A 72,089-nucleotide genomic window follows, 5' to 3' on the forward strand; every position below is an offset into this window, starting at 1 on the left:
GATAATGATTGCTATTGTCCATTTAAGGTCACAGAAATCAGGATAAACGCCAGATACACTGGGCAGATAAAGGATTACTTTTTCACCATTAGTTTTATGACTTATAAAAGAATACTTAATAAGAACTATTATTTTTATTTTATTTTTTAAAATTATTAAATGTATTGTTAGTGTTTGCCCCTACCCCATTTTTTAAAAATTTCTCTGCATAGACATGGCCGGACACACAGTGTCCAGCCAACAGATGTAAATTATCGTGCCAACATCTGGGCCTTGAAGGAAGAAGGCTGTGATATCATCATAGTGACTACAGCTTGTGGGTCTCTACGAGAAAATGTTCATCCTGGAGACATGGTGTTAATTGATGATTTCATTGACAGGTATAATTGATATCCTACCAAAAAGTTAAAAAACCTGACCATAACAGGGTGTTGAACAATTATTTATGTGGTTTCATTCCAATTAATATTGGTCATAATGATTGAGTTTTATATCAGAACAATTTTTTTCAATTATAGACAATCCCTGCAATAACACTAAATACAATTATGATATTAATGATGAAAATAATGAAGATATTGTTTTTCAAACATGTTTCATTCATTTTCATAAGATTTGGGTATTTTGCAAATGTACACCATAGATTTTGTCTTTAACATAACTCCACTATCCAATAGTAATTATTCTTTATGTTTTCAATGCCAAATTAATTATCAAATTAGCTTTGAACTATCTTTAGAGTATTTATTTGATTATTAGATCTTACAGCAAAAGTAACCTCTGTGGTTGAAGTGATACTTAGCTGCTAGAGGATGGGGACAGTAAAAAGTGATGAACAAAAATGAATATAACAGTTTTGAAAAACAACAAAACGCTTAACACCAAACATTTCAGGTGCAAAACCCTTCTTGAGTTAATAACAATAACATGTTCCGTGTTAGGTATTCTGTTTTCAAAGCTGATATTTTCATTTTTGTTCATTGCCTCTATAGTTGGTAAATTGATTTTCTTTTATTGTGATGATGTTTTAATCACGTAAATATCAGTTCAGATGGATATGCTAACTTAACCAGGTGACCAATACGACTAGACATAATTTAGCATTTCCTATATTGATATCAAGATAGTTGACAAACCAGATTGTGTCTTTTACTATTCAAAGAGAAGCATTGTGGTTATCATTTGACAAGTATATTGTAAAGCGCTTTGAGGCTTCAATATTTAGTGCTATAAAAGAACACTTTATTATTATCATTGTCTGTCTTAACTATTAAAATTAGATATAAAGTTTAGTAAAATGGATACGATAAAGCAAGACTATTTTTCATGTAAATAGTCATATGATAAAAAGTTACTCTTTGTTGTTGTATTTTATCTTGTTAGGACAACCAAAAGGAAACAGACATTTTATGATGGCACATCAGACTCTCATGTTGGGGTGTGCCACCCTCCAATGAATGAACCTTTCTGTCCAAAGTTGAGGAATGTAAGGCATCAAAGAATCACCAGTGAAAGACATTCATGACATTTTGCTTATCTATGTTAATAAAACATTAAATTTGTGAGTGTGTGTGTGTGTGTGTGTGTGTGTGTGTCGCCTATAGGGAAAACCAGACTGCGATTTTACAATGGCCATATAATGTGTTTAAATCAATTTTATTCAATCCCTAAGATTTACAAGGTCCTTTAAAACTAGAAACTAGGAAACTGGTACCAGGCTTGTCAATTTGGTATTTTTATTAAACAGTTTGGCAATAAGGCATTTTTGGGGGACATTGTACCAAAATCACTTAATTTTTCCTATTTAATACACGAATATACAACCATGGGACAACTTTTCTAATTTTAATACCGAAACTAGCAAGGTGTTCATGTTTCTCTGTCGTTAAGCTTGTTCGTTTTATTATTGTTTTTTTTTGTTTTTTTTTTGTTTTTCAAATTTCTATGTGAATGCCTGTGATAGAGAGGATTGGTAGTGATCAGTTTTATATAGAAGATATAGCATATGTATATGTATATATATATATATATATATATATATATATATATATATATATATATATATATATATATATATATATTCTGTCATAACAAAATCGACGTATTATCTCATATAATTGACTCAAACTCATAATATGTAGTATTGTTCTTGAATGCCTTTCTATTACTTTGATCATAAATGTAATTTAAACAGAGCAAAGCGTTTCAGAGCTTGCGGTAATTCATCCTGGGGGTTAAGAGGATTAATTCTTTATTGGTAAAACAGTCATTATCTCTAGGGGTCTCAATAGCTCAGTGGAAGAATAACCTCCTCAAAAGCTTTGGAACTGAAATTAATCCAGGACGTAGTCGGATTTAATTTTTCTAATCCCCATGTCTACTAAGCATTAACTGGGTAACTGGGTTTGTTGGAGCCAGCAGAAAGTACTTTGGATAGACCGTTAGTCTGTTCAGAGGGTAACAAGCAGTTGTTTTTTTTTGGGGGGGGGGGGTTTCTGTGTTAGGATTAATTGGTTTAGGTTAATTCCCCGACCACCCTTTCCCTACCTCCTTTTATAAAACATATTAGACTTTTGCCCTTTCTGTCTTTGTCTTGGAATGAGATTACTTGTTTTTGTCCTGGCCCTGGCCGGAGTCCTAGCTGGGAGGGAAGAAGTCAAATGCATAGTTATTGTTTTGAGAGATGATATTTTTTTCCTTGTAAACCATCTCTCTGTTATGTATTATATTTGTTATTTTGAATGTAAAATTTTAGCATTTGAGTGTGTTCCTCTTTGTTGGATTTTGTGCTTGTGTCCGGATGAGACTTATAGATGATTTCAAACTAAGTACATTGGTGGTATGCTCTTGGATCTACATCTGATCCCTATTTCTTCTTCTTCTTCTTCGTTCCTCTGATGGACATCTATGGCTGCAGTCCGATATCTGCTATGAAGTCTGTGGTCCGCTTTAGGTCCTCAGCCTCACCATAGAGCTTTGTGTTGAGTGTTGTAGGGGTGACCCAGTGGTTCGAACGTTGCACGTTGTATAATGGGCAATCCATAAGCACATGTAAAGTGGTTTCATGGTCGGTTCCACATGGGCAATAAGGTTTGTAAACATATGTCCTCTTAGTCTATTGTGTCCTGTTCGGAGGCGGAATAGAGTGACTTGGCTACTTCGCTGAATGGCATGGATTGGATCCTGCTTGTTGTGTTCTAGGTGTGTGTCATTCCTTTCTTTGTCTATTTTTAGCTTTATTATTTTCTTTTGCTGATGGTAAGTGATTGACGACTTCGGTTGTTCCTTCTGGGCTCCTTCTTTGGCCAGTTGATCGGCAATTTCATTTCCATATATACCTACATGACTTGGAATCCACTGCAGCACAATTTTTCCTGTTTTATCAGATAAGCCCTCAAGGGCCTCCACAGTGTGTGCGGCTTCAGAGTCCTGGTAATTTTCAATAGACCGGAGAGCATCATCAGAGTCTGTCAAGTAAACCACATTTTTCCCGTATATTCTGTGATCTCTGGATAGTTCTTTTGTTGCATTGAGGATGGCTTTTTCTTCAGTTTTAGTACTTGTGCACATTGAACCCACTGATACAGATATTTTTGTTTCTGTTTTATCTGTCCAGTGTATGAGTGCACCAGCACCTCCATTCATGAGGGGGCCGGAAACTGAGCCATCTGTATAAACTCTTATCCAGTTGGTCATTGGGTATTTTTTTATCGATCATCTTTAGGGTTTGAGCATTGTCATTATTGCTTCGAATGTTTTTCTTGTTGATGGTTATGGATTTTTGTTTCTTTTTCCACAGTGGTGGTTTGAGATTTGGGACATTGATTTGGGCAATATCTTCCTTTGGTGTCACTTTATATTCGCTCTCTAGTTTTTGTCCCAAGGCGATGAAGTTTTCCCTTTTGAGTCGATTCTCTTTCTTTTCCATTGTACTTGGATGCAGTGGTTGGGATTCCATGAATTTTATCTTTGAGAATTGTGTCACTATTTTTAAATTTCGTTGTTCTTTGAGAGGTTTTATTCCTGTGTGGGTTTCCATCTTGTGAATTGGTGTTGTTTTTCATTGCTCCAGTGATCACGCGTAGGCATTGGTTTTGGATTTTTTCAACCTTTTGAAATTGAGCCTGTGAGCACGTTCCCCATGCCGATATGGCATAGTCTATTGCAAGTCTTACATATCCAAGATATGTCTTCTTCAGGACGTTTGAGTTTGCTCCCCATTGCGTTCCAGCAAGTTTTCGGAGAAGCTGCATTCTCTTGTACCCTTTCTGTTGACTTTCATCTATTTGATGTTTCCAAGTGAGTCGAGGGTCAAATTTCACTCCTAGATACTTAGGCATAAGGTCTTCTCTCAGAATCTTTCCATCTAAAGTTAATCGCATAGATTGCTTTTTGGTTGATAAGCTGAATGTTGTGTATGTGGTTTTATCAGCATTTACTCTCATACCCCAGTCTTTTGTCCATTTGCTCAAAGCATCAAGAGTCATCTGTATCCTGGCCTTTGCAGTACCAATATTTCTTTCAGTGCATATCAGTGCAAGGTCATCTGCATACATGGCTGCTTTTACTCCTCTGCATTTGGTTTCGCAGATGTCATTGATAAAAACGACAAAGAGGGTTGGTGAGAGAACCCCGCCTTGTGGTACTCCATTTGTCATGTTCGTTAGCTTGCTTTTAGAGTTTTGAGATTGGACTCTTGCTTTTCGATTTGTGAGGTAATCTTTAATCCATGCAAACATGTTGTGTGAAACGTTGGCTTTCTTAAGTTTGAGAAGTAGTCCTTTTGTCCAGACTTTGTCAAATGCCTTTTCCATATCCACCCAAACTGTGACTGTGTGTTTTTTTTCTTGGTAACCATTTTCGATCAGCTGCAAGATGTATGTTATCTGGTCCTCTGTGCAGCGTAATTGTCTGAAACCAGCCTGTTCATCTGATATCAACTTATTGCTTTCTAAATACCATTGGAGACGGCGATTAACAATTCTCTCCATCAGTTTACCCAAGCAGCTTGTCAAACTTATTGGCCGGTAGCTTTCGGTTTTATTTTTTGGCTTGCCATCCTTCTTAATTGGTATCATGGTTGCCTGTTTCCATTTGAGTGGAAGTTTACCCTGTTTCCAACTTGCATTGAACAGTTGTTTCATTTTCCTCTTTGTGAGGGTTCCTAGGTGTTTCAACATGTCATTAGTAACATCATCTGGACCTGGTGATTTGTTCGTTTTTAGAGATTTCAAGGCAATTTCTACTTCTTCTTTTTTAATCGAACTGAACATGACATCATCTGTGGATTCTTTGGGTGTATCCTTGTGTTTTCTCAATTCTTTGTGGACTTCTCGTTTTCGTTCTTTTCTAATCTGTATACTCCCAACACTTGAGTACTGCTTCATAAAACAGTTTGCTGCTTGTTTTTTGTTGAGAATCCTCCCCTGATCATCTTCTACTGATGGTGCAGCATATCTGTTTTCTTGTCCACTTAGAGCTTTGGTTAGGTTCCATAATTTTCTTCCGTCTCTGTCGTAGTCAAGTTGTCTGGTTTTTTCATGCCATGCTTCCTGTTTTGCTTTTATTGTTTCTTTCCTGAGTTTTTTCAGCCTCTTTGTAAATTTCCATATTCTCATCATTTGGCTCTCTCTCTGCTTTTTTTCTGTGTTCAGTGACTTGGCTGTTGAGACTTCCTAATTTTTCAGTCCATCCTGGACAGTAGTCCTTTCTTGATCCTCTGGGGATTGATTCTTTTGCAGCTTTCATGATTGATTTTGTGAAAGCTTTGGCTGATTTTTCTACATTCCTTGTTTTACAGTTTATCTCTTTTGTATAACTATCAGTCAACTTTGAAAACAGAGTCCAGTCTGCTTTTTTATAATTCCATCTCGGAGGTGGTGCCTTTCTGTCTTTTGCATATTCTTCAGTTATTTCAACCAGAATGGGACGATGATCACTTCCTGCCAGTTGTTCCTTTATCTGTTTACTGACTTTTCCGGTGAGATCTTCAGATATGAGAGTTAGGTCTGGGGTTGATGTTGTCTTCCATGCTCTTGAGAAGTATGTATCTGGGTCATCTTCATTTCTGACAATTTGAAGCTTACTGTCTGTAAGCCAATTTTCAAGGGTTTCACCTTTTCTGTCTAAGTCATTGTATCCCCAGCTTGGGGAGTGGCTATTGAAGTCTCCCACAACAATGAACTGTTCTTCTTCACTTCTTATGTTTTCAATTGGCAGATTCTCTGATGGTGGGCTGTAACAGTTATATATTGTGTATTGCAATTTGTTTTTGGTAATTTTTACAGCCAATATTTCAACAGATTCATCTGTCGTTATTTCATTTGTCGCTATGTCATTTCTGACGAAGATGATTACTCCACCTTTGTTCCGTTCTTTTCTGTCTTTCCTAAAATGTTGATATCCCCTTATTGAACACCTAATGTTTTCTGTGAAGTGTGTCTCCTGTATGCAGGCAATATCTATCTTCTCATCCTGAAGAAACTTGGAGAGGGCAGTCTTTTTATGTTGTATCCCTTCTGCATTCCATTGTAGCAATTTGATAGTTCCAGTAGTCCGTAACCTTGCATCTCCTACCCTGGTTCCACAGTAGGAGGGCAAGGTACCACCAGATCGCTTGGGTGAACCCTGTTTATCAGGGCTCGACGCTAGGTCCGTCCGGCGGGAATCCCCAGACTTCGCGCCATATCGTCCGACAGTTTTGTTGTCCATCATTGTGAGGAGGATGCGTGTCACATTAATTTTTGGGTTGGTTTCCCTCTCCAGACTATTTGCGCCTTTCGGCTCTGCGACTCCGACTTCAGCGGTTCTTTATTCTCTGGATGTGATTCCATAGCCTTTCATCTTCCCAGATCCACAAGGCAGTGGTGGTTTGAAGTTGGAGTTTTCCTTCTCCTAGACAGACTGCTTTCCAAGGCTATGAGCTCTGTCCACCCATTAATGGTGTCTAGGCTGGGAGTCCAGGAGGGTATCTTTGTAGAGTGACAGTTTCCCTTCACCCCACCAGCGTCATGGGGCTAGCACAGCTTATTGCGTGAACTAGGGCAATCTGGCCACGGCGGTTGATTCCTCCCTTCATCCGTCACCTCAGACACATAGAAACTCGTGTCATCAGCCGGTTAGAAAGTTCCTTTCGGAATACTCCAACCGTTGCCCAGGAGGCGGGCGGGGAAGAATGCCCCTACGTGGACCCTGACACGAGCTGGAATGGGTTGCGGATCAGTACTGATCAAAATAATCCAATCCTGCCTCCCTGATCCCTATTTGTTCTCAGTTTCCCTATGTCGTACTTTTTCTTGGGTGCTTTAATTGTAATTCTAGAACTTTTTACTTTCCCATTTTCTTCCTTTTTACTGGTGCTGATATAACCTAAATGTGTTGCAAGCGCCGTAAAACCCTTAAAAACAAAAAAAAAACAAAAAAACAGACTTTTGCCCCCTTACCATTTGATAACCAGTCATGTGTTAAACTGTACAAAGAAGTCTTACTTGTTATAGTTATTGATGACTATGACTGGAATTAGAGATACAGTGCAAACATGACTATTAATCTGATAGACGCGAGACAGCATGTATAAATTTGTTCATAACTTTCCTTTTCAACATGTGTGATTATGTTGTAACATTAAGATGGATTACTTCGGATCAAATTCTGAATCAAATGGTCTCAATTTCAAGTTAGTTTGATAAAAGATGATGTTGCTTTGTTTATATGTCATCTACAATGTGATAGAAATGGATTATTTTTAGGAAAGGAAGTGGGATATAAAAGGGGTGTAATTAATCGTCTTAATTCTGTTACACAAGATTAGGGAATAACCATGCAAATTGGGATATTACATTGTGAGTTATTAAGCCATAACTTATATTATACTCATTTAGCCTTTATTGTAATCAATCCTGGCTTTGTTTATTATATTTCTCTAGCTTCTAGGGTCATATGGCGAGAAAGGGCTACTCTGTTGAATGACTATTATAAAGATTATAAAACTCTTAATAAATGCAATCTCTTCATTTTTACAGGCCCTAGTGTCCAGTATTTCTGCCTTGGGCTACCCCTATCACGAAAAAGGGACAATGGTCACCATTGAGGGTCCCAGATTCTCGACACGGGCTGAGAGTCGTCTCTGGAGACAATGGGATGCTGATGTTATCAATATGAGTACTGTGCCAGAGGTGAGATGTGTTCTGTACCAACTAAATGCTTTTTTATTCTTTTTCATTTTTGTCAGAAAACCTATGCTTGATATAAATCAATAGATTAAGATGACCCCAAGCATAATCACAAAATGAGATTAAATGACCAAACATTTAGAATGATGAGTTTGATAGAAAAATAAAATTCATGAGAAAAATGGTATTAAAGTGAGACTGTCATCCAGGCATCAGATATTCTCACAGTAACCATTGTATTCCCTTTGTTTTGGTCTTTTCTTTTTCCAGTTGATTGATTACTTACTAAATGTGGTTATTTTGGTTGTTTTTTTATAAGAAAAGAAATAGGTGATACCACTGTTGACCTGATTTTTATTGTTCTTGTCATTTCCTGTTAAGGTTGTCCTAGCAAAAGAGGCTGGAGTGTTGTACGCTTCCATTGCTTTAGTTACTGATTACGACAGTTGGAGAGATGACCACGAAGCTGTAAGAAAGTATCCATTTTATTTATTTTATCTACGTAAAAGATTCAAAAGAATTTCTCTGTACGAATATTTCTATGCTGGTATTTCATGTGGACTTGTGACTTCTATTTCAATTACCTCAATTTTGTTAAATTAAAAAATGTTATAAAGTTGAAATGAATCGTACAGTAGAACCGCACAAAAAAAAACAAAAAAAAGAAGAAAAAATATTAGCTAACAGACAATGATGTATTTCAAGACATTAGTCCTGTATAAAAAAAAAATTTTCAGGGATGGAGAGAATAAGGGCAAATCAAAATAGGCCAAATTCAAGGATTTCCCATCTAGATTTGGATTATTTTACCAGAATTTTTGAGGAAATACAAATGAAAATGTTTTTGTTTTGCTCACCATTGAATTTGTTTCCAAGTTCAATCTACTCCCAAACTCTTCTAAAAAATACTTATTTTAAAAGTCATAACCATAGATATACATCTGTACTACCAGATCGCTTGCGATGTACGTTTAGCACGCGATACGACGCCATTCATACTTGAGGCAACCTATACCGGAAATGGGGAGTGGCGTGTTGGGTTTTCATTCATTTGTTATCAAAACAGTTTTAAGGAGACAATGGTTAACATTGCAAATCACAAAATGTTTATAATATTATACACCTAACTATTGCAATTTACATCTCCGTAAATTAAATATTCATTTGTCTTTCAGTGTGTTTAATTCATTCATCCATATGGTGCATTCCTGTTGTGTATACAAATGCCATATTAGAGCCCTCAAGACAGCAAAATTACTTTCATAGATTAGTCAAATTAATTACTTTATTAGCCTCATGATAATGTATGAATGCATGTTTGTGTAATTTTGCTTTTTGAGAAATTAGTAGCGATGATGATGAAGATGATGAAGATGCTGATGATGATGAAGATGATGATGATGATGATAATAACAATAATAATAATAATAATAATAATGATAATAATAATAATAATAATAATAATAATAATAATAATAATAATAATAATAATAACAATAACAATAATAATAATAATAATAATAATAATAATAATAATAATAATAATAATAACAATAATAATAATAACAATACTACTACTACTACTACTACTACTACTACTACTACTACTACTACTACTACTACTACTACTACTACTACTACTACTACCATCATCATCATCATCGTCATCAACATCATAGTCATCACAATTATTATTATTATTATTATTATTATTATTATTATTATTATTATTATTATTATTGTTATTATTATTATTATTATTATTATTATTATTATTATTATTATTAATATTATAATCCCACCATATTTCTTTAAAAAAATAAATAAGATCCTATTCTAGTGTCAGATGGGGCTTTTAAATGCGCGGCTATGTAGTCTAGTGGTATGACGACGACGACGAAGCTACTACTACTACTACTACTACTACTACTACTACTACTACTACTACTACTACTACTACTACTACTACTACTACTACGACTACTACTACTACTACTACTACTACTACTACTACTGCTGCTACTACTTACTACTACTACTACTACTACTACTACTACTACTACTACTAACTACTACTACTAGTACTACTACTACTGCTGCTGCTACTACTACTACTACTGCTACTACTACTACTACTACTACTACTACTACTACTACTACTACTACTACTACTACTACTATACACTACTACCACTATCAATAATAATGGGGGGGGGGGGGATGACAGTGACGACAACAACAGCAACAACAACAACAATAATAATAATAATAATAATAATAATAATAATAGTAATAATAATAATAATAATAATAATAATAATATGGCACGCCTTGTTTTGTCTTTTTTTTTTAACCTCAACTATATACTCTTACTATTATTACCTTCAAATAAGGCGAAACACACCGTAGCAAACACACACATACACCTCACTTTGCCCCAAGTTATGGCGGCCGACCGAAGAACAAGCTCGCGTGCTTGTCACGGTAATTTTTTAGTGACGTATAGTAACCCCGCCAATTCTCGCAAGCGATCTGGTAGTACAAGGTGTATATCTATGGTCATAACCCATGTCCAACAGGTTGGGGACCCTGCTTTTAGCTTCGCATAAATTTTAGTATTGAAATTTGAAATTTTCAAAAGAGAATTTGGATCGGAAGTTTAATGTTGCCCCACGTGTGGAATATCTTTAAAATTTATATCATTCATGTTCGTTCTATTATTTTTTTTTAATTCTTCACCATTAGGTGCATGTTGAACTAGCTATCAAGACTTTTAAAGAAAATGCAGAGAAAGCCTGTAAAGTGTTGTTACATGTCATTCCACAAATCGCTGCCATGAAATGGGATGATGAAATCCAAGCCAGTAGAGTAAGTGTTGTTTTGTTTAATTTCAGTCCATTGGAGTCTACAGTACGATGACAAACCCCGAGTGTTTAATCAGAATTGGGATGGATTATGATATCTTTATCATCAGACTGATCCCATAGATTTATACACTAAGCTTTTAAAGTCAGTTCCTATTATTTAATAATTAGAAAATTCAGAATCACAGCATGTGTCCATTTATGCTAAGTAATAATGAATAGTATACCAACTGTCCTGAAGGCAGGTTTTACTAAAGTGATACTAAGCTGCTAGCAGCTGTTAACTATAAAAAGAAATAAACAAAAATAATATAGATATAATAGCATAAAAAAAAGAACAAAATACCAAACACAGAACGTTTCTGGCTCAAAACACTTTGTTGGCTAAAGAAGGGTTTTGACACTGAAACGTTCTGTGTTTGGTATTTTGTTTTTTTTTGAAGCTGTTATATTCTTTTTTGTTTACTAGGTTTTACTATGTGGTCTTGTGTGCGCTATGTGGTCTTGTGGTATAACACTCGCTTTCGGATCGGAAGGTCCTGGGTTCGAGCCTCGCTCAGCGTTTAGTTAAGTCCTTGGAAAAGGCTCTTTACTCACATTCTCTCACCATACTCAGGTGTTAAATGAGTACCTTCCCATTAACAGTGTTGTCTCTGTCCGAAAAAAAATGTTGTAATATTGCCTAACAGGTGTCATGTCCCATCCTACATGTTAAATGTTGCGGTTGTTCAGGGACCCCTTGTAAAGCACTTTGAGCATGTTTAGTGGATATTTGCGCAATAGAAAAGCTTACATTTTTTTTAGGTTTTACTTAATTGGATTTTTTCACTGCTTGACAGATGTAGGGCAAGATAATTTACCCAGTTGTATTAGGAAGTCATGTTATATTTAATGATCCTGTCCAATACCCTAGCTCTCTCAATACTGGTTCATAAGTCATTGAGTTATTAAGTGAATAAACTTGGAGGATGGAGAAGAGGGTAACACAAAAGTATAGCTGGGAAATAACAACACGGTGAAATGGGACATGTAGAGTACTCACTGGATTCTAGCATGCTCTCGGGAGAAGCCAAAAAAGCATGCTAGAATTCGAGTGTGTCAAAAGTCATAACCTCTGACCAACAGGTTGGTGTGAGGTAACCCATACATTCTGTCACCGGCTCCAGCGTGCCGTATTGCAGATCGTGCTAGAATCCAACGAGTTTTGTATTTCCATTCATTATTCCCATCAATTTGTTTCAAGCCTCTTCATTTTAAGCATGCTCTACTGATTGTGAACTGCAGAACACATTGTTGAAAACATGAAAACAAGCCATAGTTTTATATTGTATTTATTTTACTTTTTTTCTTCTCTACAGCAAACAGCCAAAATGTCTGTGATGGGAAACCACTGATGACAGCCTAATGGTGCATACAATGTTGACAACTTTTTATAAACCACTTGGAAGCAAGTGATTTGCTTGTTGACTGTAAATTAGCAATGTCATCAGTTGATATTAGAAATGAGAATTGAAAAGGTGATATGAAATATGTAATAGATCTCACATCAAACATTTTTACTGCCTTATTGGTTACCTACCTGAGACCAAAGTTATTTACAAATAATACATTAAGAAGTAATTGCTTGTTTTTCTTTATCAAGCAATTAGATGTTTTGTCTTAAGAGGTGGTTGGGTCTTTTCTAAAAAAATTAATTACCTATATTGGGCGGTTTTGATCATTCTGTATCGTCATTAAGGGATTTTTTAAAAACATTTTTTGGTGAAAAAAAATACAACTATGTTTGATATCCGTTTTGCGTCCTGATTTGGGGGTCTGGCATCAAAAAGTATACCAATCTTGTGGCAAATTTTCCACAAAATCTAATGAAGGAATAACCCCCGTATTCTTGCATCTTATCAACTTTCTAGCATTTTGTGTCACCATAGAGAGATTTTACAGCTTTTGGGATTTGTATTAGAACAAGTCGCGAATCAAAATTTATTTATGACAAAATTGATTTTTAAAACTTATAATTTGGATTAAAAGTATGAGTCACATACAATATAAAAAGAAATCTCTCGATGGCGACATAATACATTAGATAATTTCATGGAAGAGATTCTGAGAAATATTTGACACAGTATCCCATACCCCGAGATAGTGACATATTGAGAAAATAGCAAAATAGTTTTCTGTTTTTCACACTTTTCTTACTCCCTGTACCCTTTTCGACCATGTATTTCATGCCTTTCTAGTAGATTTTGAAAAAATTGCACTTCAATAATATGATATCCAAGATAATAATTTATTGTTTTCCACTAAAATCTCAAAATCTATTTTTTGAAGGATTTTCCTAATAATTAGACCCAAACCACCCCTTAAAGAACACATTTTATAAAGTTTTAAAATGTTGTCTTCTCATTCTCGTTATAAATTTGGTCAGAATTACAGACTTAATCATTTTCATTGAAACAATAGTAAATGCAATGCGACAGAAGCTACAGATAAGCCTTGGTCACATCGCATTTAATGATGTCGTCGTGAAATCAGTAAAATCTGAAATCATGTCAGAGAATTATTGAATGTTCGCATGGGTGTACGATCCGATAGTCATGTCGTTTCTTCTTCTCTTTACTAGCCTATCCTGCTTCTTTGGTTTGTGATTGTATTTTTGACAGGGGATATTTTTTTTTCTGTAAATCTTCTGCCTGTTTGTTCTTGGTTATTTATAATTTAGCTTATGATATCTTTAGGTTATGATTTGATTTACATTTGTACTATTTTTGTTAGTGTTAGATTGCTTGTTTTTTTGTTTCAGCGGTCTCTCATATAACCTCAATTGTGTTGGAAGAGACCTAAAGCAACAAACAAACAGAGAATTATTGAACCTTGTCCTTCAGAGCCATAAGACACTGGGAGTAAAAGTCCCGGTTTTACTTGCATTTAATGAGTAGTAATAATTGCTTTCTACCCTTTGTATAGAATGCTAGTCTATCACAAAGTGTTTTCCACCTGATCTAACAGTCTAAGGGGTCACAAAATAACTCTACTCAGCCCGAGGTTAGTGCTCTACCAATAAGGAACAATATTGTGATTTCATAATACTGGTTCCGATCTCCTTGGAAGTATGAAACCAGTCCTCTGGAGGACTGGATACATACATTGTGCAGTTGATCCTCTCTTTTCAGAATGATGGCATCTTATTTTCTAGTTCTCACCTAAACAAATTCTGGTCCTCAATAAATATCGTCCATCCTTGCTCTTTTACGCCCAGTATTCATAAGAATGTCTATACATCCTGCTACTAAAATAGTTATAGCACTTTATGGTTCAATATATAACCTGTGCGTTGTCTGGAGGACTGGTTACACATTTCCAAGGAGTTTTGAACCATAAGAAAGAAAAGTTACGTCACGATTTCTGTTTCCCATTAAATGATCAGGGCCCCCTAATTGTTAAAGATGCAGATCTTTTTTTTACTTAATGGACAATTTGTCTGATTTGTATTGAAATGACTGTGAGTAAAGAAGTATGTTGTAAAGTCTGAATGGTGCAAAATAACTTTTCCAATCCTTTTGAAAGTAATTGTTAAAATTAAAATGTTTTTAGCATTCTGTCAACTCCAACGCAAAAAAATGTATTATTATTATTATTATTATTATTATTATTATTATTATTATTATTATTATCATTATTATCATTATTATTAGTGTTATTATTATTTTATTATTTTTATTATTTTATTACAGTAATATTTTTACGATATTACCCTGCTCGACTCGGGTGTGAATGAGTACCTGGCTACAATCAGATCAGTAATGGATATTGTAAGTGATATTACAAAAAGGCTCCAGATGGCCTGCTTGGGGAACAAATGAAACATTGTGAAGGGTATTGAACATGGTTAATCCATGGAAAAGAACTATATGCATGTTCACAGTTTTTTACTACTAATAATACCACTACTATTATTGGTATTATTACTATTATGGTAATAATCGTTAAGGGTTACATAGTTTTAAATACCCTGTTGCGTTTGAATGTATAATTTTAGTACACAACATCGTATATACAAACAAAAGGTCAAGTCGGTGCATAAATAATTTTTCACTTCAGACTTGCTGATCATATGCATTTAAAACAGCGAGAAAAACAAATCTCATTCTTCGTATATGTACCTCAAGACATGGAGTTCTCTATCAACTGCATTTTTGAAAGCATTTATTGATTCAGCATTTTTTTTTGGTATTAAAATCAAGTGCATTTCACGTCCTGACAGTATGTTTATTATTATATATTATTATTACATGGTTGTGTTTGTGGTTCACCAACTCATTTTATTTTTTTTTTTTTGGTCATTATATTTAATCAGATAGTAATAATGATATTGATAATTTGTACATTTATAATATATTCTTTCAAAAATTTCAAAGCTGGTACGGGATTCATCAGTTGTTTTTGGGGGGGTTTTTTGTCCGATTGTTTAATTGATGCCTTTGAACATTTGATTATAAACTCCTAATACCATGGTAACTGGCGAGATGTATATGAGAATGTAACTAAAGACATGGTGATAGTATCAAGTTGACTTCTTAACCTTTTTACATGGGTAATAATAAAGTATATTGTTGCCATTTTTGTCAACAGTCTTTTTCTATAGTTTTATAACTAATAGCAAGAATTAATCTTAAGAACTACATGTTAATCTGAAATTGAGATTTTCAATCGGTGTACTATGTGCAGTCAATATTTACCATACACATTTACAAACCTGTCATTTATACAGATTTAATCAGTATATTATAGAGAATTTTTAAAAGCCTTTATTGAGCATTGGATTTGTTAATTTTCTTTGTTGCTTGTGGCTGATTTGGATTTGTTTGACTGTTCATTTTATTTATCATATACTAGCCAGAATATTGCACAGGATCTGATCAAAGTAGTCCATCAGAGCCAGTAGGTAGGCCCATTGAGTCGGAGTTTATCCCAGCTTCTGTAGGGTGAAACAGACAATAGCATTTGCTTGCTACCCTTTTGGATAGGATTCTAGTCTATTGCATAGTGCTTTTCACCAGATCTAACAGACCCAGCTACCCAATCATTGCTAGGTGGACAGGGAGGTCAGAAAAAAAATCTCAACTTCACCCGGGATCGATATCAGTCCCTTTGGTTTGAAGTGAGTGCTTTACCTTGGAGCTTCTGGGGCCCCTGGATCTGACCAAGCCATGAGGAAATGTTGATTAAACAATTGTATGGAAAATGGGATACTCCAAATAATAAAGAGAGAGAAAATGATCTATTCTGCCAAAACACATGTTTTTTGCACTTTGACAGGAAAACTTTATTTAATAATCAAAACTTGTCACAAATTCTGAAACTTATGACCTCAGTGTATTGCCTTGGAATTGTACGTCCAGACTATCCAGACTTACATTTTTCTATCATTTACCACTTGTCCAGATGTCTTGATTATATTTTGTTACACTAGAATAAATTGGTTGTATATTATTGAACATCTTCTTGTTTCTGTTCTTTTTTTTCAGTTGGACAGGGATTTAGTCAATGCATGAAAATAAAGAGACAAGCGGTTCTTCAAGAGATAAAGTCTTTACACGTTCATAACCTTCTTATCTCATCTATCATTCTATATCATTTTATCATTTCCATTTGTTTGGCTTTATATTCTTCTTCTGGAATTGGACCATTTGATCTTACCCGTGTCTGTCTGAAGCATTTTGACCCAAGTACTCAATAACTTAAGGTGGACATTTGACGTAAATGATGCCACTTGTATGCACATTTATAATAATGTACGTATTTTTAGTGTTACCATGTGCAATGGATGCTTCATTTATTCCTCTAGTAAGCCTAGTGAGTCGTTTCAATGTATTCCTCCATCAAAAGAGTTTTTTTTTAAAAAAGATTGAATGCCATTTTTTATTCATACCTTATTACTACACGTGATGTTCGTGAGTTACAGATGCCTAAAAAATGCAATAGAATGAGTACTGGCTCAAATAAGAAAACAATCCTCATGGCTCAGTAGATTATACCATTGCCTTGATTCCCTAGAATATTTTTTAAGTGAAAAAAAGTCCCTTCATTCATCCCAAAAGGAAGCTTGTCTTTGGATTAATCTAAAAAAAAGACAGATAACTTGGAGGCAACAGTTGCAGTGCAGCACAACAAAGTCAACAATAGGGACTATGTTTCTTGCTTACGGTTAATATGAGACGCTGCCAGTGGGGCTTGAACCTGGGACTTTCAAGTGTAACCGCAAAGTCTTATCGACTCTGCTATCTTGCCTCAATCAATAAATTTACATTGTCAAAGGACTTGTATCTAGGGTGGCTCATATCAGACAGGGAATATTTATTAGCGATATGAATTGTTTTTTAAAAGTAGTCCTTTAAGAGTCATAGGATGCATGGTGTCAAATTTCATCCCGAACGCCCGTTTTATTGAAAGCATTGTCTACCATAGCAAGCTGCGTAATGGATTTACGGCAAGTTCGACATATTTAGGTCATATCAGTGCCAGTACACAGTAGGCAACCTCAATCATGTACAAAAAGCAATTATCAGACACGAGCACAGGATTCCACTAAGAGGAGTACACACAAATGTTTACAAAATGCATTCAAAACCAAAACTATAACAGAACAACAGAGATGATTTACAAGGAAAACAACTAATAATCTCATTCCAAGACAAAGACAAAAAGGAAATATAGGAGGATAGATGACACAGCAAGATTGGTTGTCTGATTTAAGGTTTTGTTTGTTTTTAAGGGTTTTACGGCTCTTGCAACACATTTAGGTTATATCAGCGCCAGTAAAAAGGAAGAAAATGGGACAGTAAAAAGTTCTAGAATTGCAATTAAAGCACCCAAGAAAAAGTAAGACATAGGGGAACTGGGAACAAATAGGGATCAGATGTAGATTCCAAGAGCATACCACTAATGTACTTTGTTTGAGATTACCTATAAGTCTCATCCGGACACAAGCACAAAATCCAACCGAGGAATACACTCAAATTCTTACATCATACATTCAAAATAACAAATAAAATACATAACAGAGAGATGATTTACAAGGAAAAAAAACATTAACTATGCATTTGACTGTTTCCCTCCCGACTAGGACTCCGGCCAGGGCCAGGACAAAACCAAGTAATCTCATTCCAAGACAAAGACAGAATGCATGTTGGAAAACAGATATAAGGGGATAGAAGACACAGTATGTACCCCCCTGCCCACCATGGGAGGTCAGGATCCCCACCCAGATTTAAGGTTTTAAAATGTGCAAGCAAAAAAGATGCTCAATGAACACCATGAAAGATAATGAACCATGATTACAACTGTATTTCATTGAATTCCTTTATTTTCAATTTTAATACAGATAAAATAATAATCTTTATATTACCTGATTGCATAATCAATGAAAATGACAAAAACTAAATGAGACGACTTGAGACTCACTTTCACATAGCGTGTATGTCCTCCAATTGGCAGTGGCCGGTATAAGTATAAACTAACAAAATTATTCAGCAGTATGAGATTAGCACGATAATACTGAATAATATAATAAGAATAATTATGAGTAGAGTGACGATATCATTCCAGTAAAGTTTAAAATTATGTTAAGATTAAAAGGCAGATATGATACAAAGTGAGTCATAAGTTTATGCCATATTACTGTTTGTTTGTTTGTTTGTTGCTTTGTTTGTTTTTTGTTTTTAAGGGTTTTACGGCGCTTGCAACACATTTAGGTTATATCAGCGCCAGTAAAAAGGAAGAAAATGGGATAGTAAAAAGTTCTAGAATTACAATTAAAGCACCCAAGAGAAAGTAAGACAAAGGGGAATGGGAACAAATAGGGATCAGATGTAGATTCCAAGAGCATACCACCAATGTACTTAGTTTGAGATCACCTATGTCTCATCCGGACACAAGCACAAAATCCAACAAAGAGGAATACACTCAAATGCTTACATTATACATTAAAAATAACCAATATAATAATACATAACAGAGAGATGATTTACAAGGAAAAAAATATCATCTCCCAAAACAATAAACTATGCATTTGACTGTTTCCCTCTCAGCCAGGACTCCGACGAGGGCCCGGAAAAAACCAAGTAATCTCATTCCAAGACAAAGACAGAAAGCTTGTTGGATAAGATATAAGGGGATAGAAGACATAGTATGTACCTCCCTGCCCGCTATGGGAGGTCAGGATCCCCACCCAGTGTTTGTTGCTTTAGGTCTCTTCCAACACAATTGAGGTTATATGAGAGACCGCTGAAACAAAAAAACAAGCAATCTAACAAAAATAGTACAAATGTAAATCAAAATCATAACCTAAAGATATCATAAGCTAAATTATAAATAACCAAGAACAAACAGGCAGAAGATTTACAGAAAAAAAAATCCCCTGTCAAAAATACAATCACAAACCAAAGAAGCAGGATAGGCTAGTAAAGAGAAGAAGAAACGACATCACTATCGGATCGTACACCCATGCGAACATCATAGGTATATGATTCAAGGGTGATGCTCCCATCCAACCACCCGCCCATATTACTGTGATACACATACGAGAACACATGACTGTTTTCCAATCCTACATGCAAACAATTGTTAATGTACACCATGTGCATCATAAAGATCGTTTCACTATTCCTTGAACGGCAAAGAGCAGGTGGAAATGTCCTAGGGAACCAAAACCTGTCACAAGCAACTAACAAAAGTTATGGGGTTTTTTGGGGAGGGGGGTTTGGGATTTAAATGAACCCAAAATGCATGATTTTTAATCTTATCTATTTGAATCACCACTTAGTATTGGTATTGTCAAGTTCAATTTGAACATTTCTCTATTTCTGAATAATTGAATTAAAATTCAAAAGGTATTAGTGTGGCATCTCTAAGAATTACAACAATACTCCCTTTTAAGTTTCATTTCCACCAGAAAACTTTTGCTCCATACATCTGTTGATTCCTCAAAGTTGCAAACCCGAGACATCAGATAAGTCTCAGGTTTGAAATTTTTGACAAGTTGGGAGTCATTTTAATCCATCGATATATTAAATAAAAGTTTTATGGCTGCCAGTCACCATCAATACCCAAAAGATGAGGAGCCAATTCATCAGAATAACGGAAAACGAAAATATCAGAAATCCTCAATTTGCGAGCAAAGATAATAGAGTTGCGTCTCTCTAATCTGGATGTCTCCATTATCCCAACAGGTTGCCTGGGGACAGATTTTTTTTCTTAATTTGAACACTTTCGGAACTGATTCCACTGTCTAGAGGTCTCTGTAATCCGGACAAAATGCTGGGAATGAAGGTGTTTGGATTGGAGAGACGTGACTGCAATTCATATCTGTTAAATATGCATTTTGGATTACAGGATTCTTTATTAAAGACCAGGCCAATGGATGGTGTGATGAGAATACGGGAAATGTCAAGTATATGCCGAAAACATTGTAATACAAAATTAGACCAAAGTAGTAAACAAAAAAATGATCAATGATTTTAAACAATGGATATATCTTTATTACATAGTAGTATGGAACTGGAAAAGAATAAAGGTAATGATGGACGGCTAAGGGAAGAACTTGCATAGAATTTGTAGTCAATCATTAAATTAATAACTTTATAGCAAACAATAATAATAATAATAATAACAATAAATTTAGTTTTATTACACAGCTCTCGATGCATATTTGAATAAATGTTTTTTTTTTTAAAAGTGTTGTCATGGCTGTAGAGCCCTTCCAGCCCGAGTTCATCTTAATAGCGCTAAATGAACAACAACAATTGTTTACTACCGTTCAGATAGGATGCCAGTCTATTACAACGTACTTTCCATCAGATCTATGAGACCCAGATACCAAATCACTGCTTGTTAGACAGTGGGGGTCAAAATAAAAATATCGACTTCACCCAAGATCGATCTTGTTCCCATTATGTGTGAGAAAAGTGCTCTACCATCTGATCTATTTAGACGTAATAAAAACCTTGCTCTGCTGCTCCCACTCAATCACCAACAATGACCTACACTGACTATTTCATATGAAGGATAAAACTTTCTGTTCTACATTCAAACCATAGGGAATATAGAGGTTTTATTATAAAAAACAGCAGTATGAATGAAAATGGGGGGGGGGGTGAAAAACAACTCAGAAACTAAAGATGACAAATCCCTAGATTACAAAGTTATAACGTAGGTGGGTTCATCAAATACTTTGAATTGAATCATACACATAAGAGGAATTGTCTTCACTTCATCATTTGTACATAATATCATATAAAACTTAATTAAGCCCTCACAAGCCTCCAGCCCAAACAAACAAATCATAGCTCATCTTTCATTTATTACTGTACTCCTGATTAAGAAAAAAATAAAGAGGAAGATAATTTATTACACATTTAAACAAACAAAACACCTTTAAAAAGTGGATATAACATAGCTTTTTATGTTTGTTAAATTCATTTATAAATACACACATCTAGTCATCATTAGGTGTTGAGTATAATATTAATATAATTAATTAATGGTAACATTCCCACAGACAATGCACACACAATATCATTTCCTTACCAAACTTGCACCATTCTGGTTAACAAATTTCAGTCCTTAGATAAAAATCCAATTTCTTTTTTTTCCAATGTGAATTCAGATTTGATTCATAATATAAGAGGCAACCCTGTAATATTATAATTAAATACAAAACAAGTATGGTTTCTTTTAAAACTTTTGGAATCAATCTTGCAGAAAGCGTGCCTTCAGATTCAATTATAAGTACACGAGCACAGTTTCTACACGATTTGCTCTAACTCACTCAAATGTCCCTAATTTTTTCGTCATTATTCTTTGTTATCATTACATTTCTTCCTCGAACATATTTTTACCTCAAACAAGGTTTCCTCGAACTGATTTCACCCAGCCAACGTAAATATCTTTTTAAAAATCGCACCCAGTGATTTCAACCACTGATGACTCACTGGTGACATTGACAGTTACTTATGTGTGTATCGTGTGTATGCAGTATCCTGGTTTCTTTGTTTGTTTGTTGCTTTAGGTCTCTTCCAACACAATTGAGGTTATATGAGAGACCGCTGAAACAAAAAACAAGCAATCTAACACTAACAAAAATAGTACAAATGTAAATCAAAATCATAACCTAAAGATATCATAAGCTAAATTATAAATAACCAAGAACAAACAGGCAGAAGATTTACAGAAAAAAAAATATCCCTGTCAAAAATACAATCACAAACCAAGAAGCAGGATAGGCTAGTAAAGAGAAGAAGAAACGACATCACTATCGGATCGTACACCCATGCGAACATCATAGGTATACGATTCAAGGGTGATGCTCCCATCCAACCACCCGCCAGTATCCTGGTTTCTGTAGTGTGAAACATAACAGCAATTGGATAGGACGCTAGGCTATCGCAAAGTACTTCCCATCAGATCAACCAGATCCAACTACCCAATCATTGCTTGGTGGACAAGGGGGTCAGAAGAAATAAATCTTGACTTCACCCTGGATCGATCTCGAGGTGTGAAGCAAGTGCTCTACTACTGAGCTGTGAAGACCCCCTTCAGATTCAATAAACGAAGGTATTTACAAAGTGAAAGAGATTTATGATGGGTTGTGTTTTTAATTTGCATTTTAATCTAAAGATTACTCTAAACCTTTTAGATATGTGGAAAATAAAAAGGCAGTCCCATTTTCTTGATAACCTGTTCCATTTCAAAATTTTATATTAAGGCCTGTTTTAGTCTCTGTTTCTTTCTGCCTTAAATTCAGATTTTAATAATTTGTTTATTCAACTACGTTTAAACATGTTCCATTTTTTTCGTTTTGTTGATCATATCTTACATAGCAACCATCAATGTGCTACAACACCTCTTTTAATATAATGATAAATTGTGTGATTTTGCCAATGTCACACTCGGTAGATGAATTTTTGTTATCTAAAATCAATTATTAAAGTTTCATTAATCTTATAGCAGCAAACATATAAAAAACAGCCCTTTCCATTTTGTTTTTGCATTAGTTTGTTTTTGTTGTTTTAACCGTAAGATTTCCCCTCTTTTTTATTTTGAAAAGTTGGAAGGTCTGAAATATTAACCAGCCTGTGATCCATCTAGTCATAATTTCCAAGAAAAACAGCAGTAGGAAGCGAAAACTTCAGACTGTGTTATTTATATCGTGCATAAAATAACTCTTAGATTACAGATTTTATCATTTTGTGATAAGAGGAAGGAAAAAATGCCTCATTCATCCAGATTTACCCCTTGACCCCTGGGTGGAGATGACAAACTGCCGGCTGAGACGTCCAAGTCTGCTTTGGGTAATGTCAAGGAGATTCCTTTGGTTGATAAAGCCACCTGAAGGGAGATAGAATAAATGCTTTTTATAGGTTTTGGGTTGAAAAATCGGAAGTAAATGCTAGATCACTTGATTTCACTTCACATTGAAGTGAGGTGAAATCAAAATGAGTTGATGACATCTAGATAATCAAGGAATTAATATATCAATGCCATGTTTATGAAGCTATTTGGTCAAGAAATGTCATGGAAGTGTGTATTGCGAGATGCTTATGAGTATAAGCAAGGCTAGAAATTGTGTCCTTTGACTATTTGAGTCAAGACAATATAACGAAGTTATAAAGCCAAGTTGTAAAGGCAGCAACTCTTAATTTCTGTGTCGCTCCTGGCGGCGTTTCATCATTCTCGTGATTGAACTAAGAAAAATAAATATATCAATTATTTAATTTCAGAGATCTAATAATTTGATTTTGCCTTATTTTTAAAGATTGTTCTATGTGATTATGTGAGGGTGTGTGTGTGTGAGAGAGAGAGAGAGAGAGAAAAAGAGAGAGAGAGAGAGAGAGAGAGAGACCTGCGGTAGATTCTCCATGTCCCTTAGAGCTGGCCTGTCAGACTGGCTGGATATTGGTGAGATTGGTGGAGAAACGGCATGATCGTCTTCCTGGTACTGCATACGCCAAACAAAAAAATATGAATAAATATAAATATAATATATGACAAGTACTGTGATTTATCAATGACATTGTAGAACAAATATAATCATAATCAAAAATAAAACAAGAATTGTTATAGCCCATTCATCCACTTTTTTAAATATTTAAACTGCTTTACATTTTTAAGAAAAGAGGAAATATAATAAATAGCAACTGCATGGATTAAAATTCAGTAAGATTTATTCACTATACTATACAGGGACATTGGAAAGATCTAGTTAACAGTCACATTTGTCTCTTGAAGAGTTCAAGTTCAATTGAAGACCAAAGACAATGTGTTGGGGAATATATTTTTTAGATTTGTTAAATTTCTGCTAAATAGTGATGTGCCAAAGCAATGTCGATGAGACAGATACTCTTAAATTACGTGTATTATCTTGCTTCCGGAGGAAATCTGTGACAGTGTTTTAAATTAGAGGTGATGCTGGCCTTGGCTTGTTTTTGTTTTTTGGGGGGGTTTTTTTGGTTTTTTCCTCAGGATCAATCCTTCTGGCATATTCTGAAATTTCTTTCGTCTTTTGAATAATTTGGGTGAGCCATAGAATTGCAGTCTTGTGGATATAAATGCATGGAAATAGCCAGGTTGTTTCATGTCCAATTTTTTAAAAAGTATGGCGTCCATGACACTCACAGTGACAATATTAATATCACTAAAGCAAACACATGATTATGATTTCCCTACCTGTTGCCATTGTTGAGTTGGAGAGTAACCCCCCTCCAAATGGACATCTTGCCCTAAGTGTTGTTGAAGTTGTTGTTGTTGTATTTTTTGATTGGCTAACAAATCACGCAGACGTTTCTTGGCTTCTTCTTGCTGGCGATTGAGTTCTGCAATCTGGATTTGCATCAAGTCTTGTAGGGCTGGATCCTGGAGTGCATCTTCTACTGTCAGCTGGAATATGAATTTTTTAAAAAACATTTTAAAGATTGCACTGGGGTACATACAGCACAACAGTATGGTCTTTGCTTCGTACCAAAAGGCACTGAGTTCAAATACTCGCTGCTCTGTGTGGCCTTGAACAAGTCACCTCACCCTAGCTTACATTGCCGCTCTGCACTGCAGCAGATAAGTGGGTTTCTCCAAGCTTCCTTGGAATAGACCCTAAAGACAAATTTCTCCATGGGGATGTTTTTTTGTTTGTTTGTTTGTTGATTTAGGTCTCTTCCAACACAATTGAGGTTATATGAGAGACCGCTGAAACAAAAAAACAAGCAATCTAACAAAAATAGTACAAATGTAAATCAAAATCATAACCTAAAGTTATCATAAGCTAAATTATAAATAACCAAGAACAAACAGGCAGAAGAATTACAGAAAAAAAATATCCCCTGTCAAAAATACAATCACAAACCAAAGAAGCAGGATAGGCTAGTAAAGAGAAGAATAAACGACATCACTATCGGATCGTATACCCATGCGAACATCATAGGTATATGATTCAAGGGTGATGCTCCCATCCAACCACCCGCCCCATGGGGATGAATAAAGGGAATTTTATGGGGGGGGGGGGGGTTAATGGCCCTAAACCACAATGAAAACGATGCTCTAAGAGCTTTGCAATTTTTAAAAGACATATTCTTATGATGGTACAGAGTACATGAAACACATTGGACAAGACACACATATAGAGGACTTCAGATAAGAAAATAAAAATGTGTCAGTATGCCTTTTCTACAATCAATTCCAGCTCTCAGGCTTAATTCAAATCATGACAAGAGCCCAAGATCTACCTCTAGATCACAATGATACAAATTATTATCCCCACCCCCACCTGCCCTTAGAGAAAAACAGATTTATACTGTAAACTCAAGAATTATCGCAAATTAACAATTTATTGTCTAATTAATTTTTTGGGGGTCCTTTTTCATTTGTTCAAAATTTTTAAATTTTATCTCACATTTTAATTTTATAACTTTACTAACTTTTTCATCCAATCTGATCACTTCAATGAGTAATCCTCACCGTTCCTTGTCAAATGTCAACACTGTCCGTGACAGTCAGTATGAAATTAACGACCACCATGACAACAACTCGCAGCAACAGCACCGTCTTGAGCAACAACAACAACAACAACAACAACAACAACAACAACAACAACAACAACAACAACAACAACAACAACAACCTGCACGTAGTGATCATACCAATTTAAAAATTGGATTACTAAATGTTAGATCGTGTCGTAATAAAACTCAAGACATAATCGACATTATTGAAGATCATAAAATTAATATTTTTGTCATCTTGGAAACATGGCTTAATCATTCATATGATGATCCAATTATGAAAGCAATTACACCCGAAGGCTTTTGTATTAAATTATTTCCACGCATTGGGAGGAAAGGAGGTGGTATTGCAATTATTTACAACTTGTCACTCTTTGACAAGATATCATTTCACCATGATAATTTTAGAAGTTTTGAATACGCTGGATTTGCCATTCATGAAAATAATTTTAAAAAGTCGTTTCACTGTGTCTACCGCCCACCACCAAGCCAACAAAACAAAATATCAACAATTGATTTTTTATCTGAGTTCGGAGAATTTATGTCTATGCAATCCATTAACAAAAAGCATATTTTTATGGGTGATTTTAACATTGATTATTTCGGAAACAAAAATGAATCGAAAGTAATTCCTGAGATTATTGACACAAACAACTATATTCAACTTGTAAGCGGTCCTACAAACAACCATGGCCACACAATAGATCATGTCATTACAGACATTGAACATTCTCTCTCTTCATCTGTCTCAAATATTGATAAATTAATCTCTGACCATCATTTAATTGTGTTTTGCGTTTTATTTCCAATGAAGCACGAAGTAAAAAAGATGATAACATCTCGTAATTTGAAGAATATAAACATGAACATTTTTAAACAAGACCTTGACCATAACGTTAAAAATAAACATGATGCGAATGGTCTCCACGAGTCAATTGTTGGTACGGTGGACAAGCATGCTCCCTTAACAACTAGAGCAGTAAAAGTGAGACGTCAAGCACCCTGGTATAATACCGAAATAAAATTGAATGGATTAGCCAGGAGGCGGGCAGAAAGAAAATGGCTCAAGTCCAGAGATGCTGTCGATAAGAAGCGATACAGCGCGGCTAGAAATGATGCAAAAGCCGTCAATTTCAGGGCCAAAAAGAAATTCTATGAAGAAAGCCTCAAAAACGTGGGACGTTCGAGACAATTCTTTGCCTTGACCAAGAAACTGCTGGGACAACAGACGCAACCAGCTCTCCCATCTTTAATCGATCATGCAGATCTACCAACTCGCTTTGGTCAATATTTTAAAGAAAAAACGGATACCATCAGGAAGGAACTCTCGTCTGAATCGATCCCTACAACATTTGACAAGTTTCATGGTGATTCGTTAACACATTTTTCAAAGATTACTGAAGCTGACTTACGTGATTGCATTATGTCGTCTCCAACTAAAAGTTGTGATTTAGACGCCTTAAATACTGCCATTTTAAAAAAATGCATTGATGTAATTTTAACACCATTTACATGTATTGTTAATAATTCGTTGCAGTCAGGTGCTGTACCAGACATTTACAAAGTTGCTCATGTCAAACCCCTTTTGAAAAAACCTGATCTCGATAAAGAGAACTTAAAAAACTATCGCCCTGTCTCTAATCTTCCTTTTCTCTCTAAGATCTTAGAAAAGCTTGTTTTGAAACAATTACTGTCTCATCTTAAAAATAATTGTCTTGAAGAAAAATTTCAGTCTGCTTATAGGCAACATCATTCGACGGAAACCGCACTTGTTAGGGTTGTTAATGATCTCCTCTCTGTTATAGACAATGGTTCATGTTCTTTGCTGAATTTGCTTGACCTATCGTCTGCTTTTGATACTATTGATCACAATCTTCTTCTCAAACGTCTTGAAATTACTTATGGCGTGTCTGGTGCAGCGCTTGATTGGTTTAGGTCATATTTGTTTAATCGTAAACAGATTATTACGGTGGATGAATATAGATCGGAGGAAATCTTTCTTGATTGTGGGGTTCCCCAGGGTTCAGTACTTGGACCCGTTCTTTTTGTTTTGTACGTTGGCCCTCTGTCTAAAATCATCAGAAGTTTTGGTCTGTCTTACCATCAATACGCTGATGATACGCAATTGTACTGCGTTTCCAATATGAGAAATTTACAAGAAGTATCAGCCAATAGTAAAAATTGTATCCAAAGTGTTAAGAAATGGATGAATGAGAACAGACTGAAACTGAATGATGATAAGACGGAGGTGCTGTATGTGGGGAACAGGAAGTGGAAAAGTGAAACAGATTTGAAGTTGGGGGATGCCTCTATTCAAATTGTTGACAAAGTGAAAAACCTTGGCACATTCTTAGACTCTGGACTGTCGATGGAGCATCAGGTTAATAATTTGGTTAGATCTCTCTTTTTCCAACTAAAAAAGATTGCTTCCATTAGACGGTTCATATCTGAGGATGTGACCAAGCACCTGGTTATGTCCCTCGTACTATCGAAATTGGATTATTGTAATGCTCTGTTGTTTGGCGTTTCGCAATACAATCTGAAACGTCTTCAGATTGTCCAAAACAGCGCTGCCAGACTAGTATTTATGAAGCGTAGGTGCGACTCTGCCGGACCTCTACTTCATGACCTGCATTGGCTGCCTGTTGAGAAAAGAATTAAATTCAAAGCTTGTGTTTTAGTGTATCGTTGTCTTGAAGGTACTGCCCCTTCCTACCTTTCAGAACTAATTGAAAGATATTCAAAACCCCGCCCCTTACGTTCGGCCAGTGATTCCACAAAACTAGTTGTCCCTCGAATTCGGAAAAATGCTGGAATGAGATCCTTTTCTCATTTCGGACCCTCTATTTGGAACGCCTTACCGCAGAGCATTCGTGAAAAAGAATCTTTGTCTATTTTTAAACGTTCGCTTAAAACATATTTGTTTCGATTTTAGTAGATGGTATGAGAAGCAAGATAGGTTTGGTTTGTGTTGTGTGTTGTGTTGTGTGTGTGTATGTGTGTGTGTGTGTGTGTGTGTGTGTGTGCTTGTGTGTGTGAATGAGTATGTTTCAGCCAAAGTAATTTGTAATTTAAGCGCTTAGAGTCTGGTGTCTCGGAGTTATAGCGCTATATAAGTTTTCAGCATTATTATTATTATTATTATTATTATGAGAAAATAATTTGAATTAGCAGTTGACGTAGTACTGAGCACAGAAGTAGATTAAGTTCATATTATAATCTGCTCATTTAGAAATGCTTTACAAGCGTTCCAAGCAAACAGCACCACTTAACATATAATGGACATGACACATTTCCGTTTAACAAAGACAAGTATTTATTTTTCTCCTGAATATGATGAGAAAAAAGCGAGTAAAGAGCCTTTTCCAAGAGTCAAAATTTGCCATTTAAAATATAGGAACCAACCGTGAACATAAATTTTCTTTTAGTGAGTTTAACATAAACTATTAGCACTATATTTTTATTCTTTTTTTTTTTTTACCCTTAATTAGAGCCTATTTTTGTTTTTCTGAGTTTTTTTATTTCTGTTCTTTTCTTTTTTCTTTTTTTGTTATTCTATTTTCATCTTTCCCTTGTCTTTGAGTCTGTTTTTGTTTTGTCTTTTGAGTTTTTGGAGCTTTTTTCTTTGCCTTAAATCTTTACAAAGCTTATAAAGAATCATTAACAAATGAATAAAAAACAGTTCCATTACCTCTTGCATAAAGTGCATCTGTTCATTAGAGTTGGCCTCTTCCACTGTAGCAGACTCAGGCATAGAGGAAGTCAATGGGACGGGTAGATTGCTTTGTACCAAGGAGATAGGCCTGGGTACACTGATACTTTTCATCACAGGGGGCGCTTGGGTGAGTTGTGGAGGATCACTAGAATGACTTGAGTTGGACACAGCCAAATCCGACACGTCAACTAGGGATGTCTGTCTCTCTGGAGTAGAAGGGGGGGGGGGGGGGGGGGATAAATACAATTTATCATGCTCAATGCTTTCCATTATTGTATTGAGATTGTTTTAGTAACATTTTTGCTTTTTTTAGTTAATGTCAATAGGCCAAAAGAACCAAGAAACTGGCATACACAAAAATAACAGGAACAGTTTCTTAAACTGACAACAACAAAAAAGTGAGAACAAAACTGAGACTTTGTCCACACTTTTTGAAAAATTTGAGGAGATATTACAGCACTTCATTTGGTGCCAAACCCTCAGTTTTTGGAGAGTTTTTTTCTTTTGTTTGTTTTGTTTTGTTTTGTTTTTTTTGTTTTTTGTTGTTCAATTAAATTTAATTAATTTTAATCAATCCCCCGAATAAAATCCAATAAAATCATGAAAATCATGAAAACTAAATCATGAAAACTAAGGCTAAAATCCTTTCCAACAGTTTTTCTTTTTTCCCTCAATGAATTTAATACTGATGTCTTTTAGTAGTGATAAAAAATGGAAAAAACAAAAAAAAAACAACAACTTTTGTCACGGCAGGTGAAAGAGGTCAGATTGCATGATGTTTGGGTTCCCAAAAAAGGCAGTTGACCCAATCTTAAGACATTATGGCAGCTTATGTCCTGCATGGGATCGGGAAGAAGAAGTAACTTATTTTAAAATTATGAGTTCAATTGAATCGTTTAATAGAATCTTTTAGATAAATAGGTATGGTTCATCACTAATTTCGCTTAACATCACTGAAGAAATTAAATTTTCATTCTCAAGCACTTCATTTCTAGTTTTACAGATTTTTTTTTAAACAATATTTTTAAACAATGGAAAATCTTTTTAATTAAAGCAGATAATAATTTTTCAAAACATATAGAAAATGTTTAAAAAAGGGATAATATAGCTGATTGATAACTTTTAAATTTTAAAACAGATAGAAAGAGTTTTCAACAAAACAGATATATAATGTTTTGAAACATATTGATAAACAAAAAAAAATGGGGGACAACAACCAAACCCCACTCTCCCTCTTTAATCATCATGCAATCTACCAACCGCTTGGTCAATTTTTTAAAGAAAAACGATACCTCGGGAAGGAACTCTCGCTGAATCGACCCCTAAAACATTTGACAATTTTCAGGTGATTCGTTAACACATTTTTAAAAAGATTATGAAGCTGACTTACGATTGCATTATGTCTCCCCAAACAAAGTTTGTTTTAGACCCTTAAAAATACTGCCTTTTTAAAAAAAAAATCATTGATGTAATTTAAAACACCATTTACATGAAATTGTTAAAAATTTCGTTCATCAGGTGCTGACCAGACATTTACAAAGTTCTCAGTAAAACCCCCTTTTGAAAAAACCTGATCTCGATAAAGGAACTTAAAAAACTATCGCCCGTCCAATCTTTTTTTTCTCCTAAGATCTTAAAAAAGCTTGTTTTGAAACAATTACTGTCTCATCAAAAAAATAATTTTTTTTTAAGAAAAATTTCAGCTGCTTATAGGCAACCATTCGACGGAAACCGCATTGTTGGGGTTGTTAATGATCTCCTCCTTTATAGACAATGTTTCATTTCTTTGCTAAATTTGCTTGACCTACGTCTCTTTTGATACTATTGACAAAAACTTCTTCTCAAAACGTCTTGAATTATTTATGGCGTTCGGTCAGGCTTATTGGTTTAGGTCTTTTTTTTTTAATCGTAAACGTTTTATTACGGGGGATAATATAGATCGAGGAAATCTTTTTGATTGTGGGTTCCCCAGGTTCAGTATTTGGGCCCGTTCTTTTTTTTTTTGTACTTGGCCCTCGTCAAAAATCACAGAATTTGGTCTGTCTTACCACAATCCCTTTGAGAACCAATTGTACTGCTTTCCCAATAGGGAAAATTTTTACAAAAAGTATCACCAAATAGAAAAAAATGTATCCAAAGGTTAAAAAGGGATGAATGAAACAACAAAACGAATGATGATAAGACGGGTGCTGTATTGGGAACAAAGGGGAAAAGTAAAAACAGATTTGAAGTTGGGGGAGCCTCATTCAAATTTTTGACAAAGTAAAAACCTTGGCACTTCTTGACCTGACTTCGAGGGACATCAGTTAATAATTTGGTTAGATCTCTTTTTTTTTCCAACTAAAAAAGATGTTTCCATTGAGGGGTTCAACTGGGAGTGAAAAGCCCCGGGTTAGTCCCTCGTACATCAAAAATTGGATTTTTTGTAATGCTCTGTTGTTTGGCGTTTCGCAATACAATCTAAACGCTTCAATTGAAAAAAACACGCGCCAGACTATATTTAGAAGCTAGGGGCGACCTCCCGGGCCCTCTATTTCTTCCCCGCTTGGCGGGCCGTTGAAAAAAAATTAAATTTCAAACTTGTTTTTAGGACTTTTTGTCTTAAAGGGGTACTCCCCCTTCCTACCTTTCAAACTAATTAAAGATATTCAAACCCCGCCCCTTACTTCGCCAGTGTTTCCAAAACAGTTGCCCTCGAATTGGGAAAAAATGCGGGAAAATCCTTTTCTCATTTGGGACCCTCTATTTGAACCCCTTTCCCGCAGAGCTTTTCTGAAAAAAAAATTTTTGCATTTTAAAAAACGTTCGCTTAAAACAATTGTTTCGTTTTTTAGTAAGGTTGAGAACAAAAAGGGTTTTTGGTTTGTGTTGTGTTTGTGTTGTGTGTTGTATGTGTGTGTGTTTTGTGTGGGTGGTCTTGGTGTGTGAAGATATTTTCGCCAAATAATTTGTAATTTAAGCGCTTAGATCTGTTCTGGGTTTTATAGCGCTATATAATTTTCAGCATTAATTATTTTTTATTTTTATTATTGGGAAAATAATTTGAAATTTGCATTGACGTATACGAGCACAGAATAGATTAAGTTTTTAATTATAATCGCTCATTTGAAAAGCTTTACAACGTTCCAAACAAACAGCACCACTTTAAAATATAATGGGCATGCACATTTCCGTTTAACAAAACAAGTTTTATTTTTTTCCTAATATGATGGAAAAAAGCGATAAAAAGCCTTTCCAAAGTCAAATTGCCATTTAAAATTAGGAACCAAACCCTAACAAAATTTCTTTAGTGATTTAACATAAACTATTGCACTATATTTTTATTCTTTTTTTTTTTTTACCCTTAATTAGAGCCTATTTTTTTTTTCGAGTTTTTTTTATTTCTGTTCTTTTTTTTTTTCTTTTTTTGGTTATTCTATTTTTATCTTTTCCCTTTTCTTTGATCTGTTTTTTTTTTTGTCTTTTGAGTTTTTTTTTTGGGGCTTTTTTTCTTTGCCTTAAATCTTTTCAAAGCTATAAAAATCTTAACAAATAATAAAAAACAGTTCCATTACCTCTTTCATAAATGCATCTTTTTATTAAGTTGGGCCCCTTTCCCCTGTACAGACCAGCATAGAGGGAACAATGGGACGGTAGATTGTTTGTACCAAGGATAGCCTGGGGACACGATACTTTTTATCACAGGGGGCGCTTTGGGGAGTGTGAGGATCACTGAAAGACTTATTGGACACAGCCAAACCACCTCAACTAGGGGTGTCTGTCCTCTGGGGTAAAGGGGGGGGGGGGGGGGGGGGGGGGGGGGGTAAATACAATTATCATGCTCAAACCCTTTCCATTATTGTATTGAGATTTTTTTAGTAACATTTTTGCTTTTTTTATTAATTTAATAGGGGCCCAAAAAAACCAAGAAAACGGCAAAACACAAAAAAAAGGGAAAATTTTTTTAAAAACTGACAACAACAAAAAAGTAGAAAAAAACTAACTTTGTCCACACTTTTTTTTAAAAAATTTAGGAATATTACAAAGCACTTTATTTGGGCCAAACCCTCATTTTTTTGGAGAGTTTTTTTTTTTTTTTTTGTTTTTTTTTTTGTTTTGTTTTTTTTTTTTTTTTTGTTCATTAATCAATCCCGAAAATAAACAAAACTAAAAACCTTTTACAGTTTTTTTTAATGAATTTAAAACTGAAGTCTTTTAGTATAAAAAATGACAAAAAAAACTTTTTGTCCGGGAGGTGAAAGAGGTCAGATTGTCAGGGTCCCAAAAAGGCCGTTGACCCCACTCTTAAGAACATTATGCAGTCTTATGTCCTGATGGGAATCGGGAAAGAATAAGTAACTTATTTTAAAAATATGAGTCCATAGAATCTTTCTAGATAAAATGGTGATGGTTCATATTTCTAAATCACTGAAGAATTAAATTTCCAAAGGCTATCATTTCATTTAAAATTTTTTTTTTAAACAGGATATTTGAAAACAGATGGAAAATCTTTTTAAAGCCAGATAGTTAATGTTTCAACAACAAATAGAAAATGTTTAAAGGGATTAAAGCTGTGAATTAGATAATTTTAAAAAGATAGAAAGTTTTTCAAACAGTTTATTAATGTTTTGAAACTATGATATACAAAAAAAACTTACTAGAGGGGTATGGCTGGCATTGTTTTTGGGTTGAAACTCTCGTTCTTTCTCACAATGGTGACAGAAGAACAGCCCCGAAGACGGTAGGAGTTCTGTGGCTTGTGGTTGAGCTGGACTGAAATACATAACACAAATTAAATTATCCTAGATGTCTTTATTGCTGAAATATTAATGGCAACAAACTTGCTTAAAGGATAATCTTGATATGGCAGAAGAATAAACCAAAAGAAATGTGTGATGATTTTCTCCGGTTAATTATATAATAAGGGGGGGAATAGCGGGGACTCTTTTTGTTTTTATTATAAAAACATTCTCAAAGGTTTTGAAATATTTGTAAAGGTAATTTTGTGAATGGATTGCTCCACATATTTTGGATCTTAGAACATGACATCTTAGTATATTGTTCTCTTTTTGGACAATATGTTCAATAACAGTAAAATAGGCTTTTTTATCGCACATTTTAAAACATTTGTTTCATGTTTTCAGAAAGTTAGTAGTACACATATTCCGGATAATCGCAAACTACCTTGGGATCAGTGAAAATGTTGCGATTTAAATGAAGGTTGCAATTAACCGAGCTGAAGTAGTCCAAAAATAAAAAACAACCTTATGGACAGCAATGTATAACTGCTGGGACAACAGACGCAACCAGCTCTCCCATCTTTAATCGATCATGCAGATCTACCAACTCGCTTTGGTCAATATTTTAAAGAAAAAACGGATACCATCAGGAAGGAACTCTCGTCTGAATCGATCCCTACAACATTTGACAAGTTTCATGGTGATTCGTTAACACATTTTTCAAAGATTACTGAAGCTGACTTACGTGATTGCATTATGTCGTCTCCAACTAAAAGTTGTGATTTAGACGCCTTAAATACTGCCATTTTAAAAAAATGCATTGATGTAATTTTAACACCATTTACATGTATTGTTAATAATTCGTTGCAGTCAGGTGCTGTACCAGACATTTACAAAGTTGCTCATGTCAAACCCCTTTTGAAAAAACCTGATCTCGATAAAGAGAACTTAAAAAACTATCGCCCTGTCTCTAATCTTCCTTTTCTCTCTAAGATCTTAGAAAAGCTTGTTTTGAAACAATTACTGTCTCATCTTAAAATAATTGTCTTGAAGAAAAATTTCAGTCTGCTTATAGGCAACATCATTCGACGGAAACCGCATTTGTTAGGGTTGTTAATGATCTCCTCTCTGTTATAGACAATGGTTCATGTTCTTTGCTGAATTTGCTTGACCTATCGTCTGCTTTTGATACTATTGATCACAATCTTCTTCTCAAACGTCTTGAAATTACTTATGGCGTGTCTGGTGCAGCGCTTGATTGGTTTAGGTCATATTTGTTTAATCGTAAACAGATTATTACGGTGGATGAATATAGATCGGAGGAAATCTTTCTTGATTGTGGGGTTCCCCAGGGTTCAGTACTTGGACCCGTTCTTTTTGTTTTGTACGTTGGCCCTCTGTCTAAAATCATCAGAAGTTTTGGTCTGTCTTACCATCAATACGCTGATGATACGCAATTGTACTGCGTTTCCAATATGAGAAATTTACAAGAAGTATCAGCCAATAGTAAAAATTGTATCCAAAGTGTTAAGAAATGGATGAATGAGAACAGACTGAAACTGAATGATGATAAGACGGAGGTGCTGTATGTGGGGAACAGGAAGTGGAAAAGTGAAACAGATTTGAAGTTGGGGGATGCCTCTATTCAAATTGTTGACAAAGTGAAAAACCTTGGCACATTCTTAGACTCTGGACTGTCGATGGAGCATCAGGTTAATAATTTGGTTAGATCTCTCTTTTTCCAACTAAAAAAGATTGCTTCCATTAGACGGTTCATATCTGAGGATGTGACCAAGCACCTGGTTATGTCCCTCGTACTATCGAAATTGGATTATTGTAATGCTCTGTTGTTTGGCGTTTCGCAATACAATCTGAAACGTCTTCAGATTGTCCAAAACAGCGCTGCCAGACTAGTATTTATGAAGCGTAGGTGCGACTCTGCCGGACCTCTACTTCATGACCTGCATTGGCTGCCTGTTGAGAAAAGAATTAAATTCAAAGCTTGTGTTTTAGTGTATCGTTGTCTTGAAGGTACTGCCCCTTCCTACCTTTCAGAACTAATTGAAAGATATTCAAAACCCCGCCCCTTACGTTCGGCCAGTGATTCCACAAAACTAGTTGTCCCTCGAATTCGGAAAAATGCTGGAATGAGATCCTTTTCTCATTTCGGACCCTCTATTTGGAACGCCTTACCGCAGAGCATTCGTGAAAAAGAATCTTTGTCTATTTTTAAACGTTCGCTTAAAACATATTTGTTTCGATTTTAGTAGATGGTATGAGAAGCAAGATAGGTTTGGTTTGTGTTGTGTGTTGTGTTGTGTGTGTGTATGTGTGTGTGTGTGTGTGTGTGTGTGTGTGCTTGTGTGTGTGAATGAGTATGTTTCAGCCAAAGTAATTTGTAATTTAAGCGCTTAGAGTCTGGTGTCTCGGAGTTATAGCGCTATATAAGTTTTCAGCATTATTATTATTATTATTATTATTATGAGAAAATAATTTGAATTAGCAGTTGACGTAGTACTGAGCACAGAAGTAGATTAAGTTCATATTATAATCTGCTCATTTAGAAATGCTTTACAAGCGTTCCAAGCAAACAGCACCACTTAACATATAATGGACATGACACATTTCCGTTTAACAAAGACAAGTATTTATTTTTCTCCTGAATATGATGAGAAAAAAGCGAGTAAAGAGCCTTTTCCAAGAGTCAAAATTTGCCATTTAAAATATAGGAACCAACCGTGAACATAAATTTTCTTTTAGTGAGTTTAACATAAACTATTAGCACTATATTTTTATTCTTTTTTTTTTTTTACCCTTAATTAGAGCCTATTTTTGTTTTTCTGAGTTTTTTTATTTCTGTTCTTTTCTTTTTTCTTTTTTCTTTTTTTGTTATTCTATTTTCATCTTTCCCTTGTCTTTGAGTCTGTTTTTGTTTTGTCTTTTGAGTTTTTGGAGCTTTTTTTCTTTGCCTTAAATCTTTACAAAGCTTATAAAGAATCATTAACAAATGAATAAAAAACAGTTCCATTACCTCTTGCATAAAGTGCATCTGTTCATTAGAGTTGGCCTCTTCCACTGTAGCAGACTCAGGCATAGAGGAAGTCAATGGGACGGGTAGATTGCTTTGTACCAAGGAGATAGGCCTGGGTACACTGATACTTTTCATCACAGGGGGCGCTTGGGTGAGTTGTGGAGGATCACTAGAATGACTTGAGTTGGACACAGCCAAATCCGACACGTCAACTAGGGATGTCTGTCTCTCTGGAGTAGAAGGGGGGGGGGGGGGGGGGATAAATACAATTTATCATGCTCAATGCTTTCCATTATTGTATTGAGATTGTTTTAGTAACATTTTTGCTTTTTTTAGTTAATGTCAATAGGCCAAAAGAACCAAGAAACTGGCATACACAAAAATAACAGGAACAGTTTCTTAAACTGACAACAACAAAAAAGTGAGAACAAAACTGAGACTTTGTCCACACTTTTTGAAAAATTTGAGGAGATATTACAGCACTTCATTTGGTGCCAAGCCCTCAGTTTTTGGAGAGTTTTTTTCTTTTGTTTGTTTTGTTTTTTGTTTTTTTTTGTTTTTTATCATTAATCAATCCTGAATAAATCATGAAAACTAAATCCTTCCACAGTTTTTCTCAATGAATTAAAACTGAAGTCTTTTAGTATAAAAATGTCACGGCAGGTGAAAGAGGTCAGATTGTCATGGGTCCCAAAAAGGGCAGTTGACCCAAATCTTAAGAACATTATGGCAGTCTTATGTCCTGCATGGGATCGGGAAGAATAAGTAACTTATTAAAATTCTGAGTCAATAGAATCTTTTAGACAAAATGGTATGGTTCACAATTTCCTAACATCACTGAAGAAATTAAATTTCAAGCTCTTCATTTCATTTACAATTTTTTTTTAAACAGATATTTTTTAACAGATGGAAAATGTTTTAAAGCAGATAGATAATGTTTCAAAACAAATAGAAAATGTTTTAAAGGGCTTAAAGCTGATAGATAATTTTAAAACAGATAGAAAGTGTTTTCAAACAGATATATAATGTTTTGAAACATATCGATAAACAAAAAAAACTTACTAGAGGGATTGCTGGCATTGCTCTTGGGATGAACTCTCGTCTTTCTCACAACTGGTGACAGAAGAACAGCACCAGAAGACGTAGGAGGTTCTGTGGCTTGTGGTTGAGCTGGAATGAATAATAACAACAAATAAATTATCCTTGATGTCTTTATTGCTGAAAATCAATCAATGACAACAAACTTGATTAAAGGATAATCTGATATGCACAATAAACCAAAAGAAATGTGTGATGATTCTCCGGTAATTACATAATAACGGGGCGGATAGAGGGACATCTTTTTGTTTTATATTATAAAACATTCTCAAAAGGTTTTGAAATAATTTTAAAGGTAATCTTATAGAATGGATTGCTCCACATATTTTGGATCTTAGAAATGACATCTTAGTATATTTTCTTTTTTGACAATATGTTCAATAACAGAAAAAAAGGCTTTTTTATCGTAACATTTTAAAACTTTTGTTTCATGTTTTCAGAAGTTAGTAGTACAAATCATTCCGGATAATCGCAACACCTTGGGATCAGTGAAAATGTTGCGATTAACTGAAGTTGCAATTAACCGAAGCTGAGTGTCCAATAAAAAAAATAAACATATGACAGCACTGTATAGATCTGTCAAGCAAAAGCAGCTTTGATGCAAGTCGACATCTTTTTCAGATTTCACTTTCATTCTTCTGTTCTTAACATTTGTAAGAGTCAAATAGTTTAGCCGTGATGAGAGACAATAGAGCTCTCACCAAACTCATTGATCACAATGCACAATTGCCAATCCCAAAACAAAGGATATCGCTCAGTCTCTCTTTACAACTGTCATTGTCTCTCATCTCATGTAGTTCCATATCTGAAGCAGACGTCGGAGGTCATCTTCCGCCAAGCTGATCTATCTCTTGCCAATTCTATTAAAGCAGCGCCACCTTTCTCAGCTTCATCTGTCCAAGTTCTTATCCCTTTCAAATACGTTGTTCTTTGTCTTCCTCTTATTCTTTTTCCATTCATCTTTCCAGTCAAGGCGAGTACTTCCAAACCAGGGTGGCGGATAATGTGTCCTAAAAATTCCATTTGGCGTTTGATGATTTTTGTTATCAGTGATCTTTTTCTGTTTGCCATTTCTAAAATTTCTTCATTTCTTTTCCTTTCCACCCATGACACCCTCATCATTCTTCTGTAAAACCACATTTCCACTGCCTCCAGTCTTTTAACCATGGTCTTGTTTATGGTCCAGCTCTCACAACCATATAGCAGCACAGACAGTACATAGCAATCCAGGACTTTGATTTTTGTTTTCATACTAATATTCCTGTTTTTCATAATTGTATGCAGCTGGTTGAATGCATTCTTCGCCATACCTATTCTTTTCTTTATTTCACAATCTGATTTTCCATTGGATGTTACATTGAAGCCTAAATATTTGAAACATTCAACTTGTTGTATTGTTTGTCCTCTGCTTGTTATTACACAGACTGGTGGGTTATTATTTTTAGATACCGTCATACATTCTGTTTTAGATATATTCAGTTCCAGTCCCATATTTTCACTACTCCTGACTACAACATCCAGTAATTCTTGTAGTTCATGTTCAGATTCTGCCAGTAGAACCGTATCATCTGCATACCTCAGATTTGTTACATTCTTTCCTCCAATACACACCCCCTTCTTATGTTCGATATCTCTTAATATCATTTCACTATAGAGGTTGAATAAATCTGGAGACAAAACACACCCTGCCTAACTCCTCTTCTAATAGGTGTAAAACTGCTTAGCTCGTTGTCAACACGCATTGCTGCTTCTTGTTCCCAGTCTACCTGTTGTAAAATTTATGCCCAGCCCCCTCGCCTGCTATCTAATGGCCGTAGATTACATCACAAACCCATACTGCAAAGCCCCTCTTTTGTCTCTCTAATAAAGTGGTGACACACTTCTGTAGCATTAAATCCCGCTCACTCTCAATTTTTCAACTTATCACGATTTCCTCCATGATGAAATTTAATCACGATATTTTGTTGGATTGATTTCTTGAATTTACCACTTTTGAGGGCGAAAATTTGTTGCGATTAACCGAAGGTTGTTGCAATTAACCAGTTAATTTTATATAGAATTATGTCCGTTTCTTGGGAAATGTTGCGATTAACCGAAAGTTGCAATTAACTGAGGTACGATTATCCGGAGTGAACTGTAGTAGTAGTAGTAGTAGTAGTAGTAGTAGTAGTAGTAGTAGTAGTAGTAGTAGTAGTAGTAGTAGTAGTAGTAGTAGTAGTAGTAGTAGTAGTAGTAGTAGTAGTTGTTGTTGTAGAATTAGTAGTAGTAGTAGTAGTAGTAGTAGTAGTAGTAGTAGTAGTAGTAGTAGTAGTATGTAGTAGTAGAACTACTGCTACTAATACTAGTAATAGTAGTAGTAGTAGTAGTAGTAGTAGTAGTAGTAGTAGTAGTAGTAGTAGTAGTAGTAGTAGTAGTAGTAGTAGTAGTAGTAGTAGTAGTAGTAGTAGTAGTAGTAGTAGTAGTGGTAATAGTAGTAGTAGTAGTAGTAGTAGTAGTAGTAGTAGTAGTAGTAGTAGTAGTAGTAGTAGTAGTAGTAGTAGTAGTAGTAGTAGTAGTAGTAGTAGTATAGTAGCAGTAGTTGTAGTAATAGCAGTTGTAGTAGTAGTAGTAGTAGTAGTAGTAGTAGTAGTAGTAGTATAGTAGCAGTAGTTGTAGTAGTAGTAGTTGTAGTAGTAGTAGTATAAAAACGTTTTGCATCAATAAAGTATAACTTATCTTATCTTATCTTAATATCCCTCAATTTTCACAGATAACCTAATATAGTTGTAATTAAATAAACGATCTATCCAAAAAAATATGTGTTGCCGAAAAAAAAAAAATTTTTTTTAATATAAAAACCATCACGATTTTAAGATTTTTTTAAATATTTGACTGAACTCCTCCACATATAGACCATCCCACCATTACCTGCAAGACTTTGATTTGGGGTAGATGTCCTAGATTCTTCTGATTTCTTGCTGACATTCATTTTGTCTCCAAAAGTACTTGGGGCTGGTTTCGGAATTTGACTTGTAATGATTGTCTGAAGCTCCACAATTTGTTTCTGAGGAATGAAATTTGAAGATGAGAAGAATACACACTTGAAAATAAAATAAAATTGTAAAACGTTAACAAACAGATAGTTATAATTATCAAATTGTTATTTTAAATTTATCATGCTATAATTCTTACCTCAGCAGGCAATTTCTTCAGCTACCTTTTTATAAAAACGAAAAATTTTTAATCAATAATAAAGATGATCAATGCCAACAGTTGATCATTTCGATGGAATGACCCAAAAACGCAAAGCAAATATCAGAGTACCAATTTGGAAACGGCAAAATCACTTGAAAATCAAGACTTCCGTTGGTGACATTTCAACAAAACAAAAACACGGCGAAGAAATCAAGAAGTCTGTACAGAAGTGCATAGATCAAAACTACCCTGAAAAAAAATGGACAAGAATCTATACAGATGGTTCATGCAATAAAGAACACACGTGCGGGGGCCTGGGAGTGCACATCGAGTACACAAATGGTCAACAAAAGGAGATCAGCAAACCGACTGGTACTCGCACTTCAATCTACAAGTCAGAGGCAGATGCAATCCATGAAGCTGTTAAGCAAATCCTCTCAGAAAATGAAAAGCCAAGACACATAGTGATTTTAACAGATGCTAAGAAAATTCTGGAGGATATAATGATGTCCTTTGCGGATGATATAGACGCCTTGGTGGAAGACCTCATGAAGCTAAGCAAGTTTACCAACATTGTACTGCAGTGGATTCCAGGACACTGTGGGATACTTGGAAATCAGATCGCTGACCAACTGGCAAAGGCAGGCAGTCGCATGCAGCAACCCTCCCCAATGTACTCAACAGGAGAAATTAACAAAATGGCCAAATTTATCCAGTCTCAGAGATGGAGAGAGAAGCACCCAGAATACAACATGAATGACCCAATCAAGGTGCTCAACAGAAAGGAACAGGTCATCATCTTCAGACTGAGAACTGGACACAACCAGTTAAAGGAACATATGTGGAGGATGTCCAGAGCAGGTGCCTCTGGACAATGTGACTGCGGACTTGAAAATGAAAATGGACATCATGTCCTAATGGAATGTCCAAGGTACAACCAGTTGAGAAGGAACTTCTGGCCTGATCCAACCCCATACTCAAAGAAGCTGTACGGCAGTGAGGACGACCTCAGGACCACTGTGGGCTTCATTCACCAGACCGGACTGACCATGTGACGTGACGGGAACGAAGAAGAAGAAGAAGATCATTTCGATGGACAAGTAGGCTATCTGGCATTATAAAAAAGTTTTGATAGAGTCACTTAGATGCAGTACATAATATACTTATAAATAAACAAATAAATAAAATGTATATAGCGTCAATATCCACCTAACATGTTCAATGGCGCTATACAAGACATAGGTGATGAGAGAATTTTAAGAAAATTAAATGTTAAATATTAAAATATTAAGGGGAAAGTTAATCTAAAGTTAATCTAATACTAGACCTCTTTTACTTAAAAATAATTCTTTTAAGATAAAAAGGTTCACCATGGATATATTGTATAAAGTGAGATAACTGAACAATTATGAATGGCTCACTTTGTATCCTATCCAGCCACTCATCTCAGCCAAACACTGAACATTTTCACAAATATTTCACACACGATAACCAAAATCTCCAGACCAAATACAATAGAAGAGAACAAAGTTTTCAACATTCCGTCCTTACATAAGAAGGATATTCTCACTTTTGATTATTAGAGTATGAGAGATGAAAATGTCTTTTTATTAGGTGATTTGTATCAAGACATCTTTTCAATATGTATAAACCTTTGTTTTCGTTTGATGCGATCCTAAATGTGTACCAAAAGGGCAAAGTTGTTTTATAAATGTTTTGTTTCATTTTCGAGAAGAAAAAATAAATCATAAAAATCAAATAGATGAACTTTTGAAAAAAGGAAGCGAGAAAAACTCACATTCATTTTTGCCAATTCAGCAGCAGTAGTTTCTTTATATCGTTGATTTTCTGAAAATAACTTTGCATATTCTTCCTGTGTCATTATGAGGTCCTGAGTGAAAAAAAAAAAAATTACATAATGAAATAAAACTAATTGAAATAAATCAAACATCATCTAATTCAAACAATTTATGTATAACATTCACAATCTATAACGGCATATTATGGCCTGAAACATTTAATGATACCCTTTAAATTTAACAAGAAATTCTTAAAATTTGAAATAAGGATGAGCACTTTGATTTGAAAGGAGATACTTGAGTATCAAAATTAAGGACTGACTTTTAAAAATAGATTAAAAAATCAATTCTCAGCCCCTTATCATTCAAAAGAGAGCATTTTGCAGACATGGTTCGATTTTACCCTAACCTTACATCATATTTAACCATTTTCATAAAAAATGCAGTAAATAATTAAATTAAACCCGAGGAACATCGTAGTACTGCCCTCTTAGTGAAAATAGCTGTTTTCTTTTACAACCAGATTGGTAGAAATCAGGACTTGTAAATAAAACTCTGCCTCGCCATTATTGAGATAAACAATCCCATATTTGTATTAATCACAGATTTATGTCACAAGATGTTTAACAAATGTTTTTTTACATGGGCAATTGAAGATCATAAATTCCTCTTTAAGTTTAAGTCAAGATATTTGTGGTGCTAAGGTAATGACAATGGATAAACTTTTTTTCTTCTCCTATAAAGGCAGCACTCTCATGAGCAAGATGTACTACAATGCCAAAAACTAGCATTTAAATGAGACAAAATGATGTTCTATCTACATCATGTCCTTTATAGATATTGTATAAACTCACGCTGGCCAAAGCGTCAATAATGGCTCTCAACTGGAAGACGTCTTGGCTCAGCTGTTCCCTAAGGGTCACCTCTGTCCTCACCCTTAACTCTGTCTGCAGAGGAAAGAAATAGATCAATGATGAAATAACTACTACAACATTCTTTACTACCCCCTTTCTGATAAATCTTATACTTACCTTTTAATAAACACAATACGCCTGAATTGTTTGAGATTGTATTTTAGCTTAGATATGTATTTGCTTTAGTTTTTTTTATTTTTGTGATTTTTTGGGGGATTTTTTTTGTTTTTTGCTTGCCACAGAAAAAATATTGATTTAATACTTTTGTAATCGGTAGTGATTTTTGTTTGTGTTATACCTTACGATAATTGTAGGGAATGATATGATTATTATGTAAAACACTGTTGAGAACCATATTAGCGAGGTTTATATAAATACCCCATTTATTATACATACTTTATATAATCCAGTGCCTGTATTAATCTCATTACCTGACTCACCACTTATCTTTCCCGAGATGATCTCAATAAAACAGTAAAAGCAATCTCCCAGAGCAAGAGTTAACTCCATTTTCTGTAGTATTAAATGACCAGTATCATTTGCTTGCTACAAATTGACCATGACCCTGCCAGGTCTAATGCAAAATAATTTCTATCAGATACCATGCTAACCAAACACTACTATAAAGACAGAGGGACTGATTCTAGTCTCTTTGTTTGTGAGTCTATCAACTGCGCTGTTTAGACTTTTTCACTAAAATTAATCAGTAGTAATTCTTATAGGAGAAGAAGGCATTTAGAGAAATAAAATCTGTCTATATTTCGGTAGCATTGAATGAATATTAAAGATTGCTGTTCCATTGCACAGTACTTTCCACACAATCTAACAAAAATATCTACCCAGTCACTGCTAGTTGAACAAAGGTTAAAAAAAAGGAAAGAGTGATATAAAAAATAAAAATAGAAAAAAAAATTGTAAAAACAAACCAAAAAAAACAAAGAATAATAACAATATCAAGCTCATAGAGCATGACCTGGTCATTCTTATGCTCTATATAAATGCCATGTATGATTATCAATGATAAGTGAACCAAAATCATACATTGAAAGAATGTCTTTCTCACATAAGTAGCAAAACGAGTAACCACTTAACCATTTTTAATTATATTTGTAACTACAGAAAAAGGTCTAGCAATAAGGAAATAATAAAAATGTTTTCATAAATTTCCTTTGAACCAACTATCAAATATCTAAATACCCATGAGAGAAAAGCTGGATTTGTCAAAATTTGAAATTGACATTTCTCTACATCAGGGACAGATCTAAATAAACTGGTGTTTTCATACCTCTTTCAAATATTTAGTTAGACGGGAGACAGCACTGACAAGGGCCACGGTGTAGCCTGAAAATGTTTCTGTTTTGTCGACATCACCTTTGGGGAACCTTCCTGTCTGCTGTTCATAGGAAGAGAGCTCTGTTTCCAAGTCTTTCAAAGCCTGGTTAAAATAAAAGACAAGATTCTGTGACACAAATTACTCTGAGAAAGTCATCCTTTATCCTGCTGCATAGTGAGGCACTTTTTTTTTTTGCAGAAAACTGCTATTTTGGCTTTTTCTAAGTTATTTCAATTCATCGATATATGAAGGAAAAAATTTTTGGGACAAAATAAAATATATTTGTCAGAATACAGCAGTATTGTATTCTTTAAAATTTTGAGCCGCTTGAAGACAAGTTTAAATGACCTAAAGTAAATAAATAAGAGCCTATTGACAATTATTAAAATTATTAAATATTCGACACTCACATATTTTATTTTTTATCTAAAAATGATCAATTATATAATGCTCTTTATCAATACGGAGTGACTATTCTCACCCCCCGGATGCTAGTCTTCATAATAGTACACCCCCCGGATGCTAGTCTTCATAATAGTAGTCCACAATTGTTGTATGTTTAATCCAAAGGTTGTAATGCAGTAATTTGTTAAGTTTCTTGTCACAAGTTGCACAATTAAAATTTAAAAAATCAATCAAATCCAAATCGCAAAAAGCCGGCGACGTTTTTTTCGGTAATCCAATCGGCCGGGGGGGGTGAGAATAGAGGCAGCCTTATCAATAACCTTTTTGCAATATTTTAGAGCCAAAATCATTATACAGTTAGCTCTTATTATACATTTCTGCAACAAAATCAAACTTCAATAAACTTGACTCACTTGTCTCATGTCAGTCATGGTCAAATTAGCGCTTGTTTGAGAGTCTTGCAGAGATGTGGTCGTCTGTTTCCTGGTTTTCTTGACTTTCTGCGTATCGTTCATGGCAGACATTGGGGACCCATTGCTGAAGATTGGAGGTTGTTGCAAGTTTCTGGGTGGAGTCTTGAACTCTGATCTCGTTTTGGGACCTGATGAAGATAAAAATGCAAATCCAAAGATTTAACAAAGAAAATAATTAATAATAATAATAATAATAATAATAATAATAATAATAATAATAATAATAATAATAATAATAATAATAATAATAATAATAATAACAATAATAATAATAATAATAATAATAATAATAATAATAACAATAACAATAATAATAATAATAATAATAATAATAATAATAAATAATAATAATAATAATAATAATAATAATAATCTATTATAAATTTAAAAAATAGGATTGGGAATCAACATTGTTCCGTACAGCCAAGGTTAATTTTAAGCACAAAGCACAGAATTACAGGCAAATCTAATAACTCTATAAGACTATGTTTCCCAAATTATTCTAATTAACCACTGCCCGTTGATTTGCAATGGTTATTTAGAGTATCTGCGAGGACGTAAGCATGAGTCCATAAAAGTTGACCCTTGACCTTCGGATTTGCAATCAGTTCACAGCCCTCCCACCGGACAGACCAAAGCTCGTCTCGATCGATGTGTGCATATATTCAAATAAGTGCACGTCAGTCTCAATCCATTCTAATTTCCACAATACAGCAGTATAATAATTAATATAAAGGAATGCCAGTTTGTAATATCCATTATTTCTCCCAAATTCTGTGTGTTTTCCACTAGTAAAAATAATAATAATAATATAATCATTATCATCATCATTATTACTGTTTTTATCATTATCAATATAAAACCATCCATTTAAGTAGTATGACATTTTTTAGTACATCAGAATAATCACATAGTCTTTTTGAGAAAATGAAACTTAAAAAGTATTGGACCATTTGGGTTCCTTTAAAAAAAATTAATCCCTTTCTCTTTGAAAATGACAACATCTACAAAAAAAAAACTCACTGCTAAGTGGTTTAACAATCCTTTTTGTTGAAAAATTAATAAAAACAGCATTCTAACAGTAATGTTTTACTATACCTGCTAAATTTGCTAGCAGTAACGCTATATGTTGTGGATTTTGCAAGAGTTCAGGGGTGACCTTTCCTTGATCCAAAAGCATTTGTAACAATTTGACTCTTTCTAGATCTTCTGAAACCCTATTAGAATCATTGTTTGAAATGTTTGTGTTCTGTTGGGCAACAAGTGTCTCTGGATTTAAATAATCAACTTTTCTCTCCTCCTCTTGGAGATATTCCTGGAAATGTTGAAGATTAAGTTTTGATTTGTAGGAAATGGGCTGAGGCCGATCTGTCTCATCGTCTTCATCTAAAAAAGCAAAAATTAAATACTAGAATTAATAAATAAGAAGAAACATGGTTGAAAAAAACAAAAAAAAGCAACTTGTTGAGTTGATAAATATGAGACAAATTACAGGGAAAATGTGAATAATAGTTTGTTTTTTTCAAGTATTTTGTAAATGATTGTAATTTATAATATCATCCTTATCACAACTAAATCATCATCATTACTATTACTTATTAGACAAATTTGGAATAATTCAGGTTACTCTTTTTCAAACACTTCATTGAAAGTAGTAAATAATTTCAATGATCAGTGAGGGAATTTTTTTTTAAATGTATTTCTAACGTAACATTCGACTGTCGTAAAACCCTTTATAATCGATTGCTATGTGATCTTGTGGTATGGCACTCGCCTTCAGATCAGAAGGTCCAGAGTTCAACTCCTGCTCTGATTGGTGCATAGTTTAATAATTAGAAAAGGCTTTTTACTCAAATTTTCTCACTGTACTCAGATGCAAAATAAGAAGCTGGCTGTTAACAGTGTTGTTTCTATTGGTAAAATTTTGTAATATCGCCGAACAATCGCCATGCCTTGTTTCACATGTTAAATGTTGTTAGCTAGGGACCCTTTGTAAAGCGCTTTGAGCATGATTAGTGGTTTAGCAGAGACGCCAACTTTAAATTTGGCTCACAGGAATTTCAGAAACTACTCAGAGGAATTTCAAGGCCAAAAGAGGAATTTCCACAAACAAGAAAAGGGAATTGGGTTGATATTTGGCATTGTGTTTACATTTTGTATAGTTCTAATTAGATATCAGGGATGCCACCAGGCAAATTAAAAAAAGCCTGAAAACTTGAGCGGACGAGATACAAATCAACGTCAAGGGCTTTGTAGGGATTTGAAAAATGTCAAATTTGGAATATTGTTTCAGTACTTATTATTTCAATTGAGAGCAAATAACACACAAAAGAAAGGAGAGTTAACAGTTTTCAAATTGATAAAATAAGGTGCTAAAAACAAAATATAGACAAATTAATATCAATAGCTATCAGGGGTGAGAATGACTGGTCACATAAAAGGAGAAAATTTTTCATTGTGAAGATCATGACCCACCCATGCAACCATAACCTATAAATTTGAACTTCACTCAAATTCACTTAGATGCGATCCAAAATTTGTCTTGCAGCAATTTCTGACACGACTTGGAGAATTTCAAAAGTTGAAAGTGTAATTACATTTGGTGGTTGTAGTAGGGATGATGATGTGGTGGTGGTTGTAGTAGGAGTGGTGTTAGGGATGATGTAGTAGTGGTTATGTAGTACTGGTCGTATGGATGATTATGTGGTGGTGGTTGTAGTAGCTGTGGTAGAAATGATGATGTAGTGGTAGTTGTAGTAGTAGTGGTGTAGGGATGATGTGGTGTTATTTGTAGTAGTAGTGGTGCTAGGGATGATGGTGTGGTGGTGGTTGTAGAAGTGGTAGTAGGGTTGATGATGTGGTGGTAGTTGTAGTAGTAGTGGTGGTAAGGATGATGTGGTGCTATTTGTAGTAGTAGTGGTGCTAGGGATGATGGTGTGGTGGTGGTTGTAGTAGTAGTGGTGGTAGGAATGATGATGTGGTGGTGGTTGTAGTACTGGTGGTCTTTTAGAGATAATTGTGTGGTGTTGGTTGTAATAGTTGTGGTAGGAGTGATGATGTGGTGGAAGTTGTAGTAGTACTGGTGGTAGGGATGATGTGGTGTTATTTGTAGTAGTAGTGATGGTAGGGATGATGATATGGTGGTGGATGTAATAGTAGTGGTGGTAGAGATGATGAAGTGGTTTTGGTGAGTGTTTTTTATTCAGTGATTATAATAGCAATTTGTCAAAAAGGAGGATAATGTCTCCTTCTATCGGTCAAACGCAAGCAAAGTGTAAAAATAACAGGAACATAGTTTTGTATTGGTATTATGTAATATATTACTATTACTAGTATAAATCCATTCTTATCATTAAACATAAATTTACTTTTTGTAAACATTTAATGAATGTCCTTTCCACATGTTAAAGGCCTACAATGTTATTCCAATAAAAGGCCAGAAAGTGTTGTTTTGTTTTGATTTTTACTTTATAAAGCAGGCTACAATATCTTTTATTTTTTACCGAAACCTAGTGGTTATCCAGCTTATAAATACAACCCAAGAATCTCACAAATTTAAAGCCATAGTCAAAAGGTAAAAAGAAAGAAGAATAAACTAAGCCAATCACCATTGCTTTATTCTAGGCTATTGTATTATCTCTGTATAACCAGATGATTTAATGGATGGTTGAGAAAGAAATAAAGAGAGAGAGAGAGAGAGAGAGAGAGAGAGAGAGAGAGAGAGAGAGAGAGAGAGAGATATGTGTCCCTCCCCTTCCCCTTCAACCATCAACTAGCTAATCAAAGAAGAACACTGGTCGTCTGTGTCAATTGTGACATCTGGTCTAGAGCCATTCAGTCTGGCCCGACGTCATAAAAACGGGACCGTCACTAAATTTCACGAGACAATTGCACAGGTGTCAAAATATGACATAAGACATAGTGGTGATTTTGTGGTTTTGAGGGAAATGTTTGACACGGCAAATTCAGCGGAAAATTTCTGAGAAATTCTCAAAATCACTGTTTATTTATCAAAAAAAAATTTTTAAAAGGAGGAATTGTGATGGGGATGGGCGGAGATAAACTACCATTTAGGTGCCCAAATATTCGACTGCAATTCCAATGACAATCATCTGTATGGCTACTCAGATTCTTATCTTGGATGAGACGACATTTAATGATCTTCAACTATTTAACGTTGCAGTAGTAGTGATAGTGATGATGATGTGGTGGTTGCGGCTGTAGTAGTAGCGGTCGTGATGATGATGTGGTGGTGGTGGCTGTAGTAGTGGTGGTAATGATGATGATGAGGTAATAGTGGTTGTAGTAGAAGTGGTAGTGATGATGATGAGGTGGTGGTGGTTGTAGTAGTGATATTGATGATGTGGTGGTAGTGTTTGTAATAGTATTGGTAATGATGATGATATGGTTGTAATAATAGTGGTAGTGATCATGATGCTGTGTTGGTGGTAGTAACAGTAGTGGACGTAGCCCGGAATATTTTGCTCCAGACCAGATTTTTTTACAGTGAAACCGGAGTTTTGGCATCATTGGTTTTACCCTATATAAATGCTCATTTAATTATATTCAAAAAATTACAATTCAAGTAAATGGATTACCGTACTGTTAAATGGTCAACATAGTAAATTTAATAAATTAGGATAAAATCAAAAAGTATTCAATACATTACAGGATGAATCGATAATAATTGAAAAATGAAGATATGGGAGTTTGTTTTGTTTTTTTATCATACCAGAGTCAGTGACATCAACATCATTGATTGCAGACTGATTCATCACAGAATCGCTCAATTTTTCCGATCGCGTGTAAATATCAGGGATGGGTTGGACTAGACTTGAAGATCTGCATAGAATTGAAATTTAAAATGTAATAAGTACTCCTTAATTGATAGCAACAACAAAAACGATCGTTCAAAATTTTCCATGAAAAAATTTTCCCTGGTGGTTTTTCTATTCTGTTAAATTTTAACAATGAAATAGCAAGACATAAACGCAAGATATCATTTTCTATAATTAAAATTGGAAGAAAGATAGCTTTTATTGCTATCATGAAGTTATGTAGAGATTTATGTGATCAAAATGTTCTTTTCTATATATGTAAGACAACAGCAACAGCAGCAGCAGCAACTGTAACAACAACAACAACAACAACAATAATAATAATATATAATAATAATAATAATAATAATAATAATAATAATAATAATAATAATAATAATAATAATAATAATAATAATTAAAATAATAATAATAATAATAATAATAATAATAATAATAATAATATAATAATAATAATAATAATATATGACATTTATAGATTGCTTAATTACACTAAAATAATATATATATAGTTCTTTCCAAAATTTTATAAAATCAATCAATATAAAATGTTGAAATATGCAATTTTTTAAGTTCACAAAGCATGAACTAGTCATCGTTATATAAATACTAAATATCTTATAATGTTTTTTTAAATTTCTTGATTTTTAAAAGATTACTCACACAGATTCAGACAGCGGTGCTGTTGTTACATTTGGAAATCCCACAGATCTCTGTTGACATAGAAATGAAATTACTTTGTGTTTATTTCACGTTTTAAAAATAAAAGGCCTCAATAAATGGCTTAATTAATTGTATTAAGACCTAAGATGCTCAAAACTGCAATTTTACAAATGTCAATTGAAAGTATACAAAGGATACATGACAAATACGTCAGACATTTTGGGAAGGCATCAGATTGCATGTTTGTGCACAGATCTAAGATTAGGAAATTTTATCCTATTGTGACAGTGGTCCTTTAGAGCCATCATATGTTCCACAGATTTTGATTTTTTTTTTTTCGGGTTTCTACATTATTAAATGATCAGTTTCATTTACTTGTCATCCCTTTGATAGGACACTGGTCAATCCTAAAATATTTTCCATCAGATCTAATAGAGTTAGTTATCAAATTGATTGGATCAGAAAAAAACATTGATAGCATCCAGGACCGATTCCATTCCTTTGCTTGTCAGACAAAAGCAGTACAATTGGGCTCTTGTGGTATTCTATGTGGTGAAGTCTTAACAATACAGAGAGCTACCCAGGCATAAAGATTTAAATGACATTTCATTGATGGACACTAATTACAAAGGGCAAAATCTGGACCATTCACCTTAGGGTCATCACCAAACAGATCTTTGACAACCGCCATCATGGAATCTGATTTGGCCAGAACTTGTTGGAGCTGAAAAAAAAATGGAAAAACACAATGAAAACAAAGGAAGACAATTTCAATGGTCTTCCAAACTGATTATTTAAGTTCATAAATAAGGAATTAACATGAGCATACAAAAATAAAAATATTCATGAATAATTACTACTCCTCACTGAAGACTTTTAACAATTAAAGGTCACGATTATAATTTGCATTTCTTTCCTTTGCTTAAAACTCGATTAACTTCTTAATAATATATCTATTGCCCAAACCAGCCATATTTTACGACAAACTATTTCCTAGTGTACAAATTACACGTTAGATATCTACACACATACCTGATGTTGATCATACAGAACTTCTTTCATAATTGCAAGTTTTTGAAGATCAGCCCCAGAAAGTTTTGTTTTCTGTCCTTCTGTATATAAAAAAAAATGAAATGAAAAAAAAAATTATTTACTACAGTCCACTCAGGATAATCGCAACACCTTGGGATCAGCAAAAATGTTGAGATTAACCAAAGTCGCAATTAACCGAAGTTGAGTTTCCTGTCCACTATTGCAACATTTTCCCGCTGAGTTTACATGATCGTGGGACATCCATGGCCGCGGTATCTTTGGTTGATTTTAGATAAAATGATGGGGCACTGTTTTCACCAACACTTGTAAGTTTTAATAGAAATTTTTATTTGACCACTGATCAGTTTCATACCATATATGGCAAACTCAAGCCAATGGTTGTAAACATTGTTCTTAGTCCGCCACTGACTGAGCAATTTGATTGAAATAAAAACCAAGCAAAAGCAGCTTTGATGCAAGCCGACATCTTAATCGTGCCGCGCTGAAGACCGGTCCGGACCGCGGTCCGACGGTCTTTTAGCTGTGAACCGAAGACCGGTCCCAGAGGGGAAGATCGGCGGCGGTCCTCACTTCTTATCACCTTTCAACTAGTGGGGGCGGTCCTTGCAAGGACCACGGTCCTACGGTCTCGCGCCATAGCCTACTACTTTCCCAGCGATTCGTTGCTTCGGTTGCCTATCTTCCACCAATCACCACCCATCCCACTTAATTAATCGCACCCACCCCCCTTTGCCATACACTAAACGACCATACAGGCAGACGACCACCAACCTCCACTTCCCAAACCGCCCTTTCGTGTGTGAGATGGGGGGAACAGGAGGCGCACGCCTTGGACGATTCCATTATACGGGGTAAATTTCAAAATTTACTACACCATAATGATCGCAATGACAATGATCTATGGTGAAGGCATGACCCCTCTTCTCTAATGGGTTATTGTTTGAAATGTATGTGACTACAAAAGATGTGTGTGTTTGTGTGTGTGTGTGTGTGTGTGTGTGTGTGTGTCGAACCTAGCAAGTAGCAAATCCGATTTTTTGTTTTCTTTTGTCCATCTCTTGTCACCACTCCTTTCTATCGCAGTGTTGTCATTTAAAATAATACAATAATATTAAAATTTCGTTTGGTGTTTTTACTAATCAAATAATATGAGTTTCATTAGTTTCTTCCTTCCAAAAACCCAGTTATAACGTCTGAATTTTAAAAAAGTCCAATAGAATATTTGGGGACCCCGATAGCTCAGTTGATAGAGCACTCTCTTTATACGCAAAGGGCCAGAGATCGATCCCGGGTGCAGTCGATTTTTTTCTGAATCCCTGTCTACTCAGCAATGAATGGGTAGCTGAGTTTGTTAGATCTGACGAAAAGTCACCATCGACCCCTCTTATCACCTCATCCACCCCCTCTTATTATAACTTCACGTCTCTCTCTAACTCTTCAATGCTTGCTGCCCTCTAATGTGTGTGTGTGTGTGGGGGGGGGGGGGGGGGGGGGGGGGGGGGTGGTAGGAGTTGCGTGTGTGTATCAACGCCACGAACAACTCGATCAACGCCTTGGGCGATCCCATTATCTCCGTTAATGGGGATAAATTTCAAATTTTATTAAATTATCGAACTAACAAGGAAGTACGGTGAGCAAATAAAGAAGGCATCACCCCTCTTCTCTAATTAGGTTACAATTTGAAATGAGTGTGACTACTCCGTGTGTTTTACTCCTGTAGGCCACGGTTTTCATCGTGTAGCGGTCTTTAACGGTTCAAGAATGAACGATCCCACGCTCTCAAAGGTCAAACCGGTTCGAATTTCCAACAGTCTCTCAGGAATGTTCAATGTCGAAAAGGACCGGTCCTAGAGGACCGGTCCTTGCGGTCTTCATTTCCCAAGGACCGTAGGACCGTGGTCCTTAAGCTTGCCAAGGACCGCCCCGCACTACATCTTAATCAGATTGGATTAACTTTCACTCTTTTGTTCTCAACATTCGTAAGAGTCAAAGAGATTAACTGTGATAAGAGACAATTAGCTCTCACTAATCCCATATATGCACAGTTGCCAATACCAAACAAAGGATATCGCTCAATTTCTCCTTACAACTGTCATTGTCTACCTATTATCTAGACTATGCCAACCCCCCTTTTTTTTTTAAATAGATATAAATTTTCACCATTTTTGGTTAGAAGAAATATGAGGTGAGAACTCAAAAAAAAAAATTGTTGAACAGTTTACAGGTCCACATTTCACCTAATCCAAGAATGTCTTTTTCCACAGTTTTTATCTTATCATGATATATTACAAACAAAGAAATCAAGACCTTTACTTTATCTCAAATAAACCCATAATCCAACCATCTAGTGGCATTCAAAGTAAAATCTGAATGAAAGTTTGATGAAAATTTATCAAAAGAAATAGTTTTGCACTTATTAATGTGTTTTTTCCATACCGTCCATTGGGATACTTTACCTCAAGGGGAAACTTAGCCTCTGTGAATTTGGAGTATTTTGAATAATCTCAGATTTGATGCCGTTATTGTAACCGTTAAAAGACTTGAATCTTTACCAAAGAAAATAATTGGCACAAAACAAAATATTCTCTCATTGGTCCAAAATTCGTGAGGCAAAGTTTCCCCTTTGGGCAAAAGTTACCCCAGTTGACAGTACTTACTACAACATCAAAAAGACATGCCTGGCATTTCTCAATTGCTAATAGTCTATGAATTGCAATTTCACGATCAGCTAGAAAAACAAAGTCTATAAAAGTATTAAAAAAGGTTTCACCTGCTCTCATTTTCTCCAACTTAACAGACATGTGGTTTTTTGACTTATGGGATTCTTTCCGCAAGAGCTGAAATATAAATGCATACATTCAAATCAAATAAATTTCCATCCATATGAAACAACAGTAGATTAGTATAAATTTTTATGACACAAAAGATAGAACCTTAATTGGTAAATAAAAATTGTAAAGGTTATAAAATTCTCTCAATGTGAGGTATGACTTGCACCGTCATGTGATGATTGTGGAAATACTTTTACTACAACATCTTTTTCAGGAGTTTTGTAATCTTTTATAATTTCATTCTGTTTCAAAATTTGAACTCCAACTGTTGGTTCAGTTTTTTACAACATTATACAGTGGTTTAAGAAAAAAAAGATAAGAAGGAAATAAAATGAAAAAACAAATGAGTATCAACCTAATATAAAAAGATTAAGTCTTTAATTTTAATAACCATCTTATTCTAGAGTGACTGATGTAAATTACAAGACAAATACAAAAATCTGAGAACACTTACAACTTCATTGGGTGTCGCCCTGTACACAGTCAAGTCATTTACAGAATCCTGAGAATGAAAAAAAATTACAAAGACAAGAACAATTATACACATGTTGCCTTAGAACATCTACATTAAACATGTCAAAACTATGGCCCAAGTCCCAAAAAGCAGTTATTAAGATTGTGAACTAAATTTCTCAAAATCAGATTTTTCCCATTATTATCTACTTATAATTATTGTCTTGACCTCTTTGTACCAGACGAGAAGTAACAGTTAAGTGACTTGGACTTTGACGAGTTGATCACTTTACTGAAGAATACTCTTCGTGAAACTGGTTATTTTAAAGGGTTAAATTAGACTAGGGTCACAGATTTCTATAGTTTAAAACGCACTTTAAACAAATAAGTGGTAATATTAAACTAATGTAAGTGTAATTTGAAAATTATTGGAAATATTTTAATTTCTAGTTCTGTTGTGCAATGGTGTTCATGATTGAGGAATTCAAAAATAACGAGACAGATTCCAGTAAAAACTTTTGTTCATATCTTCTCTTAAAGCAACATGAATTTACCAATAAACATTTTAACATCAATATACTAGAAGACAATTATCATGTTGAAAAAGTAAAAAGAAAATTGTTACTAGATCTTAAATTATAAATATTTTGATTTTAGGACATATGTGGGGCTGGCTGAGAAAACCCGGAAAGATGTGCAAATTTCAAAAATTGAGTTATATATGCAGTGGTGCAGACCACATTTTTCTGATCATTTATCACTTTAAATTCCTATGTCTATTATAACCAAAGTTATGATTTTTTTCTGAATAAAATTTGTTTCTATCGGAAACACTTTATCTTTGATTTTGAATCATATCTCTCATCAAAGCTTGCTGCATCTTCCCGGGTGTTCTCAGCCAGTCTCACATATATCCTAGAATTCAGAATAATGTTATAATTGATTGAAATATTTTCAAAGTTTCCTCATGCATATATGATTTATATGATATACACTGACAAAATGCCTTGCTATCTATTTTGTTGATAAACTCACATCCCATGCAGGCTTCTTCCTGCCTGGAATCTTTTTCTTTTTGCTGGGGCCACCAATCCTTTGAAATGACATTGTTGTTGTCTTAAGGATCGATGTCTATTGTGATGTAAAAATCTAAAATAGAAAATTTTAAAAATACCATGTATGAAAGTAGGAAAAGTGTGAAACCCAAGGTTAGTTTTTGTTATGTATTTTCTTTTTTTTTTTTTTGGATCTTTTTTTCTTGGGAGTCTTAATAGAAAAAGTAGACCCTAATGGTCAAAGTCAATTCATTCCAGACTGTTTATTCATTGGAAAAAAACGTGTATTTTGATTCATTCATGCTTCTTGACATTTTTTCTACAAATTTTATTTTTATGAATATTTATTATTATTTAATGATACGTAAAAATGTCAGCGTTACGTTTATTTGATGTCATATTGCCAACAGTTAATGAAATTTTGAACCTTAAACTTTAAAGTTGACAAAAAGGTTGCAGTCTTGAAGAATTCACCAAACTATCAAATAAAAAAAGCACCCTCTTCCAATGTGTCTCTTTTTTTTTTCAATTTTAAATACGTATCAAAAGAATACTTCGTTTGGCTGTTTGTCTGTCTCTAAATAAAAGATAAAAAGAAGAGGAACAAAAATTTGTTGTTTTTTTAATTGTTTTTGGATTTTTGTTTGTTTTATTTTTTTAGTATTTTTTTTTGGGGGGGGGGGTGTTTTTAAAATCTGTTGTTTTGTTTTTCATTTTTCTTTTTACAGAAGTATAAAGAGGAAAGTAAACCCACAGATTAGAAATGTCTAATTGCGTGTTCTGCCCTTTTTGAATTGGATACCCAAATGCTTGTTCTCAATCAATACCCGTTCGTGTTTTGAATTATTTTACTCTTACTCTTACTTTAATTCTAACCGGTCAGCGGTACTGGGTTAAGTTATCTTTGTTGGAGGCAAGCCTTACTTTAACTTTTTTTAAAGTGAAGTCTAGTCTAGATATCTAAGATGAGTGGAGACAGGTTAGTGGTGTTGGTATGGCAATGTCGATACGACACCGACGTGAGGATAACCTTCGACTTCACTTTCAAGTAATGAGTAATGCTTTAACTTTTAAAAGACAGAAAACAATTTGATCAGTATGTAGTAACTACCGTTACATCCCTACAAGTACAACATGTGCGTGGTTTTACTTTAATTTAACTCTTCGGACTCTTCCGGTCGTAGATACGTCTAGACAGACCGTCTAAGTCTAATTCAAAGAGCAGACACGGCAGACGAGAGTCAAGACCAAGATGAGAAGCTAGAAAGATAGATAGATAGCTAATCAAGAATACTGAATGGAGTGTGAAATGAACGATGGGATAGGAATTCTCCATTATAAAATAACATTGTGAACTTTCTAATATATATATTTAATGCTTAAGTAAACGTTGTGAATTGTAATGTTTAAATCATAGAACAATAATTATATGAGTCTAAAAGTTGGTACCATTTCGTTGCGAGTGTAAACACATCAAATTTGGTAGACCGGAAACGGAGTTTCAGCACAACTTTGCCTTGCTTCTTTTGTCCCCGCCGAATAAACGGTGTAACGATAAAATTGTCTTCCACTGAAAAATCGTATATTCAATATATTATACTAACAACAATAAGATATGAAGTGAATAGAAAAGTGCCAGAAGACAATAGAGAATAAAAAAAAATTTTCGCGGCGGTGGTGGGGTTTGAACCTGCGACCTTATTGGTACGACAACTCCGCCTGGCAGGTGAGAGCGTGGCTCTACCGTGTGAGCTATCCACGAACACAAAAATATTCGTTTCAAACTCAAAGTCATTACTAGATCCCTCTCTCACCCACTTCTTGAGACCACCGATTCGTTCGTACACCACCATCGCGAATAATTTTGACCAGCAGTTAAGCTTAATAGCCAATATTCTCAACACAAACATATAACATAGAAACGATTGAGACATTGAGTATGCTCCGGTGTATGGGGTGAATTTTTAATTCAGAAAAGTGAGTGGAGCAGGCACTTATGTTGGTAACAACAAGATATGAAGTGAATAGAAAAGTGCCAGAAGACAATAGAGAATAAAAAATTTTTCGCGGCGGTGGTGGGGTTTGAACCTGCGACCTTATTGGTACGACAACTCCGCCTGGCAGGTGAGAGCGTGGCTCTACCGTGTGAGCTATCCACGAACACAAAAATATTCGTTTCAAACTCAAAGTCATTACTAGATCCCTCTCTCACCCACTTCTTGAGACCACCGATTCGTTCGTACACCACCATCGCGAATGATTTTGACCAGCAGTTAAGCTTAATAGCCAATATTCTCAACACAAACATATAACATAGAAACGATTGAGACATTGAGTATGCTCCGGTGTATGGGGTGAATTTTTAATTCAGAAAAGTGAGTGGAGCAGGCACTTATGTTGGTAACAACAAGATATGAAGTGAATAGAAAAGTGCCAGAAGACAATAGAGAATAAAAAAATTTTCGCGAATCGGTGGTCTCAAGAAGTGGGTGAGAGAGGGATCTAGTAATGACTTTGAGTTTGAAACGAATATTTTTGTGTTCGTGGATAGCTCACACGGTAGAGCCACGCTCTCACCTGCCAGGCGGAGTTGTCGTACCAATAAGGTCGCAGGTTCAAACCCCACCACCGCCGCGAAAATTTTTTATTCTCTATTGTCTTCTGGCACTTTTCTATTCACTTCATATCTTGTTGTTACCAACATAAGTGCCTGCTCCACTCACTTTTCTGAATTAAAAATTCACCCATACACCGGAGCATACTCAATGTCTCAATCGTTTCTATGTTATATGTTTGTGTTGAGAATATTGGCTATTAAGCTTAACTGCTGGTCAAAATTATTCGCGATGGTGGTGTACGAACGAATCGGTGGTCTCAAGAAGTGGGTGAGAGAGGGATCTAGTAATGACTTTGAGTTTGAAACGAATATTTTTGTGTTCGTGGATAGCTCACACGGTAGAGCCACGCTCTCACCTGCCAGGCGGAGTTGTCGTACCAATAAGGTCGCAGGTTCAAACCCCACCACCGCCGCGAAAAAATTTTTATTCTCTATTGTCTTCTGGCACTTTTCTATTCACTTCATATCTTGTTGTTACCAACATAAGTGCCTGCTCCACTCACTTTTCTGAACTAACAACAATAAATACATTGACAGATTCGTGACACAAAATATAATGTGCACACTTGAACTAATCGACAATGATATGGTCTAAAAAATTCGTTGTAAACAAATATCGTGAAGCGCTTATATAGGCAAGGGCCGAAACGTTGTTTGTTTTGTGTTGTTCCCTTATATATGAGTCACATCTACTCACTTTATTTTTTTCTCTCCATTTTATTGGCTCATTTTGGCACCTCTAGCTTTGTCCCATCATTTCATTATATTTTGATAAAATCTCAACCCAAGTGGTCAATAAGCGTTAACAAACTCAGGGTTTTAAAGAACTTATATTTATACCTACCAACTTCTTTTCAAACAACCCAGGCAGATCAGGCTCCACACAAGGGTAACATTTAACAGGATAGACTATTCCTTCTTCTTTTCTCCGCCCCCAAAAAAGAATTATTAATATGATAAATTATGATTTTTTTAAAGCAGTGTAGAAGTGTTTTAAATACATTACAGAGTTAATGATTCGGTTAGTCGACTACAGCGATGACGTCAAAATCAAAATTTAGGTCACCCCCGCGCACTCATTGAAGTAATGTGTGTCGAATTTGGTATTCCCGTTATTCGTCACCATCGATATGTAAAACGAAAATTAACCATCTACACGTTCTCCAATTTTCTGATTTTTAATTCAGTTTATTTTACAGTATTAATGTATTTTGTTCACTTTTGCATGATAATATATTTATTTGAGCTCACACGAACAGGTGAATGGGTGTATGGTAGATAGATCAGATTTAAACGATTCATTGACTACCATATGCTATCTCAAGCGCGGTGCTAAGATCGGCGGTGCTGCATATGGTTGGAGAGCCTACACGCAAACCCGGTGTCGTGTGGAGTCGTCTGAGGACATTTCTTCGTTTACTTCCACTGCATAAAGATTGTGCGCTAGTACGAGGGTGTGACAAAAAAAAAAAAAACATGTGAGAGATAAGCATGATATAAAAAAAAATACAGGTAACTAAATTTGTTTTTCCGTGGGATTGTATTTCATGTATGAGCTGATTGTACTATGGGGGGGGGGAGGGGGAGAGAGATGTGTATCGTCGCGTCAGGACTGTTACAAACAGGTGAAGAAAGCCGGACACACCCCCCCCCCGCCCCTCAGGGCAACTTGATTGAGCCGACGGAAAGGTTGTACGTTCATGGTAAGGCCGGCAGTTACAGACTTATATCACTTCTGAGCTGCTTGTACAAACTCTTGGAGCGAGTTCAATTAAACCGATAGGGGCCGGTCCTAGAAGCTGCCCTGTCACCCGAGCAGACGAGCTTCAGGGACAGGAGGTGCACCACGGAACAGGTCATTGCCCTTACAGAGCATATTGAGGCAGCGTTCGAGAGGAAGAGCAAACTGGTGCTGTATTTATAGACCTATCGGCGGCGTACGATATGATCTGGTGCTAAGGATTAATGCTCAAACTTGCAAAGATCAGAAGGTGCAAAAAAACCTTGAAGTTGTTATCTTAAATCTTAAGGGAAAGACAATTCCACATCGCGCCGAGAGACGTTAGAAGTAAAGTTGGGAAATTGAAGACGGGGGTCCCGCAGGGATCTGTTCTATCGCCAATGTTGTTTAATGTCTACATTAGCGACATGTCAAACACTTTCTCCCTGAGAATGGGATACGCGGACGACTGGCACTAGTCACTCAAAGTAAAGTGTGGACCCGTCCGGCGGGAGACGATTACAACGAACTGGCTTAATAAGATCAAAGAGAGAAGGAATGGAAATACCACTCTCAAGCGCATAATCGAAGGTGCCCCCGTTCCGAGCCGAAATAAGTCCCGGCAATCCTTGTTCGTTGATTCCCTCAATTCAGACAGAGATACCCGTTGTAACGAGCCCGAAATCGTAGAGCATCTAGTTGAATGGTGTGTTGTGACAAAGCTTCCAGGTGGGTCGGCGACGGTGCACGAGTGAGGTACGGAATTTGCTGATTGGGTCCATCACCATGACATAATAGTGTGAGCACCACTAGAAACTGCTGCTAGATTTGCGGTGTTTCAGTCTTCCCTTGGAATAGACCCTCGAGACAAATTTCCGCTATGGGATGAAAAAGGGGAATTTTAATTTTATTTATTTATTTGATTCTTATGCTCTCATTGTTTACTTATCTTTCCCCCATCCCACTAACCTAAATGTATCTTGTTAGGTATAATATTAATTTTTATTCTCATTATTAATACAAAAATTAGATCAGCGGTGTTGTCAAGTGTTTTTAATTGAAATCCTTTCAACATCACTGCTCATACGGAAAACAGTTTGCAACCAGTCAAAGTTTTGCTCCTATATATTCACAGATCTGATTACACATTGATCTGACCTGGATATTATGGTAACGAGAAAATAAAAACGATTAACTTTTTATTCTTTTAAAAATTTCAGTTGCTGAAGCCTATATAATTCTTTTGGGATACGAATTCCTGATTTGAGGAGCAAAGTTTATTTTAACAATAAAATTGCTGTATTCTCATGTGAAATAACAGAAGTAGCAAGCAGTGGCAGCAGAAGACTTAGTGGTGATGGTACTAGCAGTTGAAGAAGAAGAAGAAGAAGAAGAAGAAGAAGAAGAAGAAGAAGAAGAAGAAGAAGAAGAAGAAGAAGAAGAAGAAGAAGAAGAAGAAGAAGAAGAAGAAGAAAAAGATGAAGAAGTAGCAGCAGTAGTAGTAGTAGTAGTAGTAGTAGTAGTAGTAGTAGTAGTAGTAGTAGTAGTAGTAGTAGTAGTAACACGAGATGAAGTGAGTAGAAAAGTGCCAGAAGACAATAGAGAATTAAAAAAATTTGCGGCGCTGATGGGGTTTGAACCTGCGACCTTATTGGTACGACAATTCCGCCTGGCCGGTGAGAGCGTGACTCTACCGTAAAAAGCTATCCACGAATCCAAAAGAATTCGTATCAAACTCAGGTCATTCATTATTAGTGCCTTCTCTCACCGACTAATGGAGGTAGCGGGTACACACACACACACACACACACACACACACACACACACACACAACCATCGCAAAGTTACCCGGCCAGCAGTTAAGCTTAATAGCCAATATTCTCAACACAAACATATAACATAGAAACAATTAGATATGAAGTGAGTAGAAAAGTGCCAGAAGACAATAGAGAATAAAAATTTTTTTTCGCGGCGGTGGTGGGGTTTGAACCTGCGACCTTATTGGTACGACAACTCCGCCTGGCAGGTGAGAGCGTGGCTCTACCGTGTGAGCTATCCACGAACACAAAAATTCGTTTCAAACCCAAAGTCATTTCTAGATCCCTCTCTCACCCACTTCTTGAGATCGCCGATTCGTTCACCACCATCGCGAAGTAATTTTGACCAGCAGTTAAGCTTAATAGCCAATATTCTCATCACAAACATATAACATAGAAACGATTGAGACATTGAGTATGCTCCGGTGTATGGGGTGAATTTTTAATTCAGAAAAGTGAGTGGAGCAGGCACTTATGTTGGTAACAACAAGATATGAAGTGAGTAGAAAAGTGCCAGAAGACAATAGAGAATAAAAAATTTTTTGCGGCGGTGATGGGGTTTGAACCTGCGACCTTATTGGTACGACAACTCCGCCTGGCCGGTGAGAGCGTGACTCTACCGTATGAGCTATCCACGAATCCAAAAAAAAAAATTCGTATCAAACTCAGGTCATTCATTATTAGTGCCTTCTCTCACCGACTACTGGAGGTAACGGGTAGACACACACACACACACACACACACACACACACACACACAATAGTAGTAGTAGTAGTAGTAGTAGTAGTAGTAGTAGTAGTAGTAGTAGTAGTAATAGCAGTAGTAAAAGTAGTAGTAGTAGTATGTAGTAAGTAGTAGTAGTAGTAGTAGTAGTAGTAGTAGTAGTAGTAGTAGTAGTAGTAGTGTAGTAGTAGTAGTAGTAGTAGTAGTAGTAGTATAGTAGTAGTAGTAGTAGTAGTTGTTGTGTGTTGTTGTAGTAATTGTAGTAGTAGTAGTATTTAGTAGTAGTAGTAGTAGTAGTAGTAGTAGTAGTAGTAGTAGTAGTAGTAGTAGTAGTAGTAGTAGTAGTAGTAGTAGTAGTAGTAGTAGTAGTAGTAGTAGTGGTGGTGGTGGTGGTGGTGATGGTAGTGGTGGTGTTACGATATGTATATGCACGCATATATGGAGTGTGTATGTGTAAATTGCTTTATATTTTTCTGATGTGGGTTACAACCGTCTTATAGGATGATTATTTTTGGGAGAATAGTCTGAACATCCGCTAGGAATAAATTATCTCTAGTCATAAATCAACTGTAACACCGAAATTTTAGATCGATTGTTGTTCAATCTAAATATAGTAACATTGCCGACGGAGGCCTCGAGTAGGCAACCTCACACAAAGGTAATCCTCAATGTTTTTGCATTGTATTGTCTCTTACCGGTGTGTTAATCTCTTGCTGTTTGTCAGAGTCCTAAATAAATGTGCAGTATACTTAGAACGATTTTATATTGGTGACTTGAAGCAGCAACTCGTAGTTCTCTTTGTATCAGCTGCCGGCTTACCATGGCCTTCACACATAAAAAGGGACGCCATTATTTTAGAGTTTGGCTTTGACTTGACTGACATTGACTGTTGATTATTGACTTAAATCGAGCCATTACACTACACTCAAGGAGTTTTGTCATTTATTAGAAGAACCATACGTTTATAACTGTTCTTTTTTATAACTTTATAAATTTCAATGAGATATAATTAACTAGATATCTATACAGCTAAGTCGAAGTCTAAATAGAAATAATAGGGACTTCAACAGAACACGGTGAACAGGTCAGTTCTAGACTAGAGATAGGCTCTAGTGATAGACTTTCCTCAATTTCAGAGAGAGAGAGAGAGAGGGGGGGGGGATATATATATATATATATTGTGTGTGTGTGTATGTGTGAGTGTGAGAGAGATAGAGATTAGATATCTAGATAAAGAGGAGTGAGAGTCAGAGAAAGAGTGAGAGTATTGGATTCTGTGAGAGGGGTTTTTAACCACTTTTGTTGTCTGCATTGTCAACATTTTAATAATTTATTATATCAGTAATTCTAAGTTTTTACCCCTTTTTTGTCCACAATATAAATAGTGAAATATGCCTTATTGATACCAGTTCCAGTTCCAGTGCTGCTAATACTAATATATGAATTTGTTTGTAAATATATTCATTATTATTGTGTCACAAGACTTATCAAATGACTGAATTAGTGAAGATTATTTACAGTAATTTACAGAAGCATTCACTTTCACTCCATATATATTTATTATTATGTTTATTATTATTTATTATTTTTTTTGGTTTATTTTAACTCAGCGTTATTTTTAATTTGTCATCAGGAGGTTCCATTACAATGCCGACAATGAGCAACAGAAATAAAGGGGCCCAGAATCAGGGCCCACAATCCAACATGGTATCACCTGGTATGCCAATGCAGTCACAAGGTCAGGGTATGCCTGCTATGATACCTGGAAACCCCAACCCAGCCTTGTCTAACCCAGCTATAAGTGGAAGTCCAGCCATGCCCCCTATGCCTATTCCAGGTACCAATACCCAGATGGGTGGACATCCACAACAACAACCAGGCATGTCAATGGGAATGAATACAACACCTTCCTCAATGCCACCCTCTTCCATGGGTGGAATGCCAGGAGGTCCAATGCAGGGCCCGATGTCTGATGGAAGTGGCATGCCAAATTCAGCACCGATGCCTCAGTCTGGTGGTCCAATGGCCATGCACAACCCGAATCAGCAACAACAGCAACAGCAGCAATTAATGGGATCCACAAATATGGGCCAGATGCCTGGTGGAATGGGTGGTCCACCCGCACAGAGCGGAATGCCTCCAATGCCAGGATCCAGTGCCAGCCCTAATCTCACAGGATCTCAAATGGCTGGAGGTGCAATGGGACCCCCCAATCAAAGTGTTGACCCTAACACCAGTCAGAGTGAGTACTTAACTCTTTAAGATTCAACCCGACAAAAACCGACACTGGCATAATATTCATGGGCGGGGTAGTCAAGATTGGCCTCAGTAAGTAAAATCCAATCGTTGTGAAGGAAATGACAGGCCCTGTCACTGCCGCAGGGTGTTTTCAGCTTTGATTTTTATAAATTTGCCGACAGAAAAGAAAATACGTTTCAGAAATTGCGATTTAAATCCTATTTTATTTGCGGGTGAAAATCATTGACATTGCACTTTGTTTGGTAAAAATCGGTAAAAAATTACGACTTTGGTGATGAAAAGTGACTTTGAAGACAATTATTGTAAACTTTTAAAAATAGTATGAATAATTTATAACTCCCTTATTTGTGGGTCGATTTTGTCATTCGAGGTATCAATTTTATTGTAATAAAGAGATAGGAACTTCAGAGTTATTTTTTCTGATGCGAAATTATTACTTTGTAATTTTAGCACCAAGAAAAATAGTCGGTAAATAAATTTGTTACACCTCTTTGATAGACCGCCGGGGTCCGTTCGTGTAGAATTGTGAATCAAGCGTCTCAAAGTCTTCGACCAATCACATGCTATCTATCCAGCTGGCCGAAACAAAGACGCTTCTCCCGTCGATGTATTACGCTATTGTTATGCAAGGAATATAACACCTTATTGAGTAGGCCTAAAAGCTAAAATCTAAAAGTAAAAAATATAATTCTGAGGAATTTGAAAGTCACATTGCTGAAATCAGCTTGAAAAAAGAAGAACATTGGTCTTTGTTTCATAAAAATCGGTTGAAAACCGTTTTACGAATAAATTTGATTTTAAAAATTGCTTTTGTTTATTTTAGCTTTTTTTAGCAACTTTTTTATTTATCGGCCGATTTTCTTGATTTTTATATCATTCTTTATATCTCAAAGAGACGAGATCAGTGGTATACTTTGTTTGTTTCAAATGTAACTAGAACATAATTTGGCTTTTTTACCTATCGACCATGCCTGGATAATTTATTCAACAATGTGGCGATGTGACGCAACTATTCCATGGCCGTCTTCCACTGCATTGACGATGATTCAATTCATTGTTGACGGCTGTTGACAGCTGCCAGAACGACCAATCGTTGAAGGGTCAAGATGCTCAGTAGCCAATCGTTCTTCGGTCAAAAAACTTAAGAACTCACGAGAACAAAAGTTTGAAATTTGGTGATGGACGGACCTATGAAATCGTTTCTGGGCGGAGTTTAGCCATGAGTGACCGTAGAAAACGAAAAGGCGACTACAGATATCAAAGAGTAGGCTTATATCATCAAAGGATGTCTACATGATTGACATGGCCATATAGGGAACTCATTATCTACTCCCCCAAAATAATCTGAACACGAGAGGGTTAAATGGTTTTATGTGGCTTTTTTTGTGTGAAAAAGACTTCAATATTTCCATTGACAAAATCTGTTTTACCGATGTGATAAAAATATAAGCGGGAAATGTCCTTTTAAAAAAAAAATTAATTAATTATGGAGTAAGTTTTTCTTTTGTGATAAAAAAAATAAATATGATCCATGTAAGAAATGAGTTCCGGCACCATGGAGGAGTTAACTATTAGCCTGTACAGTATGCAGACCTGTTACCTATTTAATTTTTGATATACTTTTTGGTGGCCAAATTCATCCAAACCTGCATGCCAAACATACAAAACATTTCCTCCAACAAACGAAAACTATCACTATCACAGCCAGCTCAGTCCAATGACAACCTAGAGAAAAAATGCAGCTGCAGGACCTGGGCAACATGTCCACTAAACGGCAATTGTCTGTCTCAAAACGTTATTTATCAAGCCATAGTTACACGCCCAAAACAAGAAACATATATTGGTCTCACAGAGTGTTCATTCAAAACCAGATACGATCTGCATAAATCTTTCTTCAAAAACATCCACAAACGACATTCTAGCACACTAAGCGAACACATTTGGAACCTCAAAGAAAAAAACATACAACACAGCATTACATGGAAAATCATCTCCAGAACCCAGTCTTACTCCCTCTGTTCTAAGATTTGCAACCTCTGCTTTGAAGAAAAATTCTACATCATCACAAAACCAAACATGTCAACACTCAATAGAAGAAACGAACTACAATCTTCATGCAGACATAGAAACAAACACCTTTTATGTAATTACAAACCACCATAACAACGAATCCCAAAAAGTATGATAACACAATCTACTTTCACTTTCACTTCCTGATGAGAGTGAATGCTCGAAACAATATTGTAGAAGTTGATCATAATTATACTTGAACTATTTTTATATATACAGTAAAATTACTTTAAACCGCAAAGAATTTAATAGATTGTACTAGTTTCTTCATTATCTTTGTACTAATTCTTACGATGAACCAAAATACTTCTAAGTAGGACTTTCTTTAAACCGAATCAACTTGAGAGCACCTTCCCTTTTTCTCTCTCTATTTTCCTTTAAAAATTGGCGAAAGTGGCCACACATAGTAATGCCCAGCGATATTAAACAAAGAGCGTAAGTATAAGATGAGGGCGAAGGGTGGGATGAGGGTGGGGGGTAGGCAAACACTTCAATCACTGCACTTGGGCTTGGCCAACACCACAATCGCACAGACTGGAAAAGGAAGACAACAGGTGACTGGCAATTTTTTTAATGGTTACGAAGACTGCATTTATTGTTGACTGTTCAACAACAGTACAATAAACAAACCTCAGTCCTGAAGATGCAAAGTAACCTTTTAAACAATGGTGTAGAGGTCCCCAAACATTGTGGTATATTTAAATAATATTTATATATATATATATATATATATATATATATATATATATATATATATATTTATATATATATATATATATATATATATATATATATATATATATATATAAATAACCAAAATGAACTACACTACATCAATTTTGAAGAAGACCAGAAATCATCTAGATAATAATTAAACCATGCTTTTAGTTTTATTTTATTTATTTTTTAGATACAGAATTTTAAATAAAAATATACAAGATTTTTTGTCTGCTGTCTGTGGCATGACATGAGTTGATTCAAATTGTGCCATAATCCCATTTTGTAAGCCAATTTGTTCTAGTGTATTTATTGATTGTCAGTTGTATTCGCTAAATGGTGCTTTTCATTAACAATGTCATCCCAACAGATCCCCAGTCAGTTATGCCAGGAGGAGGACCAGGTCAACAGAGGCAAACTTTTAATCAAGCCCAACTCCATCAGTTACGTGCCCAGATCAAAGCTTACAAATGTTTGTCCTACAATGCTCCCATACCAGAAAGTCTGCGCATGGCCTTGGAGGGAAAGAGACCTGGAGCTTACCCCAGACCTGGTAACATTCATCACTTTTGGTCACAAAGATTATTTTAAAATACTGTGCAACCCCTCTTATTGGATCAGATCAGATAATCATTTCATTATTATGGAGTTATTGAAAAATGGGGGAAGGGGGTGGTACAAAGAATGCCAAAGGCACAAATTGTTAACCAGTGGAATCATCAATCTTAATTTTTATTTTAGTTCGAGACAAGACACAATGTGCTTGAACCACGTCAGCACGTCATCAATGTTAGCATTTGTAGGTAGTTGCTGCTTTTTTTCCTTTGTGGTTCAAACCCATGCTGATTTGATTTTTTACCTATCCAATATTTTCGAAATTGTTATCATATGAACAGAGGCTCCTACCCTTCCTCTTTTCACGGAATCATTCCGCTAAATTGGTCTATATTCCGCATTCAAAGCAAAAATTTTGCGTTTTAATAGAGGGAATTTTTAAAAGATGATATCTTGTTTTTTTTTTAAATATTTTTAAAATGTGAGTTATGGTCTGCTTTGTCATCATTCTCTATAGTCAATCAATACACATTTTATAGTCTGTGCAGTTAAGGTCATAATATTAAAGTCTAAGGGGTCAATGACCCCGAAGTGTTATTGTTTTGTTGGCTCCAATATTTGAGGTCAATTACTGGGAGTATTATTGTGTTGGCTTCAATATGTGAGGTGGGTGACTGAAATATTATTATAAGTTTGCTCCACGTGTGAATGGGTCTGTGTTGTTTGGGGGGGGGGGGGGCGGCGGAGGAGGTCCTATCAAGGTTAAATCCATCCATTCAATGCTTTGCTCTGAAACTGCCAGGGCCTGTATCCTCTATTATTATTTGATCCCCTTTTTAATCTCTAACCAACCTGCAAATGTTTACACGTTTAATATTGTTTTAGCTGAGTATTTCTGGATTGTCTATTACATTATATAGAGCAAAACATGTCATAGTCTATTATGGAAAGTTGATTCCGCTTTTTGGTCTCAAATTCCACTTCTTTTGTATTCCGATTCTTCTTTGGGGCTATTGGGGGGTAGGCACACCTCTGTATGAACGATTTTTCTTTTACTATGATCAGGGGATCCACAACAGATGCAGAAAATGCGCATGATGCAGCAGCAAGGAGGTCATGTACAAACTCCAGCCCAGCAACACCTTCAGGGTGGCATGCGGCCACACCCTGGTCCAATGGGACCTCATGACTCGTCTCAACCCAGAATGCCTGGTCCACAGCAGACGTCAATGATGCCCCATCCAGGCTCCAACATGCCTGGTGGACAGCCGCAACAGCAAACACAACCCCCTCAACAACAGCAACAACAGCAGCAGCAAAATCAACAGCAACAGCCACCCCAGGCTCTCACCTCAATGCAGAACAAGCAAAATAGGATTGCTCCTGTGGCCAAGCCAACTGGTCTCGATCCCATTGAAATGTTGAAGGAAAGAGAAAATAGGTATGATTGTTCACATATCATACGCAAGCTCCTAAGAACAAATGAATGAATAAATATACATATTTATAGTCCATTTTGAAGTTTCACCACAGTTAATGCGCTCTTGTTATAATTTCCCCAAAAGGTCATGTGTAAACACATTTCCATTTCACTAATTACAGATTACCTTTACAAATAATTGTTATAGGAATCTTAGTGTCCTTTACCCAGGTGCTCATTAACACATCAGTTGGAAGTGGTATTGTGTACAGTTTCCTATATAAAGACATAATTCTTGGATGGAGCTAATAATCATATGCTCAACAGCAATCGGCATTGTTAGAAGACATTACACTACACTTCTTGGCCTCTGTCATAACAATGTGTAAATTTCTTAATATGATTTTGTTTATTATATTCTACATAAGAGCCATGGGTGAAAGTTCGCCGGAAAAATCCGGCATGGCCGGATTTTTATTTTTGAAAAAGAGGTCTCGCCATATTTTTTTTTGTCTGGCCGGAATTCGAAAATGAAAAAAACCGGCATTTATATAAT

General features: G+C 35.4%; 3 protein-coding genes across 7 annotated transcripts in view; 2 read left to right on the plus strand and 1 right to left on the minus strand.

Annotated features, from left to right (window-relative positions):
* LOC144965868 (S-methyl-5'-thioadenosine phosphorylase-like) overlaps positions 1-16,613 on the plus strand; it is a 27,618-nt gene extending 11,005 nt beyond the window's left edge. The window contains exons 5-11 of one of the 2 annotated variants that reach the window (XR_013644117.1): positions 213-380; positions 1,384-1,486; positions 8,022-8,174; positions 8,553-8,639; positions 10,917-11,039; positions 12,394-12,552; positions 16,561-16,613. Coding sequence is in view for 1 of the 2 variants with exons in the window: in XM_078901686.1 (XP_078757812.1) it covers positions 213-380; positions 1,384-1,486; positions 8,022-8,174; positions 8,553-8,639; positions 10,917-11,039; positions 12,394-12,429 (670 nt within the window). In the remaining variant the exon portion in view is untranslated. Of the gene's footprint in view, positions 1-212; positions 381-1,383; positions 1,487-8,021; positions 8,175-8,552; positions 8,640-10,916; positions 11,040-12,393; positions 13,236-16,560 lie in introns of those variants that run through there. The other variant, XM_078901686.1, reaches the window with a different exon arrangement.
* A 6,545-nt stretch (positions 16,614-23,158) lies between these two features.
* On the minus strand, positions 23,159-59,152 carry LOC144963513 (uncharacterized). Its single transcript, XM_078897587.1, has 22 exons — positions 59,085-59,152; positions 57,616-57,729; positions 56,582-56,629; positions 56,067-56,133; positions 53,276-53,355; positions 52,896-52,967; positions 52,244-52,293; positions 51,475-51,584; positions 47,841-48,128; positions 46,683-46,870; positions 45,817-45,966; positions 44,472-44,564; positions 43,617-43,709; positions 41,552-41,687; positions 38,609-38,716; positions 37,332-37,776; positions 34,435-34,549; positions 33,352-33,454; positions 29,774-30,003; positions 24,758-24,967; positions 23,934-24,029; positions 23,159-23,419 (listed from the first exon to the last, which is right to left on the minus strand). The coding sequence occupies exons 2-22, from the start codon at positions 57,685-57,687 to the stop codon at positions 23,306-23,308; spliced, it is 2,868 nt and encodes a 955-aa protein (XP_078753713.1). The 5' UTR covers positions 57,688-57,729; positions 59,085-59,152; the 3' UTR covers positions 23,159-23,305.
* A 5,952-nt stretch (positions 59,153-65,104) lies between these two features.
* LOC144965906 (SWI/SNF-related matrix-associated actin-dependent regulator of chromatin subfamily A member 4-like) overlaps positions 65,105-72,089 on the plus strand; it is a 40,415-nt gene continuing 33,430 nt past the window's right edge. For 2 of the 4 annotated variants that reach the window (XM_078901741.1, XM_078901760.1), the window contains exons 1-4: positions 65,105-65,170; positions 66,146-66,754; positions 69,929-70,111; positions 71,179-71,554. In XM_078901741.1, coding sequence (XP_078757867.1) covers positions 66,160-66,754; positions 69,929-70,111; positions 71,179-71,554 — 1,154 coding nt within the window. In that variant the 5' untranslated portion in view covers positions 65,105-65,170; positions 66,146-66,159. Of the gene's footprint in view, positions 65,597-66,145; positions 66,755-69,928; positions 70,112-71,178; positions 71,555-72,089 lie in introns of all 4 variants that reach the window. The other 2 variants (XM_078901767.1, XM_078901752.1) reach the window with 2 other exon arrangements.

The sequence above is a fragment of the Berghia stephanieae genome, chromosome 1, assembly GCF_034508935.2.
Source record: "Berghia stephanieae isolate SIO BIC M18660-M18661 chromosome 1, UCSD_Bste_1.3, whole genome shotgun sequence".
In the NCBI taxonomy this organism is placed as follows: Eukaryota; Metazoa; Mollusca; class Gastropoda; order Nudibranchia; family Aeolidiidae; genus Berghia; species Berghia stephanieae.

Coding starts and splice junctions, on each gene's coding strand:
- LOC144963513 (XM_078897587.1), bottom strand. CDS start 57,687: ATGTCATTTCAAAGGATTGGTGGCCCCAGCAAAAAGAAAAAGATTCCA. Junction 48,129..51,474: donor TGTTGATGTCACTGACTCTG/GTATGATAAAAA, acceptor TTGCTTTTTTAG/ATGAAGACGATGAGACAGAT. Junction 37,777..38,608: donor CAATGCCAGCAATCCCTCTA/GTAAGTTTTTTT, acceptor CTTCTACTCCAG/AGAGACAGACATCCCTAGTT.